The following is a 72,089-nucleotide window of genomic DNA, read 5'->3' as shown; positions in this document are numbered from 1 at the left end:
GGATGGTCTCAAATGCCTTCCTTAAATTAAGGAACGGGGCATGAACCTGAGCGCCGTTGTCTATGGCGCTGTGAATGTCATGGAGGAACAGAGCGAGCTGAGAGATTTTTATGGCTGAAGAGATTTTCATGCTCCAAACACGTCATAATTCTTGAGAATAAAACATTGTCTTCATCATAGACGTGATATACTCGAATCTGACAGTCTATGGCAATGTGACTTATAGTTTGGCGTGGAAATTCACTGTCAGAATCTGGATCGGACATCTTTGCACCTGCCGTGGCCGTTTCATACTCGATTCAGGACAGTCAAGGTCTTGTGCGGTAGGCGAGATCCACTTGAAAACTGAGAAGATGGTATGCAGGCGCTCATTTGCTATACTTCCATTTGACCTGTCTATTCTTCAAGAAGGCTAAAATTTCTAGCAACCAAGTCAGAAACATAATGCAGAGCAGGATTTCATGACTGCAGTCTTTCAAGATTTAAAAGCTGGATAAGTGTTCCTAAAGATCTTGTTGAATTCTGATTCACTCATAAGAGCGGTAGAACTGTGCAAATCAGGTATCTTAATACCTGTTAGCAGCGAAAGCTAACGAACTGTCGTAGATATGATAGCACCAGAAATTATATGCACGATAGTATTGAGTTAGGTCTCAACAAGGTGTGTATGATGGCTATTTATCCAGACAGTGCAGTACTTCGTTTCCAACACGGGTACGAAAAAGCAGCTACCGTCCTCTCTTTGAAAAGTTATAGCTTGAATATAAAAATTAAACGACCAATTAAAAATATTAATTGTAAATTCCTACAGCAGCTAGAAACCTCAGTATTCTGTCCGCCCACTTCTACTTTCGTCACGTGAAGTGGAACATCGATAGCGCGTTTTATTCGAGTAAACTATAATGTTGCAGACGAGGGCAGACAAGCTGCCTCGAAAACCTTAGGCCGATCTGAACGGCGTCCATTTTGGCCGTTAGGTGGAGGGACAGTCCCGACAGTCTAGTGCTGGGGTCCCTACCACAAAACATTCCGCTGCATTCGCCACTACTTGACCAAGTTATGCCAATTGGGGTGGATGTTCGCCACTGCATTCTGCTAGGGAAGAGTCGGGGTGGGTCGATACAGGGTTGCGTTGGTACTGATAGCCAGATAGTGTGGAAGTTTTTCAATGTAAATCCGTCGATATCCCGTTTTTCAATGAGGAACATTTACATTAACATTTGAAAAGTGCAATAGTTCACGAAATAATGTACGAAGTGAAGCAAAAATGGACACACGTGCCTGGAATGACATGGGGTTTTACTGAATAAAAACACGATTGCAAGAACTGGTCAACAGATGGCGTTGGACAGCAACACGTCACTGGTGCGACATGAGAATCGTTTATAAAATGAGCTGTAGTGAGAGAGGGAGTCAGATGCTCCGGCAACTGCGCTATATCGACTTTACCGGAAAATGATGCAATGTATGTTGACCGTTTGTTATAGACAACATTAAAAATAAATTACTGCTTTTTTATCACATGAAGCGCCATCTGTTGGTCATTTTGTGCACTTTTTTTTTGGTTTCAGTGATAAAGCATGTCATTTCAAGCATGTTTACCTCTCTACCTACATTATTCCGTGAAGTATTGAAGTTTCAGAAGTTAACGGACTTTTGTGTCGTCCTGTATATCTTATTATTGTGTTCATTAACGGTGATAGTAAGGAGTTACCTTATTCCTTGCAAGATACGATCACTCCCAGTAAAATAATTACAGAACATGAACCTCTGCCGCGCGGAATTAGCTGAGCGGTCTGGGGCGCTGCAGTCGTTGACTGTGCGGCTGGCCCCGGCGGAGGTTCGAGTCCTCCCTGGGGCATGGGCGTGTGTGTTCGTCCTTAGGATAATTTAGGTTAAGTAGTGTGTAATCTTAGAGACCGATGACATTAGCAGTTGAGTCCCAAAGGATTTCACACACATTTGAACACATGAACCTCTCCTGCAAGTAAGAAAAGCAATCCACATTGCCTGTGCGAAGTATAAATTATTTTATTACCTTGGATTCGTGTGAGTTAATTTCACTTATATACCGTCTGCAGCTCGTGGTCTCCCGGTGGCGTTCTCGCTTCCCAAGCACGGGGTCACGGGTTCGATTGCCGGCGGGGTCAGGGATTTTCTCTGTCTCGAGATGACTGGGTGTTGTGTCATCTTCATCATTATCATTCATTCCCATTACGGTCGGAGGAAGGCAATGGCAAACCACCTCCACGAGGACCTTGCCTAGTACGGCGGTGCGGGTCTCCCGCATCGTTCCCTACACCCTGTTACGGAGTATGAGACTTCATCATCATCATCATCAACGTGCTACCCAGGAACCACACACATCATCGGCTCCTCCGCCTCCCCCATACTGCAACAGGTGAACAATGTTCAGCACTTGAGCACACCAAATCCAAGGGTGAAGAACGCAGGGTAGTTGCTGAGGATCCGCAGATAGAGCGACGTAACTTATGGACGATGTTGTTATGAGTCTTCAGTTTCTGATGTAGGTCTGGAAGCTGTTGATCGAGGGACAATGTTCAGCCTACATATTTTAGGTTCCAGTTATGGTGAAGAACTCTGCCTCCAGGACATTCATTTAGTTTCACATTCACCAGTTGAGTTTTCAAGTGGAAGGAAGATATCTCTTATTTGTTCATACTGTGTTGGAGTCTCCAGATTTTACGTTACACGGCAAGAGCAAGTAGATTTTGATGCAAGTGCACATAACACTACAGCCTGTAAGGATACGCCTTCCACGTCCTCCCATTAGGACACCTTGTAAATCGAATTTTTTCACTTTGAGAAGACAGAAGGAGCGATCTGATTAGCTTGCTGAAGGCATTCTAAAGCCAAGATCGCATAAATATTTCTTGATTTAAGACAACCGGTTTCGACAAACTTTGCTGTCACCTGCTGGGGCCATTGCTGTTTCTTGTTTATATAAATCATATGCCTTCTAGTATTACAGGTGCTTCAAAACTATTTCTGTTTGCTGATGACACCGGCTTGGTAGTGAAGGATCTTGTGTGTAATATTGAAACAGTATCAAATAATGTAGTTCATGAAATAAGTTCGTGGCTTGTGGAAAATAATTTTAAGCTAAATCAGAGTAAGGCTCGGTTTCTACAGTTTCTAACTCACAATTCAACAAGAACTGATATTTTGATCAGAGAGAATGGGCATATTATAAGCGAGACTGAACAGTTCAAGTTCCTAGGCGTTCGGATAGATAGTAAGCTGTTGTGGAAAGCCCATGTTCAGGATCTTGTTCAGAAACTAAATGCTGCTTTATTTACCATCAGAACAGTATCTGAAATAAGTGACAGTTCAACACGAAAAGTAGTCTACTTCACATATTTTCATAGGCTTATGTCATATGGTATTATTTTTTGGGGTAATTCTTCTGATTCAAAAAGGGTATTTTTGGCTCAAAAACGGGCTGTTCGAGCTATATGTGGTGCAAGTTCGAGAATGTCTTGTCGCCCCCTATTCAATAGTCTGGGAATTCTGACATTGCCCTCACAGTATGTATTTTCTTTAATGTCGTTTGTTGTTAGCAATATTAGCTTATTCCCAAAAGTTAGCAGCTTTCACTCAGTTAATACTAGGCAGAAATCAAATGTGCCTGTGGAATTCGCTTCCTTGACTCTTGTGCAGAAAGGAGTGCACTATTCTGCTGCATCCATGTTCAATAAGCTACCAAAAGAACTCAAAAATCTTAGCAGTAGCCCAAACGCTTTTAAGTCTAAACTGAGAGTTTCCTCATGGCTCACTCCTTCTATTCTGTCAAGGAGCTCCTGGAAGAGCTGAAAAAGTAAGCAATTTCCAGTGTTACATTGTTGATTTTCTTTATTGAAACATGCGAATTGTCGCCGGAATACGTTTCTTGTAATTCATTTTATCTGTTTCTATTATCGTGTTATAATTTCATGTATCGTAATTTCATGTATCGTTCCATGACCATGGAGACTTCTTAATTTGGTCCCACGGAACAATAAATAAATAAATAAAACTCCAGGGCTTAAAAACCCTTTTTGTTACCAAAAGTTCATTTTAAGTTGGATCTCACTTGAAAATTTGGCGCCAAGTCCAACTTAAAATGAACAGGATTAGTAACAAAAAGGCTTTTTTAAACCCTGAAGATGACAGCAAAGTCTGTCGAAGCAGGTTGTTTTAAATAAAGAAATTTTTATGTGATCGTAGCTTTAGAGTGTTTTTAACATCTTGTAAATGTTTGATTACAATGCAGAGGCAGTATTCGTGCCCCTGTCCAGCGACGGTTCCTTAATATAAATGAATGCAGCCCTTTCTGCTTGTGTGCCTGCTGTCGCGAGACAGCAGAGACACCAAAGCGATGCGCAACTGGACTACTCGACAGAGCAGGGTTGCATTCAGTTACATGAAAGGAATGCCATTGGACAGACTCGCGTCTACTGACGCCTCATTGAAATCGCACCTTAACAGACAGCTGCTAGTTTCACGCATTTAGGGCCCTGTTGCACTTGTATGACATGGGAGCTCTGACGTCAGAGACACAGACACAATGCACCGCGCGCAAAGGAGCCTCCCACACCTGGAATCTGCCTGCGTGTTGCAGAGCTCTTCTGACGAGGTTCTGCCAGCAGTTCGGCCCACTCGGCAGTGCTGCAAATGGAACGTCCGGAGGGTTATGGCTGCTTCTACAGCAGTATCGAAGTCAAGTTGCCACGTGCCACCTGCCGCTCACCCGTATACAGGGTGGTCCAGTGATAGTGACTGTGCCAAATATCTCACGAAATAAGCGTCAAACGAAAAACTACAAAGAACGAAACTTGTCTAGCTTGAAGGGGGAAACCAGATGACGCTATGGTTGGCCCGCTAGATGGCACTGCCATGGATCAGACGGATATCAACTGCGTTTTTTTAAATAGGAACCCACATTTTTTATTACATATTCGCGTAGTACGTAAACAAATATGAGCCTTTTAGTTGGACCACTTTTTTCGCTTTGTGACAGATGGCGCTGTAATAGTCACTAACACATGGCTCACAATTTTAGACGAACATTTGGTAACAGGTAGGCTTTTCATATTAAAATACCGAACGTAGGTACGTTTGAACATTTAATTTCGGTTGTTCCAATGTAATACATCTACTTTGTGAACTTATCATTTCTGAAAACGCATGCTGTTGCGGCGTGATTACCTGTAAATACCACATTAATGCAATAAATGCCCAAAATGTCCGTCAACCTCAATGCATTTGGCAATACGTGTAACGACACTCCTCTCAACAGCGAGAAGTTCGCCTTCCTTATTGTTCGCATATGCATTGACATTGCGCTGACGCATGTTGTCAGGCGTTGTCGGTGGACCACGATAGCAAATATCCTTCAACTTCCCCACAGAAAGAAATCCGGGGACGTCAGATCCGGTGAACGTACGGGCCATGGTATGGTGCTTCGACGACCAATGCACCTGTCATGAAATATGCTATTCAATACCGCGTCAACCGCACTAGCTATGTGCCGGTCATCCATCATGTTGGAAGTACATCGCCATTCTGTCATGCAGTGAAACATGTTGTAGTAACATCGGTAGAACGTTACGTAGGAAATCAGCATACACTGCACCATATAGATTGCCATCGATAAAATGGGGCCCAATAATCCTTCCTCCCATAATTCTGCACCATACATTAACCCGCCAAGGTCGCTGATGTTCCACTTGTCGCAGCCATCGTGGATTTTTCCCAATAGTGCATATTATGCTGGTTTTTCGTTACCGCTATTGGTGAATGACGCATCGTCGCTAAATAGATCGCGTACAATAAATCTGTCATCGTCCCGTAATTTCTCTTGTGCCCAGTGGCAGAACTGTACACAACGTTCAAAGTCGTCGCCATGCAATTCCTGGTGCATAGAAATATGGTATGGGTGCAATCGATGTTGATGTAGCATTCTCAACACCGACGTTTTTGAGATTCCCCATTCTCGCGCAATTTGTCTGCTACTGGTGTGCGGATTAGCCGCGACAGCAGCTAAAACACCTACTTGGCCATCAGCATTTGTTGCAGGTCGTGGTTGACGTTTCACATGTGGCTGAACACTTCCTGTTTTCTTAAATAACGTCTCTCTGGCGAACGGATGATGTCGTCTAGGATACCGGACAGCATACATAGCACACGCCCGTTGGGCACTTTGATCACAATAGCCATGCATCAACACGGTATCGACCTTTTCCACAATTTGGTAAACAGTCCATTTTAACACGGGTAATGTATCACGAAGCAAATACCGTCCGCACTGGCGGAGTGTTACGCGATACCACGTACTTATACGTTTGTGCCTATTAGAGCGCCATCTACCACAAAGCGAAAAAAGTGGTCCAACTAAAACGTTCATATTTCTTTACGTACTACACGAATATATAATAAAAATGGGGGTTCCTATTTTAAAAAACGCAGTTGATATCCGTTTGAACTATGGCAGCGCCATATAGAGGGCCAACCATAGCGCCATCTGGTTTCCCCCTTCAAGCTAGACGAGTTTCGTTCTTTGTAGTTTTTTCGTTTGATGCTTATTTCGTGAGATGTTTGGCCCAATCACTATCAATGCACCATCCTGTATATCTTTCTTCAGATTCCATGTGTCTCCTATGGATAGCTCTGTCGCCGACAGTGTTATCTATGAGTTTCAGATAAGACCAGGAATTCTATCTCAGGGCTGTTCAAACTGTGAACTGGAAAAAAAATAGGAATCATGAGAGACGTAAATAAAGCCCAGTCTGAAGAATATATCTGTGTGTACTATGTTAGTTGTCTGATTCCTGTGTCTTTTATTAACATTGCCAACCCCTTTTGCTTTCTGTTTTGACTTTCCGCATTTTACACTTTAAGTCACCGTTTTATCGACTGTTTTTCTTGTTTATTTTCTTCTTCCGTTAAAAAAAAAGTCTATAGGCTGTAGAGCAACGTACTAAGCTGCTGCGAGCCCGCCCTCTTCGGGGGGAATTGAAAAATCAATAATATATATATATATATATATATATATATATATATATATATATATATATATATATATATATATATATCCCTCCACGTTGCAATCACTTACAGTGATGCATTTTTATCAGAGTGGTCAGTTGGAGAATGTGCAAATTATCGGTCCCTCAATTTCCTCATAATCAGTTCCTGATTATATTAGGAAATAAGTCATTAAAAAAAACAGCTTTCGTACTTTTTGTCTACAGTATTCGTAATTGAAACTGAGTTTACAATAATGTACATTTCAAATGAAACTGAGAAATAATTTCTATATTCGTCCAACAGTTATAATTAAAACTGTAAACCACCACTGCAAATGACAAATAATTAGTTACTGACCATACAGGCCGCAAAAATTTTCCTTCCAGCGAGATGGCTTTTGTAAAAACTGTGTCCTTCTCGTTCACTTCATCTCGGGGAATCTCCACTAACTCATCAAATGAATGTGCTGACTCACATTCTCACGAAGCTGAAAAAATTAGCACCGAAAGAAGCCGTTTGCAGGGCTTAATTTCGGCCGGAACGCGTGTTGGCACCGACCAGAGACCTTTTTTTTAAGTTCAGCACCGGAGATTTGAAATAGTACACGTGTATTAAATCACAACGTGACTATAATTTGCTGCGCGACCAGCTTCGATGCTGCCGCTATTGTTACTACCATGCTGAAGTTACGTGCCGAATATTCATATGCGGCGACCCGCTGCTTGGTCCGGTCAACGGCACCACAGAATAGAGTTGTGTTAAGGCCGCCAAAAATTACAAACAACAATAGTGGTTTTTCAGTTCAGTTTTTACACGTAGAGTCTCATGATCATTAAATGGTACAGACCTTTCTCTTTGGCTAGTAACGTAGAAACTACTTAATTATTTTACGAGTGCAAAAGTAAATCATAGATATTTTTTATTCAATTAGTTACAGTTAACATTTAAAAGCGAATCTATTTATGTTGTTGTTGTTGTTGTTGTGGTCTTCAGTCCTGAGACTGGTTTGATGCAGCTCTCCATGCTATTCTATCCTGTGCAAGCTTCTTCATCTCCCAGTACTTACTGCAACCTACATCCTTCTGAATCTGCTTAGTCTATTCATCTCTTGGTCTCCCTCTACGATTTTTACCCTCCACGCTGCCCTCGAATACTAAATTGGTGATCCCTTGATGCCTCAGAACATGTACTACCAACCGATCCCTTCTTCTAGTCAAGTTGTGCCACAAACTTTTCTTCTCCCCAATCCTATTCAATACCTCCTCATTAGTTATGTGATCTACCCATCTAATCTTCAGCATTCTTCTGTAGCACCACATTTCGAAAGCTTCTATTCTCTTCATGTCCAAACTATTTATCGTCCATGTTTCACTTCCATACATGGCTACACTCCATACAAATACTTTCAGAAACGACTTCCTGACACTTAAATCTATACTCGATGTTAACAAATTTCTCTTCTTCAGAAACGCTTTCCTTGCCATTGCCAGTCCGCATTTTATATCCTCTCTACTTCGACCATCATCAGTTATTTTGCTCCCCAAATAGCAAAACCCATTTACTACTTTAAGAGTCTCATTTCCTAATCTAATTCCCTCAGCATCACCTGACTTAATTTGACTACATTCCATTATCCTCGTTTTGTTTTTGTTGATGTCCATCTTATATCCTCCTTTCAAGACACTATCAATTCCGTTCAACTGCTCTTCCAAGTCCTTTGCTGTCTCTGACAGAATTACAATGTCGTTGGTGAACTTCAAAGTTTTTATTTCTTCTCCATGGATTTAAATACCTACTCCGAATTTTTCTTTTATTTCCTTCACTCCTTGCTCCATATACAGATTAAATAACATCCGGGAGAGGCTACAACCCTGTCTCACTCCCTTCCCAACTACTGCTTCCCTTTCATGCCCCTCAACTCTTCTTATAACTACCATTTGGTTTCTATACAAATTGTAAATAGCCTTTCGCTCCCTGTATTTTACCCCTGCCACCTTCAGAACTGAAAGAGAGTATTCCAGTCAACATTGTCAAAAGCTTTCTCTAAGTCTACAAATGCTAGAAACGTAGGTTTGCCAATCTATTTATTACCTGTAGAAATAAAACTTGGGATTTGTTTTTCACTCACTATCGTGAAAGTTTCAAATGACAGAATCTGACTGAAGAACATTACATATAGTCTTTCCCTGTGGCAGTGTAACATGATGTGGGGAGGAGAGGAGACGAGAGGAGGAAAACGACGGCAGCCTCAGTGTGAGGAGGGGGGAGGGGGAAATGCAACGATCAGCTGCTTTGGTAGAAAAAATGTTTAAATTTGTGTAGAAATCTTACGGGACTTATTTGCTAAGGTCATCAGTCCCTAAGCTTACACACGACTTAACCTAAATTATCCTAAGGAGAAATACAAACACCCATGCCCGAGGGAGGACTTGAACCTCCGCCGGTTCCAGCCGCACAGTCCATGACTGCAGCGGATGCAAAATGCACACAGAATTTACGTTTCGTGAAGACGTGAGAAATCGGAATTGTACGAGACCCAGATGGAGCAGGAATATCTTCATTGTCATTAACCGCTAAATGCCTTGTTGATTAATACTGAACACACATTCATTGAGTAGTTACAAAGCAGCTGTTCGACCTTTGCGGCTGGCAGCATTTGAAAACATGATGTCATAGTCACGAAGACTACCGCCTTGTGCCACTACGTATGGAGCAGAACTGTGGAGCAAAGTGACACTGGTATGACGGCAGTAGGTGGCAGCTGTTGTGTATATTGGAACCTTGTGGTGTTATGTTTTTGATTATAAGATATTATGGTTTAAAAACCTGAATTTCAGAACAGTATTTACTAAAAAATGATTTCTCATTGTAAGTCTTATAACAAGTCTCTCTCTGTGGAGAGAGAGAGAGTAGGGGGGGGGGGGGGATAGTGGTAGAAGGGGGCGCGTTCCGGCACGTATAGGTTTCGATATTAAGTGAAACGTCCCCTTAGAACAATTATACACGACTGAGCTTAAACTGACACAATACTTTTGGCGCAATGCAATCTGACTTTAAATAATCCCTACAAGAGAATGGACCTGACTAAATTAACCTATACGTTTCACAAATCACTTACCTCACAAAAATCTTCGTTACTCAAACTACTGCAATACAGCGAGCGCCACTACTGCCAGCTAAATAAAAGATTCAAACTACGGAAGGCACTAACTCCTGATAGGCATAGTTAGCGAATGAAAGATTTTAATACAGAACAAACAATGTATTTACCTTAAGAGTCATAATATACACTCCTGGAAATTGAAATAAGAACACCGTGAATTCATTGTCCCAGGAAGGGGAAACTTTATTGACACATTCCTGAGGTCAGATACATCACATGATCACACTGACAGAACCACAGGCACATAGGCACAGGCAACAGAGCATGCACAATGTCGGCACTAGTACAGTGTATATCCACCTTTCGCAGCAATGCAGGCTGCTATTCTCCCATGGAGACGATCGTAGAGATGCTGGATGTAGTCCTGTGCAACGGCTTGCCATGCCATTTCCACCTGGCACCTCAGTTGGACCAGCGTTCGTGCTGGACGTGCAGACTGCGTGAGACGACGCTTCATCCAGTCCCAAACATGCTCAATGGGGGACAGATCCGGAGATCTTGCTGGCCAGGGTAGTTGACTTACACCTTCTAGAGCACATTAGGTGGCACGGGATACATGCGGACGTGCATTGTCCTGTTGGAACAGCAAGTTCCCTTGCCCGTCTAGGAATGGTAGAACGATGGGTTCGCTGACGGTTTGGATGTACCGTGCACTATTCAGTGTCCCCTCGACGATCACCATAGGTGTACGGCCAGTGTAGGAGATCGCTCCCCACACCATGATGCCGGGTGTTCGACCTGTGTGCCTCGGTCGTATGCAGTCCTGATTGTGGCGCTCACCTGCACGGCGCCAAACACGCATACGACCATCATTGGCACCAAGGCAGAAGCGACTCTCATCGCTGAAGACGACACGTCTCCATTCGTCCCTCCATTCACGCCTGTCGCGACACCACTGGAGGCGGGCTGCACGATGTTGGGGCGTGAGCGGAAGACGGCCTAACGGTGTGCGGGACCGTAGCCCAGCTTCATGGACACGGTTGCGAGTGGTCCTCGCCGATACCCCAGGAGCAACAGTGTCCCTAATTTGCTGGGAAGTTGCGGTGCGGTCCCCTACGGTACTGCGTAGTATCCTACGGTCTTGGCGTGCATCCGTGTGTCGCTGCGGTCCGGTCCTAGGTCGACGGGCACGTGCACCTTCCGCCGACCACTGGCGACAACATCGATGTACTGTGGAGACCTCATGCCCCACGTGTTGAGCAATTCGGCGGTACGTCCACCCGGCCTCCCGCATGCCCACTATACGCCCTCGCTCAAAGTCCGTCAACTGCGCATACGGTTCACGTCCACGCTGTCGCGGCATGCTACCAGTGTTAAAGACTGTGATGGAGCTCCGTATGCCACGGCAAACTGGCTGACACTGACGGCGGCGGTGCACAAATGCTGCGCAGCTAGCGCCATTCGACGGCCATCACCGCGAACTATCTGAATTTTCAAGTCTTGTCAAATATTTTGAAGACATGTTGCACAAGAATCAGTACCTGTCAAACCCATACAGCCCGTCAGAACTCATCCGCATTTGCTTAATCAAATTGCCTGAACATTTACGGCATATTATTTTGGTAGGACGTTGCAAAGACGACACTGAAGCTTTTCAGCGACTCTTACAAGAACTGGAAATTGACACTGACAATCGCGGAACGCGAAAACAGAAGCACAACAATTACAGGTCATATCCGTCGCAATTCCGCGATGAAAGAAATAATAACTGGACACGACAAGGCTATTCTCACAACACAAATCGTGACCAAAACAGACACCACCCGTATGACAACCACTCGCAGAGTAATAGTTACAGAGAAAGATCGCATTTCCATAGTAATGAATATTACACTGACAATCATAGAAACAGACAATATGGCAACCAGAACTATTATTATCACGGGAGGCAGAATAATTTCAGACGCAAGGGTCGACCGCATAGTGATAATTCAGGGAGAAATTCTCCACCACTTAACCGACAAGAAAGAAACAGGAACTACCGACATGACGACAGACGATATAATCATAACGACAGACCGGAATTTCATCAGAACTGCCGGGATTCAAACAGAGCTGGGCCCTCTCGGCAAAGTGAATTTGTAGAAGTTAGGTCTCCTAATCCCAATGACGCTCGCCAACAAAGAGACAGACAATGACTCGCACCGCAGGCAGCCGCGTGCGCCGGCTGGCTCAGAGAAAAATAACATAAGCTAACCTTGAGCAAAATTCCAGTGTTCCTTACTGACGTAATCACATGATAATTGCTATTCAGTTGACAGTCTGCGTACTAGGAAGAGTAAAGGTTTACACCACATTTCACATGTAAAACCGTTTATTGAAATATAATCTGTTTTTTAACTTTGTCTTTGCCATAAAACATTTCACTTCACATTTCTAGTATGCTTTGTCACACTGAGAAACTGTTAACAAGCAACAATGTTTTGAAGTTAACTATCCAGTCTAGAACCTAGGGAACATTTTTAAACAGAAATTACGAATGCATTGTTATAGTGGACAGACGACACATTGTTGTTATTTGTACATTCTTGCTTGTTAGTTGCACGATTACGTAACGACTATAAGCCTTACATGCTTAGAACATATACTGTTAATGAGATTTTAATGCAACATTTTGGTTTAGTTGAAAAGACATTCTTTATTTGAAGTACTTTCTGTGAGATTAAAGATGACTTAGCGTTTGGTTTCTTTGATAGCTACACGATTATATCACGACGCTACTAATGTGTGACACAATTTACATTGTGCTTTTGTGGTGTATCTGTCTTATATCTGCACAGTTTTTCTGAATTATTCTGGAAAGTAAAACATGTTTTAGTGGTAACTTTTGTGGTATAGCTACAATTAGACAGCCTTTTCCATAGCACAGCAATACGTTACAGCACAGTACTTTCTTCATCACGGCAATAAACGTAATAACTAAGATATTTATACGCAAAGCAATTCACTTCATTTATTACGAGGTAAGTACATTGACTTCAGCAGAACTTTGCTTACAGAGGACGATAACTTCCACATAATTATCTTACAACACGACGCACAGTTTATCGTTACAGTACACGTATTTGAGTGATTAATTTTGTACTTAAAACATTTATTTTTAAAGATATTTGAAGTACAATGATACAAAGGTTTTCCGTGATACATTTCATCCCATTGCTGTAATCTGTAACACCTGAGGATATAATTACATTAATCCTAAGGGGGGTACATGCCTACTTTGTGTACCATTTGTTTGGCAAGCACAAGGAGCCCTAGCTAATATGGTATTTGCTTATACAATTTTACACATTGGTACCATATTTCTCTAACACAGAATTACACAGCTATCTGATCATTTAACTGGGAGAGACAAACATTCATTTTACTACATCAGTGACAGATGTTTACGTAATTACACAGTTGGATAACTTCACACTTACGAAATTTAATTTGTCTGTACTTTGTGAACTGTTCATATTTTTTCGGAACCATTGTGATACTATGAGAGCTTTGAATGGCATATTTGGTATGGGATCATGATTTTCAAAGTACAGTTGAGGTAGATGACACTTTTGACATGAGCAGAAAATTTTTTTTAGGTTTTGAAATTATTGGAAGAAGCTACGACGATTTTGAGATTTGGCTAAGGTTTTATGATGTTATGATGACGATGTGTATTATGCTGTTGCGGTATGTTTATGATCAATAAGCTGATGCTATATGAGTTATATGATTATGCTACGTATCTGTTATGATGAAATATTGAAGAAGTGTTGACGAATAAGGTAAGGAATAATGAGTAGTGGTTAGGGACTCTGGTTTGTGAAAAAGGTTGTTGAAAACCAAGAATCGTACTTTAAGAGGTATGAAATGTATGTAAATGCTTGAATGTATTACAATGCCGACGAAAATTTTTTGGACACGCGGTCTGCACGTCCAGCACGAACGCTGGTCCAACTGAGGCGCCAGGTGGAAATGGCATGGCAAGCCGTTCCACAGGACTACATCCAGCATCTCTACGATCGTCTCCATGGGAGAATAGCAGCCTGCATTGCTGCGAAAGGTGGATATACACTGTACTAGTGCCGACATTGTGCATGCTCTGTTGCCTGTGTCTATGTGCCTGTGGTTGTGTCAGTGTAATCATGTGATGTATCTGACCCCAGAAATGTGTCAATAAAGTTTCCCCTTCCTGGGACAATGAATTCACGGTGTTCTTATTTCAATTTCCAGGAGTGTATATTGTGAATAGCAACGGTCGTACGACACTCCCCTGCGGCACACCTGAAATCACTATCACTTCGGAAGACTTCTCTATATTGACAATGACATGCTGCGTTCTGTTATCTAGGAACTCTTCAATCCAATCACACAATTGGTCTGATAGTCCATATGCCCTTACTTTGTTCATTAAACGACTGTGGGGGAGTCAAGAAACACGGCATCTACCTGGGAACCCGTGTCTATGGCCCTCTGTGTCTCGTGGACGAGTAGCGCGAGCTGGGCTTCATACGATTGTCTTTTTCGAAACCCATGCAGATTCTTACAGAGTAGATTTTATAGTCTCCAGAAAAGTCATTATACTCGAAAATAATACGTGTTCCATTATTCTACAACTGGTCGACGTTAGAGATATAGGTCTATAGTTGTGCACATCTTTTCGACGTTCCTTCTTAAAACGGGGATGACCTGTGCCCTTTTCCAATCCTTTGGAACGCTACGCTCTTCTAGAGACCTACGGTACACCGCTGCAAGAAGGGGGGCAAGTTCCTTCACGTACTCTGTGTAAAACCGAACTGGTATCCCATTAGGTCCAGCGGCCTTTCCTCTTTTGAGCGATTTTAATTGTTTTTCTATTCCTCTGTCATCTATTTCGATATCTACCATTTTGTCACCTGTGCGACAATCTAGAGAAGGAACTACAGTGCAGTCTTCCTCTGTGAAACAGCTTTGGAAAAAGACATTTAGTATTTCGGCCTTTAGTCTGTCATCCTCTGTTTCAGTACTATTTTGGTCACATAGTGTCTGGACATTTTGGTTTGATCCACCTACCGCTTTCATGTCCACTGCGTATTCCGATGGACTTGGGCGACTAAAGCAGGACAATGCGACACCTCACACCTCCAGAATTGCTACAGAGTGGGGCCAGGAAGACTCCTCTTAGTTTAAACACTTGCGCTGGCCACCAAACTCAGCAGACATGAGTATTATTGAGCATATCTGGGATGCTGTTGAGAAGAGATCTCCACCCCATCGTACTCTCACGGATTTATGGACAGTCCGGCAGGATTCACAATGTCAATTCCCTCCAGCACTACTTCAGACATTAGTCGAGTCCATACCATGTCGAGGTGCGTTACTTTTACATGCTCGCAGCCCTGCACGATATTAGGCAGGCGTACCAGTTTCTTTGGTTCTTCAGTCTAGATTCAGTAATGTTATGAAACTGTTCGCCATGTACTCTATTGCTTCGTGAATCTTCCTCTGCTGTTTTTCATCTGCTTTTTTACACGTGGAACGCCTTTCACTTGACTTTCAGTCATCATATTAAGAAAGCATTTTGGTACAAGAAAATTTCCATCGTGTTTAGTGTAAGGCCAAACATTTCGTTGGGGAGGGGAAGGGGGTGGCACGGGCGTGCGGACCTGATTGCAGAGTAATCACGTAGATGAAATACCATCTCGCAGATGCTCGAGCAGCGAGGAGTGATTTCATTAGCAGCGGCACTGCGTAGTCGCAACATAGCGCGCGGATGTCCCAGAAATTCGCGACAAACATTGCGGCTGGCGCCACGTCTCGGCCTCCACTCACTCCATCTGCCCCCGGAGGCGGCAGGGGCGGTGGCAACAGAGTGATGGACGAGCGCGGCACCGCTGTGAGGTCGGCGCCCCACACGGGATTTTACGCTCGGCCGCCCTTTCTCTCGCCGCAGAAGCCGGCGCCTAGCCCGCTTTGTCACAAATACGACGCAACTCCAGCCACTTTCGACCGCAATTCGCGCTCACCTTGGCCGATAATTCCTCATCCTGCCGTCCTAATGCACTTGTCCAGGGTGCATGGTGGCGCTACAAAGCGGGAATTATACCGTCGGCAGCTGCTCTGGACCGGTAACCCGTTGTTCAGATGCTTCGTCAGTCAGTAATTCCTCTCTATCTCTCTCTCTCTCACACACACACACACACACACACACATACACATACACACACACACACACACACACACGTATTGTAACGCCTAAAACGCAATACTACACATACTAGAAAGACCTGTTTCTTTTTCGATTTTTCTTTAATTTCTTTTTCCAAAGCATTTATGTATTCTTCCATCACTTCTTGTTAGAAAAATCGCATAAGTTTGTAGAATTCTTATTTTGCATGTTACAATTTCGGTTGCTCTTATTTTATTTACCGATTGCCATTTTTTTGTTTGTGGTTCATTGTTGCTAACTGAGTTTACATGTTGTTATTATGTCATTTAGAGACAGTGGGTGGATCAGTGGCGCTATAAAATGGAGTCCCAAGTCGAGAAATGGGAACATTTCAAATGGTTCAAATGGCTCCGAGCACTGTGGGAATTAACATCTGCGGTCATCAGTCCCCTAGAACTTAGAACTAATTAAACCTAACTAACCTAAGGACATTTTTTTTTTGTTTCTAGTTCACTGTTGCTATCTGAGTATACATGTTGTAAACCTGCAACAGTAGCGGTCGCGCGGTTCCAGACTGAAGCGCCTAGAACCGCTCGGCCACATCGGCCGGCTCGGAACATTTCCCACATATCCTCCTGTATAGGTCCAGTAGAGGGTGGCAGCAGCGGATGCAGCCAGAAAATTTTGCACCATGAGTGGTAATAATGCCACTCGCTAGAGCAAGTCAAGAAAATGGTTTTCTCATTTTAAGGAGAATTATTTTGACATTAGAAACTCTCCACGTTCAGAAATACCTTTCTGGTTTGATGAAGATCGTTGAAAAGCATTGAAATGAAATGATCGTACGGCATTATTGGCCGGGAGACCCCATGTGGGGTGTTCGGGGTGTATTGAAGCGTCCTCGTTGAACAATTGTACATGACTGTGCTTAAACTGACACACAATATTTTTAGCGCAACGCAATCTGACTTTCAAAAATCCCTACAAAAGAATGGCCCTGGCTAACATTAACCTATACCTTTCACAAATCACTTACCTCACCAAAAATCTTCGTTACTCGAACTACTGCAATACAGCGAGCGCCACTACTACCAGCTAAATAAAAGATTCAAACTACTGAAGGCACTAACTGCTGATAGGCATAGTTAGCAAATGTAAGACTTTGATGGAGAACAAACAATGTATTTAAGTTAATAGTCATAATATATGTAGCAGTGAAACGTCCCCTTAGAACAATTGTACACGACTGTGCTTAAACTGACACACAATATTTTTAGCGCAACGCAATCTGACTTCCAAAAATCCCTACGAAAGAACGGCCCTGACTAGCATTAACCTATACGTTTCACAAATCACTTACCTCACAAAAATCTTCGTTACTCAAGCTACTGCAATACAGCGAGCGCCACTACTGCCAGCTAAATAAAAGATTCAAACTACGGAAGGCACTAACTACTGATAGGTATAGTTAGCAAATGAAAGATTTTAATAGAGAACAAACAATGTATTTACCTTAATAGTCATAATATATATGGTAGTTCATGACATCCAGTCTTACAAATTACAAAACTCCGCCATCTCTCTCCCCATGTCCACCACTGCTGGCGGCTCACCTCCAACTGTGCAACGCTACGCGCTGTTAGCATCCAGCTGCCGAACACTACAATGGCGAGAATTACAACAATGCCAACCAGCCACTGACTGCACACAGTACAGCCAGTGATTTTTCATACAGAGCGCTATGTGGCGTTACCAATAAAAAAAACCTAAACAGCCTACTTACATAGCCCCCATGCTCCTCACAAAAAAAATTTACAAAATGTTTTGGGCAGTGGCCAATACAGATTTTCAAAAAAAAATTCATAATTACTGTAAGAAAGAAATGAATTGCACACACTTATCGATACAATGTTGGTCAAAAGCTAAAAATTTCTCACAGTCCATAAAGACAGTCCTGATCATTCATCAAAGTAAAATTGTAGTGTTTTTCTCAAAGTGTGAGTAGTAAAAGAAAATGCAGAAGGAAGTAGTGGATTTCCTTGCAGTCTTGAAAAAGTAGTGTTGTCCTTCCAACGGAAAGACAGTGCTGACTCTTGACATGCCGACAGGTAATGAGCCACAGGAGAGCAAACCACAGCAGAGTCAGTCGAAGTTTTGAAGAATATTGGTAGGTAGGTCATCACAGAGCAGACTCATTGTAGTCCTGGTAGAGATTATGGTATTGGTGGGCCACCAGAGGTGTAGACCCACTGTAGTCCATGTAGAGACGGCCAGCAGCCATCTGTTGCGACTGTGCAGGTGCACAACCACCATCGAAGAGTCTTGTGAACAATATAGCAAGTCCATGAACCACAACTTGTGCACTCACAATTTTTTTTTAAATATCCTTAGAACCAGCAATGCTGTTATCCAGTCCCTTGCTGAATTATCAACACACTTGCAAACACTATCAATCCCTACTTCTCACATATTGTGCATATATTATGACCAACAGAAATGTGTGCAGTGAAATGTAATTTACAAGTTACTTAATTTGATGAACTGGTGTCAATTACAATTTTATAACATAAGAATACAATAACAAAGGTACAAAATATATCATTAAAGAACATAACAATACAGATAACATTTGTAGTAGTACAGGCTTTACAAAAGAATCGAAATAGCAAATACATCAGTGTTACAAAAATTACGACATAAGTACATACATAAAAGATCGGAATAACTTTTGAAACATCAACTTCACACATGAGCATTAGAACAAAACAGAATAAATAATGTGTAACCATCATTAAGTAAATAAAATGTTATTAATGCAAATTATATTTGAGGATAACAGTATTCCTCATCATAGTGAACGTAGCTGAGTATTAGAAAAGAAAAAATTCTATGAAACAGTACACAGAGACAGGAAGAAAATAAATACACAAGGGTACACAAACACATAGTGGGATAACACAAAAGGAAAGGTCAGGGTTTTTCAGGGTAACATTTGGTACTGCAGTCCAACCCAAAACATCATACCATAGATCGTCCCTCTTATTTCAACATTTGCTCCAGCCAAAAAAAATCCTATCCAAGTATGCTTTCTGTATTCTGATCACATCCTCTTTCAAAAATAGTTTTTCTCCACTGTACACCACTTTTTTGGCCAAACCATTTTCTTACAGATTCTCAATGCTTTTCTTCCAATTCATCATTGTTTCTTATATAGTCTACCCTCTCTTTAGCTAACTTAAAGCTACTGAGCTCAGATGCTAAACTAAGGGGCGAGGCAATGCAGCAGCACAAAATAATTAATACAAACAACAATGAAATAAAATGGAAGTTGTCAAAGAAGCAGCAATATTAAAACTAATATAAGGCAATGCACAGCAAACAAGAAAAATAAATCCGTATTAAAACTGGCTTAACAGAGTAATACAAAGTGAAATTTAGTAGCACTATGCCTGGCAAACAGCAGCAGCAAATGCAATAATTTAAATCGAAACATGACAAAGCTCAAGCAGAAAAACTAGTACACTAAAGACAACAATGCAGATAAGGGAAATGTATATTCACATCTTAATGTCTATATAATTAAAGTGGTGCACCACAAAAACTTATTGTAAAAAAAATATTACCATGTACTTGAAAAGAAAATTCTGTATGCAATTCCTGCCAAGGGAAATGTCTTTTTGAGCTCATTCGTTTTTTTTAAGTACATCATAAAGTTATTATTTACTGTATCTGTAGGCATAAAATATTTGTATTAGTACATCCATTAAATTTTATAGTAACCAATACTGCAGTGCAGCTAGAAACTAGATATTAAACAAAATAGGCAAAGCAAGGCGTGGAACGTCATTCGCTAGCCATATGTCATTTCATAATGCAGTAAACAATCTTCCAACTAGCAAGACAATAGACATGAAATGTTTCTCATCATTTCATTTCAGTAAATATCATAAATTAAGAACTCCAAAGTGTAATCATATGTTTTCAAGTTTGAGCGTGTCGTATTTGCGACGCTTTCTACAAAGAAATGTCAATTGCGAGGATAATGGCCCCCTTTTTTTTTTACCTGTGCCTCTGAAAGGCACACACTAATGGCTTTTTTCCCAGGCGACTGTCACACAGCTGGGTGCCCACGACGCATTACGTGCAGGTGGCCACTTACTGTCTTACCGAAATATTTACGACACCAGTTGCCGCTACAGTGGCAGTCTCATATAAAAAATTTCACAGGTCAAGAATTTGCGTCTGATGCCGGGTGTTGGCCCTGTGTGCCTCGGTCGTATGCAGTCCTGATTGTGGCGCTCACCTGCACGGCGCCAAACACGCATACGACCATCATTGGCACCAAGGCAGAAGCGACTCTCATCGCTGAAGACGACACGTCTCCATTCGTCCCTCCATTCACGCCTGTCGCGACACCACTGGAGGCAGGCTGCACGATGTTGGGGCGTGAGCGGAAGACGGCCTAACGGTGTGCGGGACCGTAGCCCAGCTTCATGGAGACGGTTGCGAATGGTCCTCGCCGATACCCCAGGAGCGACAGTGTCCCTAATTTGTTGGGAAGTGGCGGTGCGGTCCCCTACGGCACTGCGTAGGATCCTACGGTCTTGGCGTGCATCCGTGCGTCGCTGCGGTCCGGTCCCTGGTCGACGGGCACGTGCACCTTCCGCCGACCACTGGCGACAACATCGATGTACTGTGGAGCCCTCACGCCCCACGTGTTGAGCAATTCGGCGGTACGTCCAGCCGGCCTCCCGCATGCCCACTATACGCCCTCGCTCAAAGTCCGTCAACTGCGCATACGGTTCACGTCCACGCTGTCGCGGCATGCTACCAGTGTTAAAGACTGTGATGGAGCTCCGTATGCCACGGCAAACTGGCTGACACTGACGGCGGCGGTGCACAAATGCTGCGCAGCTAGCGCCATTCGACGGCCATCACCGCGGTTCCTGGTGTGTCCGCTGTGCCGTGCGTGTGATCATTGCTTGTACAGCCCTCTCGCAGTGTCCGGAGCAAGTATGGTGGGTCTGACACACCGGTGTCAATGTGTTCTTTTTTCCATTTCCTGGAGTGTACATAAATGGCCGTGTGGATAACGTTCGAAGTTCACTGAGGCTTTTTGCGGATGATGCTGTAGTATATCGAGAGGTTGTAACAATGGTGCAGGGAATGGCAATTGAATCTCAATGTAGACAAGTGTAATCTGCTGCCAATACATAGAAAGAAAGATCCCTTATCATTTATCTACAATATAGCAGCTCAGCAACTGGAAGCAGTTAATTCCATAAATTATCAGGGAGTAGGCATTAGGAGTGATAAAATGGAATGACCATATAAAGTTGATCGTCTGCAAAGCAGATGCCAGACTGAGATTCCTTGGAAGAATCATAAGGAAATGCAATTCGAAAACAAAAGAAATTGGTTACAGTACTCTTGTTCGCGCACTGCTTGAATATTGCTCACCAGTGTGGGATCCGTGCCAGATAGGGTTGATAGAAGAGAAGGAGAAGATCAGACGGAGAGCAGCGCGCTTCGTTACGGGATCATTTAGTAATCGCGATAGCGTTACGGAGGTGATAGATAAACTCCACTGGAAGACTTTGCAGGAGAGACGCTCAGTAGCTCGGTACGGGCTTTTGTTGAAGTTTCGGGAACATACCTTAGCTGAGGAGTCAGGCAGCAATTTGCTCCCTCCTATGAATATCTCGCGAAGAGACCATGTGGATAAAATCAGAGAGATTAGAGCCCACATAGAGGCATACCGACAATCTTTCTTTCCACGAACAATACGAGACACAGGCAGGTGGCTAGCGGAGTATGGATGTAGATGTAGAGTGGATGCAGGTGGTCAGACAGGATGCTCACGTAAGTACCAACTGTCAGAGTTGTATCTAGACGTATCAGGGGTCCCATATCACTCCAACTGCACACGCCCCACGCCATTACAGAGCATCTATGAGCTTGAACAGTCCCCTACTAACATGCAGGGACCATGGATTCATGAGGTTGTCTCCATACCCGTACACGTCCATCCGCTCGATACAATCTGTAACGAGATCCGTCCTACCAGGCAGTATGATTCCAGTCATCAATAGCCCAGTGTCGGTGTTGACGGGCCCAGGGAAGGCGTAAAGCTTTGTTTCGTGCAGTCATGTAGGGTACACGAGTGAGTTTTCGGCTCCGAAAGCCCATATCGATGATGTTTCGTTGAATGGTTCGCACGCTGACACTTGATAGATGGCCCAGCATTGAAATATGCCTCAAAGAAAGGTGTCGCTTCTGTCACCTTGAACCATTCTCTTGAGTCTTCGTTGGTCCCTTTGTTGCAGGATCTTTTTCAGGCCCCAGCGATGTCGGAGATTTGATGTTTTACCGGATTCCTGATATTCACGGTACACTCGTGAAATGGTCGTATGGGCAAATTCAGTTTTCAAAGAAAATGTCTGAATTCCTAAGGCACCAAACTGCGGAGGTCATTGGTCCCTAGACTTACACACTACTTAAAATATCTTAAAGTAACTTATGCTAAGAACAATACACACACACACACACACACACACACACACTCCCATGCCCGAAGGAGAACTCGAACCTCCTGCGGTAGAGGCCATGTAATCCGTCACATGGCGCCTCAAACCACGCAGCCACTCCGCGCGTAATGTGCACGGACTATAACACCACTTTGCCGGCCGTGGTGGCCGAGCGGTTCTAGGCGCTTCAGTCTGGAACCACGTGACTGCTACGGTGCAGGTTCCAACCCTGCTGCGGGCATAGATGTGTGTGATGTCTTTAGGTTAGTTAGGTTTAAGTAGTTCTAAGTTCTAGGGGACTGATGACCTCACAAGTTAAGTCCCATAGTGTTCAGAGCCATTTCAATTATATAACACCACTTTTAAATTCACTTAAATGTTGAGAACTTGGCATTGTAACAGAAGCAGAAGAAACCGATCTAACAACTGCGCCAGACGTCTTATACAGGCGTTGCCGACCCCAGCGCCGTATTCTGCATGTTTACATATCCCTGTATTTGAATGTGCATACCTACATCAGTTTCTTTGGAGCTTCAGTGTATATTTGTGTAAAAATTTCCGTGTAGATGAAAATACATTACCAAAGAACATATTGGAGTTAATTAGCTTCCAGTTCCATACTTAGCCATAAATGGAAACATTTAGGTGTGACATGGATGGTTCTGTGCTGCGTTCGGAGCAGAGTACACTAGACTGAAGGTTAATATTTCAGTTCTTCAACTTCTGTGACGTATATATGTGCCATTCACATAGAAAACAAAAGAAAAAAACAGCGAGTGATTTGGACTCTACTTTGTTTCCTGTTGGTTTCTTTGATTTTTTCTAAGTTTTTACTTTTCTACTGTGTACTATGTCAGGTTGGTACTTCAGTAACGCTGCTGTAAATTAAGTAAGTATTTATCTAGTAGTTTTGCGGATATTTGAGTCATTAACGCGATTATGATAGTTTGCTGGAAATTTGAGTCATTAACACGTTTATGGATGATTCAAGGCGAACGAAAACAGCAAATCAGTCCTTGTCTACCTGTCTGGCCTATTAAAAGATTTAGTCGCGTCTGTATTTAGATTGCGATATAATAAGTCACACTGGGTAAAATTAGCTTTCCGCTTGTTAAGTTACAAAGTTTGCAAACGACATTGGGAAAGAAGTTAAACATCTTGATTGAAGCAGAAACGTACAGTAACCGTGCGACTGCTACGGTCGCAGGTTCGAATCCTGCCTCGGGCATGGATGTGTGTGATGTCTTTAGGTTAGTTAGGTTTAAGTAGTTCTAAGTTCTAGGGGACTAATGACCACAGCAGTTGAGTCCCATAGTGCTCAGAGCCATTTGAACCAATTTTGAACGTACAGAAACAACAGTTAATAAAGGGAGTAAACAGGGAAAAACTTTAACACAAAACTGGAACAAGCAAGCCTACGTAACAGTTTATACTAATAAACAAAAGTAGTAATTTTATTGTTTTGTTTATCAGCAAAATCTATTATGTAGGCTTGGTGTTAAAACTCGAGGAGAGTAACATTAAATTCTTGTATATCTTTGTTTCTTTTACATTGACGGATTTGTTAAAAAAAAAAAACCTTCATCCCTTTTGGCCAGACGGTCAATAAAGAGGTTTGTCGCGATGTACTAAGCCGTTTTAGGGAGGACATGAGGAGAAAATATGCACAGAAGTTGCACGCGACCGACTGGGGACTCCACTATGACGGTGAACGACTGCATACGTTCGTATTTAAGTTCATAAGTAATCTTGTAATTCTTGAAAGTGATCAGCAATGCAAAAGGTAATCAGAAATGGAACGTTAAACCGTGTACTGCAACGCTCATGAAGAGAGTACAGTGTGTTCTGTTAAATTTAATAATACTGTACTGTTAGCAATAATACAAGCAATCTGACGGCTACAAAAATATGAAATATAAATAGCTACCAAAAATGCCCTGTCTGAAACGTACGTCACTGTTGAAGTGTTAATTGTAACACACATAAACTATTAACTGCTTACCTGTTTGCGCAGCGAACAAATGCCGTGCTGCTGCTGTCTCCAAACTACTGTGGCTGCTGCTGCTGTGCTAGTTAAAAAATAAAAATTAAAACGACTAGCATGACGGAGTGTAATGCGTGCTTTAAACTACAGAAATGTCCAGAAAACCTCTGTGCTGATAAATCTCATTACCGCAATAATCATTGTCAATTAAAATTCTGTCACTGAGAAACTCGGGAAGCAAAATTGTATGTGTGAAACTTGAAATAAAGAGACGAATGCTGATTGATGAGGAAACAATAAAATGACTATATTAACAAAACTTTACACCACAAAGACAAAATATTTTAACAATTGAAATAATAAAAATTCGCTTCACATTAATAATGGAAAAACTTGAACAAATTCTCTTTACTCCGCCGGAGTACCGCAGGGAAGTGTGATAGGACCGTTGCTGTTCACAATATACAGGACATTCAGTTATTTATTGCACAAGAACCAAACATTATACAGATATCATACATATGTCGTTTTGAAGAGAAACCCTGATAGTGTTTTTCGTGTATACCACCAAAGCGTAGTTTGGTAATTTTCAGACAAGCAGCGGTAGTCATAAACAGGTGCGGAGAGAGCTGCTACCATGAAATGGCCTGTCCGATCACCAGATCTCACTCTGTGTGACTTTTTTTCTGTGGGTACACATAAAAGATCTGGTGTATGTATCGGCTCTACCACGTGATGTAGCAGAGCCCCGGGAGAGAATACGGAAAGCGACTGCCATGCTGGGACGGGTATGGCAAGAATTCGATCACCGTGTTGACGTCTGCCGGGTCACTCATTGAGTCGTGCTCCGGTTCGCGTTGGTGCTGTTTGCAGGTTTCCGCCCTATGTTGGAGGCCAGACGGTATCCTTTAGTTTGCACGGTTGCGGTTGCTTGTCTTCTTGTCTTGACTGGCGCCACTCGTTTCGCAAGCTTCTGCCATATTCTCATTTAACATCCACTATATTGGAATCTGCAAATTTGTAATTATGACATAACGCATTTTAGCGGTGTTTTGTTTTCACGGACTACGAACGTTGGGTGAAAAGATTCCGAGCTTTGCCGCTCTATTGTTTTAATCATATTTTCACCTGAAGATGTGGCTTTTAGTACCACGAAACCGGTAGTAATAAAGGACTAATTACAACTGAAGTGTTCATTAATACCCAAGATGAATACTCATACCTTTGGCTGCCTCACGTACAAGGTTGTCTGCCTTTCTTTTCCATATGTTAGCATACAGAAACTATTTCTCGTCACCTTGAACGATATAGAATAGGAATGGTAGACGTAGTTCACGAGCCAACTAGTAATGAGTAGAGATGCTTATATGGCAACATGCATAATTTTGTGATTTTGGTTTAGAGCATGCGTACCCATGTACACGATTTTTGAACCTTCCCCATTGCATGAAAAAGTCAAACGACGGTGAAATGATCACAGTTCATTACGTCTGCCAGTCATCGAGCGTACTGAGTGGGAACATCGTGGATTAATGCGCTTAAGGGATTAATGCGTCCAAACGACCTTCCGGAAACCCCAAAGGTGTTCCTGAACATGAAGAGTCAATAATGTCAAAACGATTCTCCTTAAAATGAGCAAGCCATTTTCTGGCCATGCTGTGTTATCCCCATACAAGGCGGAAATGTTTCTGACTGCCTAAGCTGCTGTACCCCTCTACTGAATTCCCGCAGCAGACTTCTGTGCTTTGGTGGCCACAGTGCAAACTATGTCATCTAATGACACGATTATTATGAATATCAGCCAGCTCCACTGCTGTTTAAATTGTTTTTATTTTATAAACCACTCACGATGAGCCCATTTCGGCGTACTGTCATTTACAGATCACATGATGATGGCAGTATGCCGAAACGAGCTCATCGTGAGTGATGTATGAAATAAAAACCATTTAAAGAGCAGTGTAGCTAGCTGATATCCAAAAAGAAGAATAGGTCGGAAGTGTTCCGATTTCTCCACTTGGCACTACATTTTCTAGCGTCTACAGCTCCACTCACTATCTCCAAATGACGAAATGACAATATGTAAAGTCAAATAGAACATGAACTACGAATAAAAATGACAATCGATAAATAAACCCGAAGCAACAGGAATACCAACATGAAAAACATAAACGTCAAGAATGTATGGAACAACGTAATAATATCAGTGATGCAATAGATGAGATCAAAGATGGAACCTCTACTGCACGGCGTTCTGGTTCGAAAACGCACATACTGTGTTGCGCCAGGGATGCTGTTTCTTACGCAAAGCTCAGGTTGGCCTGGGGGTGACGGCAGGCGGTTCGGGCGCTCGGTGCTGGGCAAGGCAGCTGACAACTTATGGTAAGCCCTCGGCACACGGACAGTGCATCCGAACGTTGAGCGTTGAGCGTGCCGAGTTTCTGACGTCATAGCGTGGAACAGCACTTTCGGGAGTCTTTCCGAACGTGCAGAGCAATATCTGGCATGTCAGATATTCTGAGCGTGCGTCTGAGCGTTGACCAATGAGATGGCACAACGCCACCTACGTCACACGCACGTCATCTCCTTTCAGCACAGAGCTGTGAGACACCATATTAGCATTCAGTTTCAGCCTATTCGTATGTATGCCGTTTCTGAGCCCCAGCCAATTGGGAATCACTCGAAAACGCCTTGATTAACTGTCTGATTCGTTGCAATAAAATAATGAGAAACGTCATATTCGTGGCAAAATGATTATTGTGAACTTGCGTATTAATGAGAATGTTCCATTTGAAGGTAGCGACACCCTGAGGAGCCACAAAAAATCCATTGTTCTTGGTACAATTTATTATAATTAAATTTCAAGTAGTAACATAGCTACGATTAAAGCATTTAGCATGTGCTAAGATGCCAGAATTGCTCACATATGGATCGATGTCATTTTATCGTAGTGAGTAGCATCGACGATCCACGACCTCATAGATGGGAGAACGATGGTTCGTGACTGGCGAAGCTTATCCATTTTTTCCCCTAATATTCGCGTATTTAATAGGTTTGATGCACTATTATTATTAGCTTAAAGTTAAGTATGTACTACATATTTGTCGTTACGTAGATATAAGTTCACCTTCTTTTGAGGAGTGAGTTTGCTTGATTGGCTTAATCTACAGGACAGCTTGCGCTACTTGTATAAAGATATTTTGTTGTTTTTTCTTTTGAGTTTCATAATTTACGTCTTTTAAAGATTCTGCTACTGGGTAGGAACAGAGATCAAGTAAGAATGACCTAAGGGTTTTACCAAAATGTGGGAAAGATAAAATAACGTTTATCTTATGTGGAGAACTATTGCAAATTTCCGCTACGGTCGCAGGTTCGAATCCTGGCTCGGGCATGGATGTGTGTAATGTCCTTGGGTTATTTAGGTTTAAGTAGTTCTAAGTTCTAGGGGACTGATGAGAGCAGTTAAGTCTCATAGTGCTCAGAGCCATTTGAACCATATTACTGCAAATTTGTGTCGCACTGTTTGTAATGGAACTTTTATAAGCCTGTGTCCCTATTGATTGGACATGGCACTTACTTTTTGTCTTAAAACATGTACTTCGATATTGAAGTTTTTTCTATGTTAAATATAGGACAACGTGACTAGGATGTGGACAATGGACGAAACGTGCCTTTTAATAGAGCTAACGTGTAAATATTACTCGCGCCTGTTGAGTAAACAGTGTGATTTACGAATAGAAACATCGCGCAACTGCCGCTGGAGTGCGTCGCGATCGCGTGTACCAAGTTGGCGCCCACGTACCGTATGCACGAGTCGCATCGTTCCTGAGCGTTCAGCAGCACGTTGAACTCGGTATGCTCAACGTTAACGTTCGACAGCACTGTCCGTGTGCCGACGATTTAAGTCGTTAAATAAATCCGAAGCAACAGGAATACCAACATGCAAAACAAAAACGCCACGAACTTATGCAACAACATAATACACTACTGGACCTTAAAATTGCTACATCAAGAAGAAATATAGATTGCACAAATATATTATAGCAGAACTGACATATGGTTACGTTTTGCCGGCCGGTGTGGCCGAGCGGTTCTAGGCGCTACAGTCTGGAATCACGCGACCGCAGGTGGATGTGTGCGATGTCCTTAGGTTACTTAGGTTTAAGTAGTTCTAAGTTCTAGGTGACTGATGACCTCAGTCCCATAGTGCTCAGAGCCATTTGAACCATTTTTTGTATTACATTTTCACGCAGTTTGGGTGCATAGATCCTGAGAAATCAGAAACCAGAACAACCACCTCTGGTCTTAATAACAGCCTTGATACGCCGGGGCATTGAGTCAAACAAAGGTTGGATGGCGTGTACAGGTACAGTTGATCATGCAGCTTCAACACGATACCACTGTTCATCAAGAGTAGTGACTGACGTATTGTGACGAGCCAGTTGCTCGGCCACCATTGACCAGACGTTTTCAATTGGCGAGAGATCTGGAGAATGTGCTGGCTAGGACGGCAGTCGAACATTTCCCGTATCCAGAAAGGCCCGTACAGGACCTGCAGCATGAGGTTGTGCATTATCCAGCTGAAATGTAGGGTTTCGGAGGGTTCGAATGAAGGGTAGTGCCACGAGGCGTAACACATCTGAAATGCAACGTCCGCTGTTCAAATTGCCGGCAATGCGAACAAGAGGTGACCGAGACGTGTAACCAATGGCACCCCATACCATCACACCGGGTGATACGCCAGTATGGCGATAACGAATACACGCTTGTCCGTTCACTGCGATGTCGCCAAACACGGATGCGACCATCGTGATGCTGTAAACCTGGATTCATCCGAAAAAATGACGTTTTGCAATTCGTGCACGCAGGTTCGTCGTCGAGTACACCATCTCAGGCGCTCCTGCGTGTGGTACAGCATCAAGGGTAACCGCAGCCACGGTTTCCGAGCTGATAGTCCGTGCTGCTGCAAACGTCGTCGAACTGTTCGTGCAGATAGTTGTTGTCTTGCAAACGTCCCCATTTGTTGACTCAGGGATCGAGACGTGGCTGCACGATCCGTTACGGCCGTGCGGATATGATGCCTGTCATCTCGACTGCTAGTGATACGAGGCCGTTGGGATCCAGCACGGCGTTCCTTATTACCCTCCTGAACCCACCGATTCCATATTCTGCTAACAGTCATTGGATCTCGACCAACGCGAGCAGCAATGTCGACATACGATAAACCGCAATCGCGATAGGCTACAATCAGACCTTTATCACAGTCGGAAATGTGACGGTACGCATTTTCCTCGTTACACGAGGCATCACAACAACGTTGCACCAGGCAACGCCGGCCAACTGCTGTTTGTGTATGAGAAATCGGTTGGAAACTTTCCTCATGTCAGCACCTTGTGTGAATGCTCTAGAAAGCTAATCATTTGCATATCACAGCATCTTCTTCCTGTCGGTTAAATTTCGCGTCTGTAGCACGTCATCTTCGTGGTGTAACAATTTTAATGGCCAGTGTGTATCATTGATGCAATAGATGAGAACAAAGATAAAACCTCTACTGCACGGCGCTCTGGTTCGAAAACGCACTTGCTGGGTTGCTTCAGAGATGCTGTTTCTTACGCAAAGGGCAGGCTGGTCTGGGGGTGACGGCTGGGGATTCGGGCACTCGGTGCTCGGCAAGGGAACTCACAACTTACGCCCCACTGCGGGCGCTCGGAGCAAGTTACCGGGTACCAGCCCGCCTCGGCTCTGCAGGCAGAAATTAGTCTTTTGTAGCGTCCGAGGCGCGGGATAGGGCGAGGGCGAGGGCGAGGGCGGCTGGGGTGGAGCCGGTTTCGCGCCCTGCGAGCGTCGGAGGGCTGGAAAATGCGCCCCGGGCGTCTCCTCGTCTGGGTGGCCCGTCCTCCCTGCCGGCCCTTCAGAATTCGGAGGGCGCGCCCTCAAAGGGCCAGCAGCAGCCTGGCGCCGGAGACGTTTATCGGGGATTTCTGGGGAACGGCCTCTCTCTCTCTTTCCGAGGCGAGCGACAAGTCGAGTGGAGGCCCTAATTAAATGCGAAGGCGGCGGTGCCAGAGCGCTGGAAGTTGGTGCAGCGTCGCTGTTGCAGCCGAGCGGATGCCTGCTGGAGGGAGGGAGGGAGGGAGCTGTCGCTAATTTCGTTAGCAGAAGGTCGTCTGTGCGAGCACGGGGAAACACTTTGTTGGGGAGTGGCACGGCTACCAACCTCTGCAGTACGTCTCCAGCTGGAAAAACTGAAAGTACCTCCGGGCATTCTGTAACCCCACCATTACTGTACACAGATATTAGGTTGGTACATAAGCTCGTGGCGTTTTCGTTTTGCACGTTGGCATTCCGGTAGCTATGTGTCTATTTAGCGAGTGACGCTAACTGAGTCTACATATTGCCATATTGTCATTTGGTGATAGTGAGTGCAGCGGTGCACGCTATGAAATGGAGTGCCAAATGGAGAAATCGAAACACTTCCGACGTATTTTTCTGTCTGGGTTCATCAGAGAGGTAGAGCAGTGTAGGCAGCCAGAAACATTTGCACCACGTATGGGGATAATGCCAATGGGCACAGCACTGGAAGAAAATGGTTTTCTCATTTTAAGGAAGATAGTTTCGTCGTAAGTGACTCTCCATGTCCAGCAACACCTTCAGGATCTGATGTTGTTGTTGTGGTCTTCAGTCCTGAGACTGGTTTGATGCAGCTCTCCATGACACTCTATCCTGTGCAAGCTTCTTCATCTCCCAGTATCTGTTGAACCTACATCCTTCTGAATCTGCTTAGTGTATTCATCTCTTGGTCTCCCTCTACGACTTTTACACTCCACGCTGCCCTCCAATACTAAACTGGTGATCCCTCGATGTCTCAGAACATGCCCTACCAACCGACCCCTTCTTCTAGTCAAGTTGTCCCACAAGCTCATCTTCTCCCCAATTCTATTCAATACCTCCTCATTAGTTACGTGATCTACCCATCAAATCTTCAGCATTCTTCTGTAGCACCACATTTCAAAAGCTTCTATTCTCTTCAAACTATTTATCGTCCACGTTTCACTTCCATACATGGCTACACTCCATACAAATACTTTCAGAAACGACTTCCTGACACTTAAATCTATACTCGATGTTAACAAATTCTTCTTCTTCAGAAACGCTTTCCTTGCCATTGCCAGTCTATATTTTATACCCTCTCTACTTCGACCATCATCAGTTATTTTGCTCCCCAAAGAGCAAAACTCCTTTACTACTTTAAGTGTCTCATTTACTAATCTAATTCCCTCAGCATCACCCAACTTAATTTGACTACATTCGATGATCTTCGTTTTGCTTTTGTTGATGATCATCTTATACCCTTCTTTCAAGACACTGCTCTTCCAAGTCCTTTGCTGTCTCTGACAGAATTACAATGTCATCGACGAACCTCAAATTTTTTATTTCTTCTCCATGGATTTTAATACCTACTCCGAACTCAATATACAGATTGAATAACATCGGGGAGAGGCTACAACCCTGTCTCACTCCATTCCCAACGACTGCTTCCCTTTCATACCGTTCGACTCTTATAACTGCCATCTGGTTTCTGTACAAATTGTAAATAGCCTTTCGCTCCCTGTGTTTTACCCTACCACCTTCAGAATTTGAAAGAGAGTATTCCAATCAACATTGTCAAAAGCTTTCTCTAAGTCTACAAATGCTAGAAACGTAGGTTTGCCTTTCCTTAATCTTTCTTCTAAGATAAGTCGTAGGGTCAGTATTGCCTCACGTGTTCCAACATTTCTACGGAATCCAAACTGATCTTCCCCGAGGTCGGCTTCTATCAGTTTTTCCATTCGTCTGTAAAGAATTCGCGTTAGTATTTTGCAGCTCTGACTTATTAAAATGATAGTTCGGTAATTTTCACATCTGTCAACATCTGCTTTCTTTGGGATTGGAATTATTATATTCTTCTTTAAGTCTGAGTGTATTTCGCCTGTCTCATACATCTTGCTCACCAGATGATAGAGTTTTGTCATGACTGGCTCTCCCGAGGTTATCAATAGTTCTAATGGAATGTTGTCTACTCAGGGAGCCTTGTTCCGACTCAGGTCTTTCAGTGCTCTGTCAAACTCTTCCCGCAGTAATATATCTCCCATTTCATCTTCATCTACATCCTCTTCCATTTCCATAATATTGTCCTCCCACTATATGAATAATTTCTTTTATCTCATCATACATTTCCTCAATTTCTTCATCATCTGCACAGCTAGTTGGCATATAAACTTGTACTACTGTAGTAGGTGTGGGCTTCGTATCTATCTTGGCCACAATAATGTGTTCACTATGCTGTCTGTTGTAGCTTACACGTACTCCGATTTTTTGTATTCATTATTAAACCTACTCCTGCATTACCCCTATTTGATTTTGTATTTATAACCCTGTATTCACCTGACCAAAAGTCTTGTTACTCCTGCCACCGAACTTGACTCATTCCCACTATATCTAACTTTACTTATCCATTGCCATTTTTAAATTTTCTAACCTACCTTTCCGTTTAAGGGATCTGACATTCCACGCTCCGATCCGTAGAACGCCAGTTCTCTTTTTCCTGATAACAACGTCCTCTTGAGTAGTCGTCGCCCGGAGATCCGAACGGGGGACTATTTTTCCTCAGGGTCTGATAAAGATCGTTTAAAAGCATTAATCCGCAATGATCCACGTGAGTGTACTAGAGAACTGGTACACGTGGATAAAATCTTCTCAGTTTTCAAGCCGCGTCAGTTCCAATAAAATTCTCGTGCTTTCGATGGCTGTCTCCGCCATCGTCGTCACGGTTTTCGTTTTACCCAGTTTGTACTGCAGTCTTACACTGCGAATTATCTCCTCACCACAGAGGAAAGATATTGCCCTCGGAGGCTTTCGCGGTCACGTGATTGGATAAAATCTTCTCGGTATTCAAGCCATTACAATGAAATTCTCGAGAAATTGTTGGTTAGCAGACGACGATGGCGGAGCTGGCCATCTAAAGCTTGAGAATTTTATTGGAACTGACGCCGCTTGAAAACTGAGAATATTTTTTTCCATTTATGCCGCCCCGAAACACTCCGAGGAAACTGGTAAACGTGATCATTCCAGGATCGTCCGAATTTTGCATGCGGTGGGGAAGGTTCAAAAGCCGGGTGTATGGGTTTCTGTCTCTATCCTATATGATAAAATGTATCCGAACACCTGACTCAACATGACTTGCACGTTCTTGGCGCTCTCCATCAGTAATGCTGGAATTCAGTATGGTATTGGCCCACCCTTAACCCTGATGAGAGCTTCCACTCTCACAGTCATACTTTCAATCAGATGCTGTAAGGTTTCTTGGGGAATGACTACCCATTCTTCACGGAGTGCTGCACTGAGGAGAGGTGTCGATGTCGGTCGGTGAGGCCTGGCACGGAGTCGGCGTTACAAAACATCCCAAAGGTTTTCTGTAGGATTCAGGTCAGGAATCTGTGCAGACCAGTCCATTTGCAGGGATGCTCTCGTTTTGTAACCACTCCGCCACAAGCCGCGCATTATGAACAGGTGCTCGATCGTGTTTAAAAGATGAAGTCGCCATCCTCGAATTGCTCTTAAGAAGGTACTTAAAACATCAATGTAGACCTGTGCTGTGATAGTGCCACGCAAAAAAAAAAATGGCTCTGAGCACTATGGGACTCAACTGCTGTGGTCATTAGTCCCCTAGAACTTAGAACTACTTAAACCTAACTAACCTAAGGACGTCACACACATCCATGCCCGAAGCAGGATTCGAACCTGCGACCGTAGCAGTCGCGCCACGCAAAACAAGGGGTGCAAGCCCCCTCCACGAAAAACACGACCACACTATAACACCACCGCCTCCGAATTTTACTGTTGGCACTACACACGCTGGCAGTTGACGTTCACCTGGCACTCACCATACCCACACGCTGCCATCGGATCACCACGTTGTGTACTGTGATTCGTCACTCCACACAACGTATTTCTACTGTTCAGTCGTTAAATGTTTACGCTCTTTACACCAAGCGAGGCGTCGTTTGGCATTTTCCGACGTGATGTGTGGCTTATGAGCAGCCGCTCGGCGATGAAATCCAAGTTTTCTCACCTCCCACCAAACTGTCATAGTACTTGCAGTGTTGCAGTGGATCGTGATGCAGTTTGGAATTCCTGTGTGATGGTCCTGATACATGTCTGCCTATTATACATCACGACCATCTTCAACTTTCGGCAGTTTCTGTCAGTGAACAGACGAGGTCGGCCTGCATGCTTTTGTGCTGTACGTGTCCCTTCCCATTTCCACATCACTATTATTTCAAACAGTGGACCTAGGGATGTTTATGAGTGTGGAAAACTCGCGTATGGACGTATGACCAAGTGACAGCCAGTCATCTGACCACGTTCGAAGTCCGTGAGTTCCGCAGAGAGCCCCATTCAGCTCTCTCACTATGTCTAATGACTACTGAGGTCGCTGATATGGAGTACGTGGCAGTTGGTGGCAGCAAACTGCACCTAACATGAAAAACGTATGTTTTGGGGAGTGCCCGGATACTTTTGATCACATCTTGATCTTCTAGCCGAGTTTACGCCATAAGAGTGAAACATGGCGGCTGTTCGATAATGACTTGGGCAGCCACATTACTGCCAAGGGCGATGTGACCATTTTGGCTAATCAGATCCACCTCATGGTACAATGTTTGTTCCCCAATGATGGCGCTGTATCTTGAGAGGGCAGATCCACAGTGCACGCAGGTCGCATCGTCTATGACAGCTTGTCTGCCCTACTTTGGAGAGAAGAGAGTGTGATCACTATTAACCCTTTCCATTTAAAACAGTACGTTACCTGTACTGATCCATACCCAGACGACTGCAAGCTGTTTTGAGTGCCAACGGTTTTCCTACCCCACATTAGCCGCAGGCAGGTGTTCCTTCATCTCACCAAAAAGAGTGGAAATCGCTTAGTGCTAGGACAGGACGGTACGATGGATATTCCAATAGCTCAAAATCAAATCATCTGGATAGTTTTCCCATCCGTATTAAGATGAGCATTGTCTTGAAGGAAAATCACACCTTTTGAAAGCTTTTCTCCCCTCTTCGTTTCGATTTTGGTTCTCAAATCTCGCAGTTGCTCATAGTAGCTGCCACTGTTTACTGCTTGAGCCTTAGGAATACAATGAATCAGCAATGGTTATTTCATATCCCAAAACGTTCTCAGTAACTTTCATGCAGAAACTTACATTTTGAATTCTTTTGCCGTTGCTCTGTCGCTTATCCTGTTATTTGTGGTGGTGGGCATACGTCTCATCAGCGGTTGCTATACGAATAAGAAAGCCTTTTCCTTCACCTTCAAAACGCGTTAATTATTATTTCGACATAACCAGACGCTCCTGTTCGTGTTTGTCTGTCAGCTGCTGTGGTACTAAATGAACACAAACTTTACAACAGTAGAGATTCATTCTCTGAACCGTGTTTAATATTCACCTCCTGATCAATATTATCAATTCTAGCGCAACGACCATTACGAGTCATTCGCTCAGCTATCTCAATGCTTCTGTCTGTTTTCAGAGTTCATGGCGTTCCCTAAGGCTCTTCGTTACAACCTTAAAACTGTTTACGCACTCGTAAATTTCTCGTTCACTAAGACAGCTGTCACATTCCTTAGTCCCTTCTGCACACAGAAAACGAATACCTCCCGTCATTTCTTCGTTGGGGGATACGGACTTATTCCTCCAGTGCTAGGTAGCATATATCGGGCAACAAGTTTCGTCTAGCGAACTCGATGAGCTATCGGGTTATCGGCTTCCTCCCTGTTCTCGTCCAAGCATTGAAGATCCTTTGCAACAGTTGATTTGCAGGTGTTACGAGATCTTCCTCTATTCCGAATCTATCCGTTGGTTCCCACAATGGTGCTGATTTGGAGATTCATCCATCTTACATGCGTAGAACATATCCCGCAACCTCCAATCTTCCTGTAGCAAGGATTTCGTGCAGGCTGCGTCGACCACTTCTCCTCAGCAGTTCATTATTTGAAACGTGGTTACGACAGCTGATCTTCGAAATTCACCTCAGGGATGATGGAAAAATTGAGCCTGTGTGCTGATTTTGCTGACATGACATTTTTCAGGCCTCTCATGGCCATTTCCAGAATGATAGAGGAGCACAGCCGAAGCTTTGTTGAGATACTAACAGAGTCTAATTCTCAATATGGATCACATTCGTTGGAAAACTACAGAGGCTTTCCCTGTTCTGCTGCTGATATCTGCATCTGCGTCCTGGTAATTACAGATGAGCTACCAAGACATGGAAATCGGTCAATATCTTTAGTACCTTCTTTTATAATAAAATTTAAGAAGGTATATTTCCACTTTCTATTTTTATCTTTTTTTCTTTCTTTCTTTCTATATTTCCACTTTCTATTTCCGCTGGGCTCTCACTGCCTGCTGCTAAGAAAGTGATTGCTTTTGCTGATATGCCTTGCAATAACGACTGCGCGAAACGCCGCTATCTCGTTAGGGGTGCTTCGGCAGACACCCTCTCGAGCACCCCGAAGACTTCTTGAGCCCTCGGCTGTGATGGTTTCCAGGCTGTCAAAAGAACTGTCGCGTGTGCATTCGCGGACGAGACACAGGCTGAGGTAAGTTCGAGTGAACAGGGATGGACTCCTCACGACCGTCGTTTCCGTAGTGTAGCGGTTATCACGTCTGCTTCACACGCGAAAGGTCCCCGGTTCGATCCCGGGCGGGAACAGTATTTTCCTGCCTATGTCGTATTGTACTCCAGTGAGCCACGTCTTGTGTGGATCTGCTGCATGTACCTTTGTTATGCAAGTACCGCATTTATTGAATTTTTTTAGTTACGATGGCAATTTGAGGTGTTTCTGTCGGAAGATGTCATCCGCAAAATCCAAAACCGTGGATTCAAAAATGGTTCAAATGGCTCTGAGCACTATGGGACTTGATAGCTATGGTCATCAGTCCCCTAGAACTTAGAACTACTTAAATATAACTAACCTAAGGACATCACACAACACCCAGCCGTCAGGAGGCAGAGAAAATCCCCGACCGCGCCGGGAATCGAACCCGGGAACCCGGGCGTGGGAAGCGAGAACGCTACCGCACCACCACGAGATGCGGGCGAAAACCGTGGACCCAGATTTCTTATTGAAACGTATGCCCATGTTGGAGTTAAGCATTCGACCATAAACACTATTAGACCGGGAAAACAGTACTGCGTCTATACACTTGACGTGGTTACAACATAGAATCGCGTCATTGTTTGCAAAGCATTGGCGGAAGTTGCTTTTCCGATATTTCTCAACGGATTTCCTGCTAATCTTACTACGCTAAACGTGCCTTGTTTAATCACGACTACTAATGATAAATTATTGTGCACACTTTTTTTACCTCAGTTACTTGTTGATGAACTTCGCGAAAAGCTAAAGCGCATTCGATGTTCTTGTTTCCTTAATAATAAAACCGTCAATTTATTCGCCAGGAATATTTCTGTGTTACCAGTTACGAGATGCATACTCCATTAAGAATACGTATTGCGCACAGCATTAAATGTGTATATGGAGTATGAACAGAGCCTTCAGCGAAGAAAATGTTTATTGTAACTGTCAAAACAATACTTAGTCCTCATGACTACACAAAATGGTTCAAATGGCTCTGAGCACTATGGGACTTAACATCTATGGTCATCAGTCCCCTAGAACTTAGAACTACGTAAACCTAACTAACCTAAGGACATCACAAAACACCCGGTCATCACGAGGCAGAGAAAATCCCTGACCCCGCCGGGAATCGAACCCGGGAACCCGAACGTGGGCATCACTACACAAATCGGCGTAAATAAAGAAACCTTTAACGTAAACACATTTGTTCTCGTCGCATGTAACGAATTCAACTTTTTCCCTCTCCCACGAAATGTAAAGCATTTTCAGTGAAATTTCTAACGTCTCTAAAACATTTACTTGTCCTATGTGCCCCTCCCCCACCCCCAACCCCGCCCTCACATCAACACACTAATACAGGGTCCGACAAAAACGCCTCCCGTATTTGGAGAGGCCCCTATTTGAGTGGTGGTGGGTATACTGATGTGGAGGTGGTATCGATCGATGGGGGTTTTGTGATTACTACTCAACGAGAATTTCGCATTCGCTTCGAACTTGGCCGACATAATTCCGTTCCTGAGAGAAAAACTATTCGAGTCTGGGTATCAAGCTTGAGAGCGTCAGGTTCCGTACTGGAAAGAAAATCTGCTGGCCGTCCTTGGACTATAACAGTGGCGAAAAACGTGGCGCCTTTGAGAGCGTCTCCCCCAGCAATCTCCAAAGTGTTCAGCACTTACACATGTGTCTACCCTGGGATTGTCTGATAGGAGCGTAAGACGAATCTGAAGAGACATCTTCACATGTACCCATACAACATGACCGTTACCCAAGAATTAAGTGAGAGAGATTAGGAAACTAGAAAAGCTTTGTGTGAGAAAATTCTTCAGAACATTCCTTCTGACGCTTTTTTGATTGCTTCTGTTGAAGCCCACTTCCACTTGCCCGATACTGTAAATAAGCAAAATTTTCCCTACTGCCAGCAGAAAACTCTTAGGAACTTCACCAACGATCACTTCAGAGCCATCGTGCGACAGTTTGGTTCGCCGCTGCTGAATTTGGTGTTGGGGGTCAGTAATTTTTCGAAGGAGGTGGCATGACGATAACGATGAATTTAAATCGTTACTAGCACATATAGAGAATTTCCTCTTATCTAAGTTAAACCAATTTGTTGGGGACCATGAAGAGGGAGAAGTCTGTTTCCAGAAAGACAGAGCCACAGTCCCCACTGGTCAGCATTCTCTAGAAAGTTTTGTTTCCTAGACGTCTTCTCTCTTCACGAGAGGACATCGCCTGATTCCCAAAGTCACCGGATTTATCATCTCGTAAATTTTCCTTTGAGGGCACTTAATAGCTCAAGTCTACAAATATTGTCTCACAACCTTGCAATCACTTAAGGAGGCAGTCACCCGGGAAGTGCCTTCCATTCCATCGGAAACTTCACGAAGAACTATAGGCTGCTTCCGGGAAAGGCTTCATCAATGTGTCAACAATGGAGGACGCCATTTACCGGACATAATTTTTAAAACCAGCTAATGGTTCAAATGGCTCTGAGCACTATGGGAATTAACAGCTATGGTCATCAGTCCCCTAGAACTTAGAACTACTTAAACCTAACTAACCAAAGGACATCACACAACACCCAGCCATCACGAGGCAGAGAAAGTCCCTGACCCGGCCGGGAATCGAACCCGGGAACCCGGGCGTGGGAAGCGAGAACGCTACCGCACGACCACGAGATGCGGGCAAAAAGTGGCACAGGATACGTTGTTCACAGATAAAAGCATTTTCTCTGTGTGTGTCTGTAAGTACTTTTTGTAACAGGGGAGGTCTGTTTGCTGGACCCCGTTGTAACGCCTCGTTATATACTTCGTCTGTTTTGAAATTGCAGTTTATTCGAACTGGCCATGAACAGTTCCCATATTTCATATAAAATCTTGAATTCCCGTTCTGAAGCAGAGAAAATTAAATAGAAGAATAATGAGAGCCAATTGAATAGAGTATTAAAGGCAAAATAGCAAGGGGCTTTATTCAAAGGGCTTCTAACCAACGTCCCGTTTGTTTTATAACTACTACGTAAGCCCAACGCACTTACTGTTACCGTCTTTAGCCTGTATGAGTCTATGAGTCTTTAGCGTCCGTCAGTCTTTAGCGTCTGGAAGTCTTTACCGTTCGAGATTTTAGTGTCCGGGTTTTTAGCCTTTGAGTATTGAGTATTAGGGTCTCATAAGTTCATCCGCCACTGTGTAAAATACGAAGGTCGTCCATAAAGTAAGTTCCGTTTGGTTATATAAAACAAACGTGTACAGATACAGAAAAAATATTTATTTTACAAAAATCTACAACTGCTAAACTACTTTTCTACATGGCTTCCGAAATTCTGTAGGCACTTGTCACAGCGTGGCACAAGTTTTTGTATGCCTTCTTCATAGAAGGTTGCCGCCTGTGTATTCAACTATGTGGTAACATGTTCTTTTAGCTCGTCATCATCGTTGAAGTGTTGACCACCAAGGACAGATTTTAGGTGTAAGAAGAAATGAAAGTCGCTAAGAGCGAGATCCGGCTGTACGGAGGATGATCAAACGCGTCCCAGTGAAATTCTCGTAAGAGATGTTAGGTCACAGTCACCGTATGAAGTCGGGCATTACAGTGGAAAAAAAAACTTTTGACAGAAATCCTCGGCGCTTGTTCTGTATTGCGCGGAGCAATTTCTTAATGGTTTCGCAGTAACCATGTGTATTGACTGTTTGGCCTCGTGGTTAGAAATCAATCAGCAAAATGCAACAGTCGGGCGTCCACTTCCTTCTTCATCGTGTACTTGATCACGTCCTTCATTGAACAGTCTGACCCATCTTCTAACCATTGAATCATTCATTGCATTTTGTCCGTAAACCTCGCAGATTTGCCGATGAATTTCCTTTCAAATACTTCAAATGGCTCTAAGCACTATGGGACTTAACATCTGAGGTCATCAGTCCCCTAGACTTAGAACTACTTAAACCTAACTAACCTAAGGACATCACACACATCCATGCCCGAGGCAGGATTCGAACCTGCGACCGTAGCAGCAACGCAGTTCCGGACCAAAGCGCCTAGAACCGCTCGTCCACAACGGCCGGCTGAATTTCCTTTGGTTTAACTTTCTTTGCATTTAGAAAACGAATCGCAGATCTGATTTCACACGCGGCGGCATTTTCAATTACGGCTGACATTATAAAGAAACACTACAAAGTACACGTCTGCAGCAGCGATCTGAAAATGGCGTACATGTTTTCTCCTTGAGTCAGAGTAACTGCCGCACATGCTCGGAACTGCGATCGTATCGCTGCCGCGGATGGAAATAGAAACGGATCTTACTTTGTGGACGAACCACGTAGTTAACCTCACTGGAAGGCAGGCTAATTAAAAGTAAATTTCTTTGACTTTCGATTATAGACCTTGTTTGGACATTTATTATCGGGATAAGTATGACCATTCATCGTAGTGAATCATGTCAAAGAAACTGGGTTAATAAAATTCGAGTTAAGGAAAACGTATAGTGCCCTACGATTTCGAACAGAGTATCACGAGAAGTGAACCGTATATTGGATTCTCTCTGGACAATAATAATAGCAATAGTTTTTTTCATACTAATGTTAAAGGGAATAATTTTCAATAGATAAAACATCGCTACATTAAAGTAACCATGTGACCTTTGAAGTAATTAATTCGGTGTGCATGTGCTACGCAGAATCAAAGATATCAGCCCATTTTGAAACATGAATCGACCGCCTAGTAACTGGTAATGAGCATCTTTGGCGGCAGCCGGCAAACAAAGCAGCTAGCTGGTGGTAATTTGAATGTAAACTTATTGGTCAACAAATACTGACTGCAATGGCAGATAGTGGTGCGTGGCCTAGCTTTCACGCGTCTTGACGAGGTGAAGAATACGTGATGGGCTTAGAAAAAGGGCATTACACCCTCCCTGATCGTGGACGTGCCAGCAATAGGAAGCGTCACACTCCACAATGCAAATAGCCAGACCTACGAGAATCATGAAAAGTGTCAGCAAGTGAAGTATCGTCTAGTGAACCTCTGTTGCTCGAATGTTTACGACGCCTGGGCCTCGTTGCCTGAAAGAGCTCAGGTATCACCGTAAAGCCAATTCACTCCAGTCTTTGTTGCATCGAAACAATTTCCCTCGAAGAGTTTGGAACGTATACAAGCGTGCGCGGTTGGCTTGATATCTTTTCGTTTCATCGCTTTTACACACAGCTGCCCGCATCCGTAGGGAACGTATAGAGAAGAAAAGAAGTTCCCTTGTCGCCTAGTACGCCAAGGAATATTCCAGACTGTAAAGTGCGCCCCGAAACGCACACATCATTTTCAAACGATAATTTACGTCAAAAGCACCTTTGTGGCCTAGTATGACAAGGAAAATTTCAGACTGTAAAGTGCGCCACGAAACGCACACATCATTTTTAAACGATAATTTACGTCTAAGTGACTTCATGGGTACAAAAATGCTATAAAAACAGTTAAGCAGTTTTCACCAAATACCACTATATTAAACTAATCACACATACACGGAAAATTTTATGTTACTGCCCTTCACAGAACGCTCAGTACAACTATAAACTTAACACGAGCCACGAATGTTTCGCCCGCATCTCGTGGTCGTGCGGTAGCGTTCTGGCTTCCCACGCCCGGGATCACGGGTTCGATTCCCGGCGGAGTCAGGGATTTTCTCTGCCTCGTGATGGCTGGGTGTTGTGTGATGTTCTTAGGTTAGCTAGGTTTAAGTAGTTCTAAGTTCTAGGGGACTGATGACCATAGATGTTAAGTCCCATTGAGCTACTTGGTTGTAGCGGGATCACCCACTCTGAAACACAGCCTCTTCTCGTGGTCGAGAATCTACCGCTTTTTGCTTCCTGTTTAGAAGAATGAGGCAATAGACTTTGCCCTACACTATCTGAGATCATCAGTCCCCTAGACGTAGAAATACTTACTTAAAGCTAACTAAATCACACACATCCATGCCCGAGGTAGGATTCGAACATGCGATCGTAGCAGCAGCACGGTTCTGAACCGAAGCGCCTATTCACTGAACCAGCACAACTAACTTATAGGGTGCGTCAGGACTTCACCGACAGAGTTTGAGGGATGACAGATCATTCAGAGCTGATCATTTTTTTTCTTAAGAAACATATCTATTTTGCTCAGCTGTCTCTAAGTTAATCGCATGGACATAATGTGCACCATCACATAGCGAGATTCTGCACAGCTCCTATAGCGGCCATCACGAAAATAAGCATCTCAAGTTCATCTCACCATCTTGCAGCAATTAATGATAACGTCAGATATCAGTAAAAAATTCGAAAAAAATGTTAGGGAGCTCTATTTTTAGTCTAGAATATGATGTCATACTTTCCGAAAGAAAATTACTGCCATCTGCAAAAAAAAGGTAAAAACCTAGTGTTACAAGAAATTTTGAAGAAAAATAATTTTTCACTTTTACATATCGAACAATCAGAACCACTTACATATTTTGACTGAAAACAATATATGAACATTCTGAAAGTTTATAGATACATATGGTACATATGTCATCGTGAGAACATAAAAGCATTCCGAGATAAAAAGTAAAAGCGCAGCTAACCGTCGGTTTTCGGAAACTTTGGATAAGACAAGGAGGACCTACTTCGTGGCCAGTGCTTTCGCCTGACTTCACGCCACTCAGTTACTTGCTTTAGGAACACGTCAAGAGTACGACTTACATTACACCATCTGTCACTGGAGCTGAGATGATAGCCCGAAAGACGTACGCATTCCACCAAATCCGACAGAGCCCTGACTTGCTCTCCAGAGTTGGACGGGAATTAGTACGAAGGTACAGGACATATTATTTGAACCATTCACGCAAATTACTGTCAGAACATGCCTGATAACAATAAACGGTGGTTTTTGTGCAATTTTAGTTCTTCATTTTTATAGCCTTAAGGGCGCGTTTATTACTATACGTTTCTTAATTTAAGAAAAAGATCCTCTTTGTGTTATCTGTCACATATAAAAGTTTGTAGGTGATGTCCAGAAACACTGAAATAAACATGTCCTGAAACAAGAAATAATAATAATAACAACGAGAATGAGACATTTCACTTTCGAGTCAGTGCTGCCAATCTACGGAGCATAAAGAAGTCTTAATCTTGACTAGTCCTCGCCAAATCAAAATTAAGTAGCTTAGTATTAAACACTTGGAAAAAAAACATCCGCAAGAGACGTATCTGCACATACACTACTGGCCTTTAAAATTGCTGCACCACGTAGATGACGTGCTACAGACGCGAAATTTAACCGAAAGGAAGAAGATGCTGTGATATGCAAATGATTAGATTTTCAGAGCATTCACATTAGGTTGGCGCCGTTGACGACACCTACAACGCGCTGACATGAGGAACGTTTTCAACCGATTTCTCATACACAAACAGCAGCTGACCGGCGTTGCCTGGTAACACATTGTTGTAATGCCTCGTGTGAGGAGGAGAAATGAGTACCATCACGTTTCCCACTTAGATAAAGGTCGGATTGTAGCCTATCGCGATTGCGGTTTATCGTATCGCGACATTGCTGCCCGCGTTGGTCGAGATCCAATGACTGTTAGCAGAATATGGAATCGGTGGGTTCAGGAGGGTAATACGGAACGCCGTGCTGGGTCCGAACGGCCTCGTATCACTAGCAGTCGAGATGACAGGCATCTTATCCTCATGGCTGTAACGGATCGTGCAGCTACGTCTCAATCCCTGAGTCAACAGATGGTGACGTTTGTAAGACAACAACCATCTGCATCTGCACGAACCGTTCGACGACGTTTGCAGCAGCCAGAACTATCAGCTCGTAGACCATAGCTGCGGTTTCCCTTGACGCTGCATCACAGACAAGAGCGCCTGCGATGATGTACTCAACGACGAACCTAGGTGCAAGAATGGCAAAACGTCATTTTTTCGGATAAATCCAGGTTCTGTTTACAGAATCATGATGGCCGCATCCGTGTTTGGCGACATCGCGGGGAACGCAGATTGGAAGCGTGTATTCGTCATCGCCATACTGGCGTATCACCCAGCGTGATGGTATGGGGTGCCATTGGTTACACGTATCGGTCACCTCTTGTTCACACTGACGGCATTTTAACAGTGGACGTTACATTTCAGATGTGTTACGACCCGTGGCTCTACCCTTCATTCGATCCCTGCAAAAACGTACATTTTCAGCAGGATAATGCACGACCGCATGTTACAGGTCCTGCACGGGCCTTTCTGGATACAGAAAATGTTCGACTGCTGCCCTGACCAGCACATTCTCCAGATCTCTCACCAACTGAAAACGTTTGCTCCATGGTGGCCGAGCAATTGGCTCGTCACAATACGCGAGTCACTGTGGTATCTCAGGACCTATGCACCCAAATTACATGAAAATGTAATCACATGTCAGTTCTAGTATAATACATTTGTCCAATGAATACCCGTTGATCATCTGCATTTCTTCTTGGCGTAGTAATTTTAATGGCCAGCAGTGTACATATGCTCTTACCAAGCCCCTGTAGAGTGTGCGGCGATGGTTACCCTGTTCGACAACTAGCCATTTCCTTACCCACTCCACTCGCAAATAGTGCGAGGAAAAACGAGTCTAAATGCCTCCGTATGATCCTTAATCTCTTGTATCTTATCTTCGTGGTAACTAAGCAGTAGAAACAGTTGTGCAGTCAGCTTCAAATGGCAATTCTCTAAATTTTCTTAATGGCGTTCCTCGAAAAAACGTCGTCTTCCCTCCAAGGATTCCCCTTTGAGTTCCCAAAGCATCTCTGTAATACTTGCGTGTTGCTCGAAACTTCCAGTAACAGATCTAGCAGCTCGCCTCTGAATTGGTTCAATATCTTCCTTCAATCTGTCCTGGTGCGGGTCCCAAACAGTATAGCAGTACTCAAGAATAGGTCGCATTAGCGTCCTGTATGTGGTCTTTTTTACCGGTGAACCATTCTTTCCAAATACTCTCCCAATAAACCAAAATCGACCATTCGCCTTCCACATGCTCATTCCACTTGATATTACTTTGCAGTGTTGCGCCCAGATATGTAAATGTGACTGTGCTAATGCTGTATCCGAACGAGGATTTGTTTTTCCTACTTGCCCACATTTACTGTTTCTACATTCATAGGTAGCTGCCATTCCTCAAACCAGCTAGAAACTTTTTCATCCCAATTACTCAACTTCGACGGTTCTGTCACAGTTCCCTTGGGCACTCCTGAACTTACCCTTGCCTCTAACGGAAACTCGCCGTCAAGGTCATCATATTGGTTTTTATTACTTAAGAAGTCTTCTAGACATTTACATGTCTGGGAACCTATACCATATGCTTTAACAGCCTCAAGTGGCATACCATGTCAACACTTTCCAGAAATCTAGAAATACGGAATCTGCCTGTTCGACGTAATGTTACTGGCAGCAGCGATTCATGTCCGGTTTAAAACTGATTGTCATTTTTATTTATTTGTTTTATGTATCCGGGACATGAAATTAGTATAACACCGCTAGAGCATTAATAATAAACACACAGAGATTAATTGCACACAGTGAATTAATTACACGAATAATACTGAATAAAATGCAGACAGAAAAAAATAATAAAAAAGTCAGGAACTTATAAGTATAACAAGAAGTTATGAAATAGACACAAAGGCACCAAAAACGGCGCAGAATATCATTGACGTACTGTTGTTGTGTATGGGTTCCGCGGACGAGAGCCAAAATGGGTCCTGCTGTGACAAGAAATGACACCTCAAACTATTGGTTGTTGGGCAGTATAGCGGGTGTCAGTGACGGTAGTATAACACTGCTCTCTGGGATGTCTCAAGACACGTTTTTGGTGGTCATTGGGGCTCAGTTCGAAGCGCGACTCATCACCGCAATCCTACTCCAGTCCTTGAGAGTCCAGGACGAAGACGTGTCTGGAGACGCCCGAGACAGCGGTGACTCTCGCCGGCCATATGGCCCGGCAACCACGAGTGATGGTCGGGTTGCATTTGTTTCATAGCAGTGCTCCTCTGGTTGTCATCTGTGGCTCCTTAACAACACAGTGATACTTCGACGACATTCGATGTCCCATTTTGTTGCCCTTCATGGCAGAATACTGGTCTTACATTTCAGCAAGATAATGCCCGCCCGCACACGCCGAGAGATTCTACTGCTTGTCTTAGTGCTTGTCAAACCCTACCTTGGCTAGAAAGGTCGCCGGATCTTTCGCCACTTGAGAACACTTGGAGCACTATGGGTTGGGCTCTCCAACCATCTAGTGATTTTGATGAATTGTCAGTTGGACGGAATTTGGCACGATATCCCTTAGGACGGCATCCAAGAGTTCTACCGAACAGTGCTAAGCCTAATAACTGCTTATGTAAGAGCTAGAGGTGAACCAATGTGTTCCCAACTTACTCGTGGCGCGTTGCCGATTCCCGTAAGAGTTCGGGCACTGCTTGTGCAGGTGGTCAAGTGGTCGGTGAGCCTTAACTATATACACTCCTGGAAATTGAAATAAGAACACAGTGAATTCATTGTCACAGGAAGGGGAAACTTTATTGACACATTCCTGGGGTCGGGTACCTCACATGATCACACTGACAGAACCACAGGCACATAGACACAGGCAACAGAGCATGCACAATGTCGGCACTAGTACAGTGTATATCCACCTTCCGCAGCAATGCAGGCTGCTATTCTCCCATGGAGACGATCTTAGAGATGCTGGATGTAGTCCTGTGGAACGGCTTGCCATGCCATTTCCACCTGGCGCCTCAGTTGGACCAGCGTTCGTGCTGGACGTGCAGACCGCGTGAGACGACGCTTCATCCAGCCCCAAACATGCTCAATGGGGGACAGATCCGGAGATCTTGCTGGCCAGGGTAGTTGACTTACACCTTCTAGAGCACGTTGGGTGGCACGGGATACATGCGGACGTGTATTGTGCTGTTGGAACAGCAAGTTCCCTTGCTGGTCTAGGAATGGTAGAACTATGGGTTCGATGACGGTTTGGATGTACCGTGCACTATTCAGTGTCCCCTCGACGATCACCAGAGGTGTACGGCCAGTGTAGGAGATCGCTCCCCACACCATGATGCCGGGTGTTGGCCATGTGTGCCTCAGTCGTATGCAGTCCTGATTGTGGCGCTCACCTGCACGGCGCCAAACACGCATACGACCATCATTGGCACCAAGGCAGAAGCGACTCTCATCGCTGAAGACGACACGTCTCCATTCGTCTGCCCATTCACGCCTGTCGCGACACCACTGGATGCGGGCTGCACGATGTTTGGGCGTGAGCGGAAGACGGCCTAACGGTGTGCGGGACCGTAGCCCAGCTTCATGGAGACGGTTGCGAATGGTCCTCGCCGATACCCCAGGAGCAACAGTGTCCCTAATTTGCTGGGAAGTGGCGGTGCGGTCCCCTACGGCACTGCGTAGGATCCTACGGTCTTGGCGTGCATCCGTGCGTCGCTGCGGTCCGGTCCCAGGTCGACGGGCACGTGCACCTTCCGCCGACCACTGGCGACAACATCGATGTACTGTGGAGTCCTCACGCCCCACGTGTTGAGCAATTCGGCGGTACGTCGAGCCGGCCTCCCGCATGCCCACTATACGCCCTCGCTCAAAGTCCGTCAACTGCACATACGGTTCACGTCCACGCTGTCGCGGCATGCTACCAGTGCTAAAGACTGCGAAGGAGCTCCGTATACCACGGCAAACTGGCTGACACTGACGGCGGCGGTGCGCAAATGCTGCGCAGCTAGCGCCATTCGACGGCCAACACCGCGGTTCCTGTTGTGTCCGCTGTGCCGTGCGTGTGATCATTGCTTGTGCAGCCCTCTCGCAGTGTCCGGAGCAAGTATGGTGGGTCTGACACACCGATGTCAATGTGTTCTTTTTCCATTTCCAGGAGTGTATATACTAAGATGATATCTGTACTTTCGGACATGTCCGAAAGAACAGATACCATTCTTCTTCTGTGTGAATGCACAAACAGTGCCCGAACTCTTACGGGAATTGGCAACGCGCCGTGAGTAATGAGTGTAATGGGCGGGGGCACTACGAATGTAGTGCGGGACAAAACGTTGAGAATGTGGGTTACGCGGGAGGCGTGTCAGAGATAAATCCCAGCAGTCGCGCTATCCTCAGTGTCCTCGGTGGCTCAGATGGGTAGTCTGCTTCAGGCGGTGGCGCGGCACGGACCTGTTCTCTCAGCCGCGGGCGCGCGTGGACGAGGAAGTGTTTACACCGCCGGTACTCGCGCGTGTTGTTGTCTGACTCGATCGCCATGGCAAACAATTTCCGAAAACACTACGCTCCAGTTTACGTTCGACAACGAATGTGTCACACCCAAAGCTTTCGAAATAGAGCGTTTTTTTGAGGGAAGGAGTTCGTTTACCTGCTGCAGACATAATTGGAATACATCTGTCCATTGTAAGCAGTACAATGTACGTCAAGATGGCCGATGAAGCAGCGTGTGAAATAACTCTCGCCGCTGCTCAAAGAGGATTTAAATTTCGACACTCTGATAGCCATATCAGCGATGTAACAGTAGCTCCGTCAGGCTTGGGTGTGAGGGTCATTCGGATCTTTGAATTGCCGTTTGAGGTGCCAGAATCGATGGTTACTGATCGCTGCGTCTATATGGAACGGTACATAGTCATACGCCTGAACGCTGGGCAAGTTTTAGCACATGTCCTGTGCTAAATAGCGTCCGACAGGTGCGGGTCGTCCTTACTAAACATATCCCTTCTTATTTATACATTGGAGGATGTCGAGCTATTGTGATTTACGATGGCCAGCAACGCACATGTTCTGGCTGTGGTGGAGGAGAAGGACATATCCGCTCGGAGTGCATACAACGCTGCGTCGTGCAACTGCCACATGGAGAAGCGTCACAGCGAGAAGTTCCCACGTAAACTGCCGATGACGTACGTGTCGGTGGCCCGCCGGGAGGTGTTGCCAAGTCGGAGCGTGACAAGGACGTGTTTATACAAGAGCAGACCGAGTTACGGGAGCATGGGGGTGACTCGGAGAATGCCCTTAGACCCACGGTCACGTCAGATGAGGGAGGAACCTTCCGGAAACTCAGATGTAGCACGCGGCTTGGAAGTAGAGGTCGAGACGGTGGCGCCGGCAACGGACCAACGGACGAACGACGAACACAGTGAGGCAGCAGAGAGCAGGGCACTCAAACAGCGATCGCCGAAGCGTCGCAAAAAGCTTCGTCATAGTTCGGGTGACACGTCCCCCTCTAGCCTAGGGCACACGGAAGTTATACTAGCCGAAGAACTGACTGACACGGAACCCGTGCCTTTAGAGGATGCTGACACGGTTCCTTTAGATGGTGACCGGATGTCCTGCCTTTCAGACGGACCCTCTTCATTGACACCGACTGACCCAGCTCTGCGACGAAGGAGTCAGGGACACCAATGTCCTGGCAGCCACATCGAAATACATCAGATGACGTTACTCTGATTGATGACCACTGCGACTGGGTGGAACCAGTCGAAGACATACAGGAATTGCCTCCCCCAAATGATCACAACTCAATTACAGGATGCACACCACGGAACGAAAACAGCGGAGGGCAGCCCGTTGGCGGACACCCCTCTGAGCATGAATAGTGGACTAAAGCCCTTGGAGTTCACAATGACATGATACGAGCATGACAACGGACCAAGCATATAAGGTGGCCACAGTGAACATTAACACCGCACGTTCGCTTGCAAAGATGCAACTTCTCCGGGACATGATTTACGCCACAGACGTTGATATCCTGATAATGCAGGAAACCTGCAATGCTGCTTTTTCCGACGTGCATGGTTACAACACTTATCTAGCGCCGACTCCAGATGGAGGAATGGATTCCGATGTGTGACCTCGATTACCTTCCTTCGGCCTGGGGTTTGGCTTTGACCGTGAACGGCATTCGTATCGTCAACATCTATGCACCCTGCAGATCTGACAATCGACAGGCGCGTGCACGATTCTACTCGGAGGAGATTGCCCCCCTATTCCATGGGAGGTATGACCACATCTTGGTAGGGGGGGATTTTAGCTGTGTAGTCACAACGGCGGATCAAACTCCTAATTTCAGGTCCTGCCACGCATTGAACACGATCTGCCGGGACATGGCCCTAATGGACACGTGGGAAAAGATCCATAGGCAGCGAGAGGGCTACATGTATTTTACTAGCCACTCGGCGAGCAGGCTGGACCGGATTTATGTTTCTAACGGATGAAGAGATCACGTGTTGGCTGCTGAACTTTGGCCCACAGCTTTTACGGATCACCTTGCATATTTATGCACGTTAACCCTCCCACGGCAGCGGGTCTGGCGGAGTCGTAGTTGATGGAAACTTAATTCATCCTTAGATGGTGGATCTCGAATGTCGCCAGTGGATCGAAGAAACATGGCAGACATGCACTCGCCGTCTGCCGCTGCACCGTACGGTTCTTTCATGGTGGCTGCAGTGTGCAAACCGGCGATACGAAGAGCTCACATAACGTATGGCAAGGAAAAAGCGAAATGGCTCCGAGATACACTTGAGTATTACTACATGGTGCTTCGCGACCTGACCTCCAGGGCCGCATCGCCTGAGCGTCAAGCGGAAGTCCATCGCATTCAGGTGTGCATTTTATCGATCACGAGACGTCGATTGGAGGGACTTTCGACCCGTGCTCGGTGCTTGGACAACGTCGATGGAGAACGTACACTCCTGGAAATTGAAATAAGAACACCATGAATTCATTGTCCCAGGAAGGGGAAACTTTATTGACACATTCCTGGGGTCAGATACATCACAAGATCACACTGACAGAACCACAGGCACATAGACACAGGCAACAGAGCATGCACAATGTCGGAACTAGTACAGTGCATATCCACCTTTCGCAGCAATGCAGGCTGCTATTCTCCCATGGAGACGATCGTAGAGATGCTGGATGTAGTCCTGTGGAACGGCTTGCCATGCCATTTCCACCTGGCGCCTCAGTTGGACCAGCGTTCGTGCTGGACGTGCAGACCGCGTGAGACGACGCTTCATCCAGTCCCAAACATGCTCAATGGGGGACAGATCCGGAGATCTTGCTGGCCAGGGTAGTTGACTTACACCTTCTAGAGCACGTTGGGTGGCACGGGATACATGCGGACGTGCATTGTCCTGTTGGAACAGCAAGTTCCCTTGCCGGTCTAGGAATGGTAGAACGATGGGTTCGATGACGGTTTGGATGTACCGTGCACTATTCAGTGTCCCCTCGACGATCACCAGAGGTGTACGGCCAGTGTAGGAGATCGCTCCCCACACCATGATGCCGGGTGTTGGCCCTGTGTGCCTCGGTCGTATGCAGTCCTGATTGTGGCGCTCACCTGCACGGCGCCAAACACGCATACGACCATCATTGGCACCAAGGCAGAAGCGACTCTCATCGCTGAAGACGACACGTCTCCTTTCGCCCCTCCATTCACGCCTGTCGCGACACCACTGGAGGCGGGCTGCACGATGTTGGGGCGTGAGCGGAAGACGGCCTAACGGTGTGCGGAACCGTAGCCCAGCTTCATGGAGACGGTTGCGAATGGTCCTCGCCGATACCCCAGGAGCAACAGTGTCCCTAATTTGCTGGGAAGTGGCGGTGCGGTCCCCTACGGCACTGCGTAGGATCCTACGGTCTTGGCGTGCATCCGTGCGTCGCTGCGGTCCGGTCCCAGGTCGAAGGGCACGTGCACCTTCCTCCGACCACTGGCGACAACATTGCTTGTACAGCCCTCTCACAGTGTCCGGAGCAAGTATGGTGGGTCTGACACACCGGTGTCAATGTGTTCTTTTTTCCATTTCCAGGAGTGTATTAGCATGCATCATGTGTCCAACGGACATGCGCGTAATCGCCTATTCTTAATCACAGTGCTCCATGCTGACGAAGGTCGGCCCTTGACGCCACAACAGGACATTGCTGCTGAGTTTCGGGAGCATTACCGCCTCCTTTTCACTGGGACGCCGACGGACAATCGGACAGGAGAAGAAATTTTGCGACAGATGCAATCGGAGGTGGATGGTCCGGATGCACAAACGCTAATGGAACCCCTAACGGAAGATGACATCCGGGGGCACTCACGAAGGGTGCGGTGCATAAATCCACTGGGCCAGATGGGTTGACACTTGAATTCTATCGCGCATTTGCGGATTTAATGATGTCCCAGTTGGTGTTGATGTATAATGAGTTATTGAGCCCTGACCCGGACTTTCTGTCGCAGTTCATGGCGGGACTGCTTATACCAATACCGAAATCGATAACGAATGTTAGCGCCCATCAATTTAGACCGCTGACGATGCTCAACACTGACTATAAGATCTTTGCACGGATGTTGGCGGTAAGGCTCAAGACTGTAATATCCAAGACAATACCACCAGACCAGGATTGTCTAGAGGTTCGGAGCGACATCCATACTATCCTATTCGAATACCGTGACGTAATTTCCCTGACGGAAGCTTGTCGCATGCGAGTGGCGTTCGTATCGGTGGATTTTGGTAGTACCTTTGACAGGATCAACCATGATTCCTTGACTGGACCATGGGACGCATGGCGATACCACAGGATTTTATTACCGTCCTCATGCGCCTCCTTCACGGCGCTTCTTCTACGGTGAGAGTCAATGACAGGGAGGTAGGAACGATTCCTGTTTGCACCTCAGTAAGGCAACGATGTCCCTTGTCTATGATGCTGTTTATAATAATGCTCGAACCATTGATGCAGACTCTTATAGACGGACTCTTACAGGCGTCCGACTCCGTGCGAGCTCCTTCACGTGTCGTGTATATGCCGACGACTTGATGATACTCGTCCGGTCGGGGAACGAAGTCAGTAAGGTGGTTACCCTTCTTACTACGTACGGAGAAGCTGCGGGAAGCAGGGTCAACATGAGTAAAACCAAGATTATGCACATCGGTCGAGAGCTGGACGCTCTGCACAGTTCGTTTACGACAGCGGACATCTTGCGATGTTTAGGTGTATTGTTTACCCGATCGCTACGGCAATCAGCGGCGGCGAGCTATCGACGTCTCCCCCAGCACGTCCGACTGCATATACGCAACAGTTAACTGCGAACGCACGACCTGCTCCAAAGGGTGGACTACACTAATGTTCATCTGGCCTCGCGACTGCCGCACCTGGCACAGGTACTGCCAATGCCACATGGTATTGCTGACAGATTAATGGCGGCCTTTGGATACTATGTCAGCCATGGAATGTTGTTTAAGAGCAAATACGAGACTTTAACTCTCCCACACCATTCTGGAGGACTTAACCTCACGGATGTGCGGAACAAGGCTCTAGCTCTATACCTGCGAGCGACGCTACGAACTTGGAACCAACGGAAACACGCCATAACGTCGGCGATCCTGGATGTGCTTCTTCCCACGTCCTTTGGACCGCCGGTGGCGATAGGCACAATATCGGCCTCTTTTTCTCACGTCGCGCGAGTCTTTGTTGATTTTAGTTATGTTCAGTTACAGTTACCTTCTACAAGAATCCACACTACCCGCGAGATATATCGATACTTGTGGCGTCATCATGGCAGCAATGTTGTCAAATTTAAATACCCAACGCGAGACTGGAGACAGATTTGGCCAGCTGTCCATACATCTCTCCTCAACACAGCAGCGAGATCGTCATGGTATACATTAATCAACCGCAAGACAAGCCAACGATTGTACGGCATTCGCATGGTAGATTCCCCGCTCTGCCTTATATGCGTCATCCAGGACACCGACGAACCTTCTCTGCAGTGCGGTGAGGCAAAGGATGTTTGGCAGCTGACGCAACGCATCATGGCGCTCCTCTGACGCGGCGACAAATCCACGATTACGATGGACACTCTATTTTTCCCTGACGCTGTCTTCTTCCCCTCACAAAAAACATCGGCAATCCGCTGGATTGGAGGACACAAATCGCACTACGTGCTCTCGCAGACCTTGATTTCGAGCATGGACTATTGGCATTATCTACTAGAACAACACGAAATCATCCGACACCACTCTAAATATAAAACGCATTTTGCGATCTTTCTAGGCAGCATGTTTCATAACCCCCCGAAGTAGTGGGGAGTCCCAGGTTTACGTTGTTTCGAAGGATAGGATATTACACCCAGTGAATTGACGAGGATGTCACTTCTGCCCTATATTCTTTCCTTTTTTTCATATATGGTTTTCCTTATGGGACTTTAAAATTAAATGAATAAATCAAATATTATTGTTAGTAATAATAAAATTACATACAGTAAATGATGGATATAGCGTTTGCCGTGTAAGCAGGAGATCCTGGGTTCATGTCCCGGTCAGGGCACACATTTTCATTTGTCCCCGTTGACGTATGTCAACGCCTATAAGAAGCTAAGGGTGTTCATTTCATTGTAATTTCTTCTCTATTGCCAGTCTACATTTTATATCCTCTCTACTTCGACCGTCAGTTATTTTGCTCCCCAAATAACAAAACTCATCTACTACTTTAAGTGTCTCATTTCCTAATCTAATTCGCTTAGTATCACCTGATTTTATTCGACTACATTCTATTTTACTTTTGTTGATATTCATGATCTTATATCCTCCTTCCAAGACACTTTCTATTCCATTCAGCTGCTCTTCCAAGTCCTTTGCTGTCTCTGACTGATTTACAAAGTCAGCGGCAAACCTCAAAGTTTTTGTTTCTTCTCCCTGTATTTTAATTCCTACTTCAAATTTTTCTTTTGTTTCATTTACTGTTGCTCAATATACAGATTGAATAGCATTGGGGATACGCTACACCAATATTTCACTCCCGTCTCAATCACTGCTTCCCTTTCAAGCCCTTGAGTCATATAACGACCATCTGGTCTCTGTACAAATGGTAAATAGCCCTTCGCTCCCTGTATTTTACACCTTCCCTCAGAATTTCAAAGAGAGTGCTCCAACCAACATTATCAACAGCTTCCTATAAGTCTACAAATGCTATAAACATAGTTCTTCCTTTCCTTAATTTATCTTCTATGAGAAGTCGTAGGCTGAGTATTGTCTCCCGTGTTCCTACATTTCGATGGAATCCAAACTGATCTTCCGTGAGGTCGGCTTCTACCAGTTTTTCCAACCTTCTGATACGAATTGGTGTTAGTATTTAGCAACCATGACTTATTAAACTGGTAGTCCGGTAATTTTCACACCTATCAGCAGCTGCTTTCTTTGCAATTGGTATTTTTATACTCTTCTTGAAGTGTGACGGTAATTCGCCTGTCTCGTACATCTTGCTCACCAGATGGAAGAGTTTTGTCATGGTTGGCTCTCCCAAGGCTATCAGTAGTTCTAACGGAACGTTGTCTCCTGCTAGGGCCATGTTTCGGCTTAAGTCTTTCAGCGCTCTGTCAGATTCTTCATGCATTATCATATCTCCCATCTCATCTTTATCTATTTCCATGTTTCGGCTTAAGTCTTTCAGTGCTCTGTCAGATTCTTCACGCATTATCATATCTCCCATCTCATCTTTATCTATTTCCACTTCCATATCTATTGAAACGTCCCCTTAGAAAAATTAATGAATTACTGTGCTGATAAACCTCTTACATTATTTGATTTTCAAACAGCTTAGAAGAACTGAACGTACTCAGACATTTCGCATTTCGCTCTTTACCTATTCTGATCAACACTAAACTGACACATAATATTTTTAGCGCAACGCAATCTGACTTTCAATAATCCCTACAAAAGAATGTCCCTGACTAACATTAAACTATACCTTTCACAAATCACTTACCTCACAAAAATCTTTGGTACTCCAACTACTGCAATACAGCGAGCTCCAATACTGCCAGCTAAATGAAAGATTCAAACTACTGAAGGCACTAACTACTGATAGGCATAGTTAGCAAATGAAAGATTTTGATAGAGAACAAACAATGTATTTACCTTAATAGTGTTCAAAAGTCATAATATATATAGCAGTTCATGACATTCAGTCTTACAAATTTACTGTCTCTGATGGACACACGTCCAGATCATCCGCTCTCAAAACTCCGCCATTTCTCTCCCCACATCCACCACTGCTGGCTGCTCACCTCCAACTGCGCGACGCTACGCGCTGTTAACAGCCAACTGCTAAACACTAAAATAGCAAACAACAATGAAAACCGGCCACAGACAGTACACAGCACAGCCAGTGATTTTCGTACAGAGCGCTACGTGGCGTTACCAACATAAAAACCTAAACAGCCTACTTACACTATAATACTGTTCTCAGATACATCTTCCTTATATAGACGGTCTTTATACTCCTTCCACTTTCAAGTTTTCCCTTTTTGCTTAGGACTGGTTTTCCATCTGAGCTCTTTCTATTCATTCAGGTTGTTCTCTTTTGTCCAAAGGTGTCTTTAACTTTCTTGCAGGTGGTGTCTGCCTTTCCCTTAGTGATATATCTTCCTAAATTCTTACATTTGTCCTCCACCCATTCCTGGTCAGCCATTTTGCACTTCCTGTCAGCTTCATTTTTTTTAGACGTTGGTATTCCGTTTCGCCTGCTTTATTTAGCGCATTTTTATATTTTCTCCATTCATGAATTAAATTTAATATCTCTTGTATTATCCAAGGATTTCTACTAACCCACGTCTTTATTCCTACTTGATCCTGTACTGCCTTCGTTATTTCATCTCTCAGAGCTACCCTTTCTTCTTCTACTGTATTCATTTCCCCTGTTTCTGTCAATAGTTTCTTAATGCTCCCTCTGGAATTCTCTACAATCTTTGGTTCTTTCAGTTTATCCAGGTTCCATCTCCTTAAATTCCTTTTTGCAGTTTCTTCAGTTTTAATTTACAGTTCATAACCAATAAATTGTGGTCAGAGTCAACATCTGCCCCTAGAAATGTCTAACAATTTATAACCTGGTTCCGAAATCTCTGTCTTACCATTATATAATCAATCTGAAACCTTCCAGTGGCTCTAGGTCTCTTCGACATATACAACCTTCGTTCATGATCTTAAACCAAGTTTAGCAATGATTAAATTATGCGCTGTGCAAAATTCTACCACGTGGCTTCTTCTTTCTTTCCCTTCCACCAGTCCTTAATGACCCACTATTTTTCCTTCTCTTTATTATTCTACTACCAAATTACACACCCCCTTCAATATTAAATTTTCGATTCCATTAACTGTCTGAATAATTTCCTTTAGCTCACCATACATTTCTCAATCTCTTCATCATCTGCGGAGCTAGTTGGCATATAAACTTGTATTACTGTCGTGGGTGTGGGCTTCGTGTCTGTCTTGGCTACAATTATGTGTTCACTATGCTGTTCATGCAAACGGCCTTGCCGCAGTGATAATACCGGTTCCCGTCAGATCACCGAAGTTAAACGCTGGCTGGGCTAGCACTTGGATGGCTGACCACCCGCTCTGCCGAGCGCTGTTGGCAAGCGATGTGCACTCAGCCCCTGTGAGGCAATCTCAGGAACTACTTAATTGAGAAGTAGCGGCTCCGGTCTCGGAAACTAACATACGGCCGGGAGAGCGGTGTGCTGACCACATGACCCTCCATATCCGCATGTAGTGACGCCTGTGGGCTGAGGATGACACGGCGGCCGGTCGGTACCGTTGGGCCTTCATGGCCTGTTCGGGAGGAGTCTTTTTATGCTGTTCACAGTAGCTTATCTACGTTCCAATATTTTTTATTCATTATCAAACCTACTCCTGTATTACACCTCTTTGATTTTGAATATGTTACCCTGTATTCACCTGACCAGAAGTCCTGTTCCTTCTGCCACCAAACTTCACTAACTCCCACTATATCTAATTTTAACCAAATTAAAGTTTTCTAACCTAACTGCTCCATGAAGGGATCCGAGATTCCACGCTCCGACCCGTAGAACGCCAGTTTTGTTTCTCCTGATAATGAAATCGTTCTGAGTAGGCTCCGTCCCGAGATCCGAATAGGGTACTATTTTACCTTCGGTATATTTTACTCAAGAGGATGCCGTCATGATTTAACCATACAGTAGAGGTGCAAGCCCTCGGAAAAAAATCACGGCTGTAGTTTCCTATTGCTTTCAGCCGTCCGCAGTACGAGAAGAAGAAGGCCATTTTGGTTGATGTTACAAGGCCACATCAATCAATCATCTAGACTGTTGCCCCTGCAATTATTGAAAAGGCTGCTGCCCCTCTTCAGGAACCACACATTTGTCTGGCCTCCCAACAGATATCCCTCCGTTGTGGTTGTACTTACGGTACGGTTATCTGTATTGCTGAGGCACGCAAGCCTCCCCACCAACGGCAAGGTCCATGGTTCATAACAATAATAACAATGACTTGCTTTTGATAAGCGTTTATTTTTCTATGATGACATTTCGAGATGCCTGGCATCCCATATGCAGAGGTTTGCATTTATTTGCGTGTTATAAACACTGTTTCTTTACTAATGGCGTTGCATAATTTTGCAACGGAAGTTTTTAAGACAACTGTTGTCAGAACGACGCAAGTACAGAAACAATGTTCAGACGCGTAAATTAATGTAAACATCTGAGGACGGGGTGAACATAAAAAGAATGTATTCTGAAAAACGCTTGTTTCGAGGCATACTTTGTTGGCTCTCATATCGGTGTGCTACCCCATGTCGGTTAACGTCATGGTCGCTCTAGTTTTAACTTTATGCGCTAGGAGCACCGCTGTTGCGTTACTTGATGGGGCGTCCCGTGAGATTAAGTATGTGAATCAGGTCCTTGAGTCACCAAAGTTTGCCCGTGTCTGACCTACAACTTTCCAAAACGGCCAGAGGGCTGTATTATGGTGATACTAACATTTTGAGAGTTTCTGAAAGTGTTTTCCTTACAGTCTCGGAAATGGTTATGTTACATCACACACACACACACACACACACACGTACAGTGGGTATTCATATTAGCACTGGGTGATTACCATAAAAGTGCAGCTAGTCACAGAGGTCCAGTCGGACTGTTACTATTATAAGGCAGTGAAACTTTGTAGGTATTCTAATGAGTTAGTGCAGAAACCATTTACGCAGGAAAGAAAGTGGTTACAACTTAGGATACCAAATGCATAGCTGGCGCTGTGAATGCATGAAAGACGTATGTAAATGTTTCCCTGTAAAATGGCTTAGGAACGGGATGTAGGCAGAAAAGGTCAAACGTATGACCAAGGCATAACGTTTTGATTTTTTAACCACTGCTTACATAAGTTGTTCAACATGAGCACTGGAAACACGGACGGGATGCTTCAAGCGTAAACTGAAGGATCAATCGTTGTTCGTAGCAGTTCTGGTGGAATCTGAGCAACGTATTTCTGTATTGTGGCCTCCAGATCAGGTTGAGACCGAACGTGTCCCTGGTAAACGTGTTCTTTTAGATATCTGCAGAGCCAAATGTTTAATGGATTCAGATCGGGTCATCCTGCAGGCTCTGCATCGGAAAAGCTTATGGGGATAACACGTTCGTGGAAGTTTGCATTAAGCAGATCTTTCAATGGGCGGGAGACATTAGGTGTTGCCTCATCTTGCATGAGGCAGTAGTTTCCACAATGTTTCGCTCTTCCATAGCCGGAATCACATGCAGAGCAAGGAGGTCTCGATAACATGCACGCGTCACGGTACACCTGACAGGCTCTCTGGGTGTGTTGTTCAAATGGTTCAAATGGCTCTGAGTACTATGGGACTTAACAGCTATGGTCATCAGTCCCCTAGAACTTAGAACTACTTAAACCTTACTAACCTAAGGACATCACACAACACCCAGTCATTGTGTATTGTCTTCAAAGAAGTATGGACCGAGAATAAAAGTGCTTGTGAATCCACACAACACAGTCACGTATGGCTAATGCAGTGGCTCCCCATCGTGCACAACACGCGATTTAATAATACTCCACATTCGGCAGTTCTGTGTATTCACTGTATCCAGTAGTGTAAGATGTGCCTCATCACACGAAAGAATATTGCCTGGCCGCAAGTCATCAATTTCGATCCGTGCAAGAAACCGAAGAATAAATTCAAATGCACATCATGATGTTTCAGTTGCTGCACCGTCTGGACCTTGTACGGGTAGCAGCGTAAAACAGACAGAAAAACTTTCTATTCTGTTAACCATGGGATGGATAATTCTCGCTACACTGCACGAGCAGATCGCTGTCGCAGATAAAGCGAAAAAAGCATGCCAAATTTAAAAGAACGCAAGATCCCCAAGACTGGCATAGTTTTGCATAAGTTCGAACTATAGCGCGTAATTCAATGCGAGATGGTTTTAATAATTTCCACAACGAAACTCTGTCTCGAAATCTGAAAGAAAACCCCAAGAGATTCTGGTCATACATAAAGCACACCAGTGGCAAGACGCAATCAATACCTTTACTGCGCGATAACAACCGTGACGTCACTGATGACAGTACCACTAAAGCAGAGTTATTAAACACGATTTTCCGAAACTCCTTCACCAAAGAAGACGAAGTAAAGATTCCTGAATTTCAATCAAGAACAACTGGTAAGATGAGAAACATAGAAATATATATCCTCGGTGTCGCAAAGCAGGTTAAATCACTTAATAAAAGCAAGGCTTCTGGTCCAAATTGTATACCAGTAAGGTTCCTCTCAGAGTATGCTGATACAATAGCTCCGTATTTAGCAGTTATATACAACCGCTCGCTCACAGAAAGATCCGTACCTAAAGAATGGAAAATTGCTCAAGTCACACCAATACACAAAAAGGGAAGGGAAGTAGGAGTAATTCGTTGAATTGCAGGCCCGTATCACTAATGTCGATTTGCAGCAGGGGTTTGGAACGTATACTGTATTGGAACATTATAAAGTACATCGAAGAAAACGATTATTGACACGTAGTCAGCACGGATTCAGAAATATCGTCCTTGCGAAACAAAACTAGCTCTTTGTACTTATGATATAATGAGTGGTATCGACAGGGGATGTCAAATTGATTCCACATTTTTAGATTTACAGAAGGCTTTCGACACCATTCCCCTCAAGCGTCTTCTAACCAGACTGCGAGCCTATGGAATATCGCCTCAGTTGTGCGACTGGATTCGTGATTTCCTGTCAGGAAGATCACAGTTCGTAGTAATAGACGGAAAGTCATCGAGTAACACGGAAATAATATCCGGCGTTCCCCAAGGGACTGCAAAATGACTTAGATAAGATATCTGTATGGTGCTAAAAGTGGCATTTGGCCCTGAATAAAGAAAAGTGTGAAGTTCTTCACATGAGTACTAAAAGAAATCCGCTAAATTTCGATTACGTATTAAGTCACGCAAATCTGAAGGCTGTAAATTCAACTAAATACTTAGGGATTACAATTAAAAATACTCTAAATTGAAACGATCATTTAGATAATGTTGTGGGTAGAGCCAACCAAAGATTGCGATTCATTGGCAGAACACTTAGTAGGTGCAACAGGTCTACTCTTGTCCGTCCTGTTCTGGAGTATTGTTGTGCTGTGTGGGATCCACATCATATTGGACTGATGGATGACATCGAAAAAGTACAAAGAAGGGCAGCTCGTTTTGTACTGCTAAGTAGGCGAGATAGTTCCATAGACATGATACGTGAATTGAAGTGGCAATCATTAAAACAAAGGCGGTTTTCGTTGCGACGGGATCTTCTCATAAAATTTCAATCACCAATTTTCTCCTCCGACCACGAAAACATTCTGTTGGCACCCACCTACATAGGGAGAAATGATCATCACGATAAAATGAATCAGGGCTCGCACAGAAAAAATTAACTGCTTGTTTTTCCCGCGCCCGTTCGAGAGTGGAACGGTAGTGAGACAGCTTGAAGGTGGTTCATTGAACCCTCTGCCAGGCACTTTATTGTGAATAGCAATCACGTAGACATAGATGTAGCAGTAGCACTACCCAGGGTATGAGCTGCGTGTTCAGTTACAGCAATAACAACGAAGTCTGTAGCTTCCACCGGAATAGGACGCCTTCCTCTTCTAAGCTCACCCGTGTTTTAGAGTTTCATTATCATCTTTTTTTAAACCATTAAATGACACTGGGCCTCTCCTCAGACCTTCCAATCGGCGGTGCTCTCTCAACACTGCACCGTCACTGCTGCCGTTCACATAACAGAGTTTCACTAATAGCTCACTGTCTCTCTTCTCGATATGGCTTGTCAAATGACTTTCTAGATATCATGACGTCATACAGATAGTGTATAACGCCAGATGTGCACCTGCAACCAAAAATTGGAACTAACGTTTATCCAGCGAAACTCGGTTCTGCTTAAACCACGTTTCTCTGCTCTCACATTGGACCTCCGTGAGCAGCTGTACTTTAATTACACTACTGGCCATTAAAATTGCTACACCACGAAGATGACTTGTTACAGACGCGAAATTTAACCGACAGGAAGAAGATGCTGTGATATGCAAATTATTAGCTTCTCAGAGAATTCACACAAGGTTGTCGCCGGTGGCGACATCTACAACGTGCTGACATGAAGAAAGTTTGCAACCGATTTGTGATACACAAACAGCAGATGACCGGCGTTGCCTGGTGAAACGTTGTTGTGATGCCTCGTGTAAGGAGGAGAAATGCGTACCATCACGTTTCCGACTCTGATAAAGGTCTGATTGTAGCCTATCGCGATTGCGGTTTATCGTATCTCGACATTGCTGCTCGCGTTGGCCGAGATCCAATGACTGTTAGCGGAATATGGAATCGGCGGGTTCAGGAGGATAATACGGAACGCCGTGCTGGATCCCAACGGCCTTGTATCACTAGCAGTCCAGATGACAGGCATCTTATCCGCATGGCTGTAACGGATCGTGCAGCCACGTCTCGATCCCCGAGTCAACAGATGGTGACGTTTACAAGACAACAACCATCTGCACGAACAGTTCGACAACGTTTGCAGCAGCATGGACTATCAGCTCGGAGACCATGGCTGCGGTTATCCTTGACGCTGCATCATAGAGAGGAGCGCCTGCGATGATGTACTCAACGACGAAAGTAGGTGCACGAATGGCAAAACGTCATTTTTTTTTCGGATGAATCCAGGTTCTGTTTACAGCATCACGATGGTCGCATCCGTGTTTGGCGACATCGCGGTGAACGCACATTGGAAGCGTGTATTCGTCGTCGCCATACTGGCGTATCACTCGGCGTGATGGTATAGGGTGCCATTCGTTACACGTCAAGGTCACCTTGTAACGCCGGAAATGCATATCCTCATATTTCCATGTATTGTACTATAAATTTTTTTCCTTATATTGTTACCTGTAGATTTGACATTTCTGTGTCTTTATATATTGTAATTGTTATATATATATATATATATATATATATGCATTTATGTCGATGTATTATTGGTTTGTTTTGTAAATACTGTTTGTATTTTTACGCTGGGTCTTGCCAAAGGAAAACTATGCTTTCGAACGATTACATCGATAGGTCGTGTGGAGAACCAAAGCGTTTAGGATCTTTGGTAGTGTTAACTCTGCTGCATGAAGCGCGGGAGAGAGGGAGAGAGAGAGAGAGAGTGAGTGAGTCTGGCTATAGTAGGGCGGTGGAGCAGGCGTGTTGCGTGACGCTACCGCGAGTTGCCGCGTTTTCGGGGTTTGGCAGCATGTAATTGCGCTCGAATTGCTATGTTAGTTTGTGACACGTTGTCGCGGACAGAAAGCATTAGCTGGCGTACATGAAGAGCCCGTTTCGCCTGGTGACCGTGTAGAGAAGAAGGCGCGCCAACATCCAGCTTCTGCAACAGCGACGGCCGACGATGAGTGACCGTCGCCACATCCCCGATCGACGACTGCAAACTTTCAATCAACCAACAAGGAAGACTGGAAGCACGTAAAGTTTTAGAACTGTGTGGCAGACATCAGCTTTTCAAACTGTTGCATAAAAAGAACAGCAACCTAGCATGAACCTTTGTTGCTCATTGTCCCAATTGCATTACCAAGCAGGGTCCCTTCCTTTTCCGGAATGAACCCGAGTGTCGTTGAAATTCAAACGTCAGCGTTTAAGTAATATCATTCCATTTCACTGCTTAATTTCAAAGTTCAGTGAAAGTATTCATAACTGGCTACAATATTTAGATTACACGAGCACAAATTAAGAGTGCGACTTTTGTTACCATATTTTAGCTTACCTGTGACTGCAGCTCAGCTTGGTACGTACTAAAGATTACTATTGTTAATTCAAGTTCAAAGTTAAATCTCTTATTTCTAAATTGCGTAGATTTAAGTAGCTTTTGAAATGATTGTTGAGGTAGCCCAAGACTGACCCTATTTTATTGAATTTCGTAGTGGTTCAGAAACAAAGTTCACTATTAATTTCAGTCACTAAATTAACTTTAAATTTTCCGGTTTTATTAATTCTTTTGCTAAATTAAGACAGAAGGAAGCGAAATTTTTACTTCTGTCAAACATTCAGTTTTCACACAACACATGTCAACCTTCAGCTGCCACGCTTCTAGTGCTAAATATATGTGCATTAATCTTTCATTTTCAGTTATTATAGGAGTTGTCTATGGGACTGGCGACCGTAAATTTCCACAAACCTCAAATATATAATTAACGCCAATTAATTGTTAACGTAACGACCGCACATTTACTCTTTTTATTAACTTTACCCCCTTTACCCCTTTTCAGAATTAATTTTCACCAACTTCATTTGCATTTTCCTTTCATTTGGATATAACCCTTTCCTCCCTATTTACCAAAAAATTAACTTCGGTTACGATTGCTTTTCCAAAATTTCCATTAGGTGCACGCGGTTTAATTTTTTACTGTCATTAAGGTCGATAAGTGAGGGGAAGGCTAAAACCTCTTGTTCGCATTGACGGCACTTTGAACAGTGGACGTTACATTTCAGATGTGTCACGACCCGTAGCTCCACCCTTCATTCTATCCCTGCGAAACCCTACATTTCAGCAGGATAATGCACGACCGCATGTTGCAGGTCCTGTACGGGCCTTTCTCGATACAGTTAGTGTTCGACTGCTGCCCTGGCCAGCACATTCTCCAAATCTCTCACCAACTGAAAACGTTTGGTTAATGGTGGACGAGCAACTGGCTCGTCACAATACGCCAGTCACTACTTATGATGAAATGTGGTATCGTGTTGAAGCTACGTGGGCAGCTGTACCTGTACACGCCATCTAAGCTCTGTTTGACTTAATGCCCAGGCCTATCAAGGCCGTTATTAAGACCAGAGGTGGTTGTTCTGGGTACTGATTTCTCAGGTTCTATGCACCCAAATTGCGTGAAAATGTAATCAAAAAAGGTTCAAATGGCTCTGAGCACTATGAGACTCAACTGCTGTGGTCATTAGTCCCCTAGAACTTAGAACTACTTAAACCTAACTAACCTAAGGACATCACACACATCCATGCCCGAGGCAGGATTCGAACCTGCGACCGTAGCAGTCGGACGATTCCGGACTGCGCGCCTAGAACCGCGAGACCACAGCGGCCGGCTAAAATGTAATCACATGTCAGTTCTAGTATAATATATTTGTCCAATGAATACCCGTTTATCACCTACATTTCTTCTTGGTGTAGCAATTTTAATGGCTAGTAGTGTATAAACACCCGATATGTTGTATAACCTTGAAAACTGTTATGTAAAAATATTTACCCTTATTTCAAGATTAAATATATTTATGATGGTAACGTTTGGTTTTTGTTACACGTCTACTAAGGAACCAATGAAGTTTCAGAACAGCTGTATCTTACTGAACACTTCACCACAGCCGGCCGGAGTGGCTGAGCGCTTCTAGGCGCTACAGTAAGGAACCACGCGACCGCTACGGTCGCAGGTTCGAATACTGCCTCGGGCATGGCTGTGTGTGATGTCCTTAGGTTAGTTAGGTTTAAGTAGTTGTAAGTTCTAGGGGACCGATGACCTCAGAAGTTAAATCCCATAGTGCTCAGAGCCATTTGAACCATTTTTATATAGCAGGGGTTCCAAGTCTTACTTAAAAGGTAACCCTTGTATCTATTAATAAGTTTATCAGATAAACGAATCTCTATGGATTCTTTTAAAACACAGTCCCAATAGTGAGATGCAGGAGCAACCATTTGTGTCTCGTCATACAGCATTCTATGCTCCTCGGTGAGACAGTGTTCCGCCACTGCAGATTTCTCAGGCTGAAGCAACACTGTGTGCCGCCGGTGCTCAACACGTCGGTCCTGAATGGTCCGGATTGTCCGACCAATATAAGACTTACCACAGTGACAAGGGATCTTGTACACACCGGGCTTCCTCAAACCAAAGTCAACCTTAACAGAGCCAAGAAGCGCTCTAATCTTGGCTGGCGGACGAAAAATACTTTTGATATGATATCTTTTTAGAATTCTTCCTATCTTCGAGGAAATGCTTCCAGCAAAAGGTAGAAAAGTCACCGGTTTTCAGGTATCTTCTACTGGTTCAGGCGAGGGTCTAAACTGGAAAGCACGACGGATCTGTTTATCTGGATGGCCATTCTGCTTGAACACAACCTTAAGATGGTCCAGTTCTTGTGTCAAGCTTTCTCCATCTGAAATAGCATAAGCTATTCTCGCCAACGTCCGCAGGACCCCCGTACGCTGTAACGATAGATGACAGCTAGAAACTGCAGGTAGCGCTGCGTGTGCGTAGGCTTTCGATAAACACTGTGTCCCAGTGTTCCATCATCCTTTCTGTACACCAGAACATCTAGAAACGGAAGCTTTCCATCACTTTCCACCTCCATGGTAAACTTGATGCTAGGATGCAGGGAATTGAAAATGGTTCAAATGGCTCTGAGCACTATGGGACTTAACTTCTGAGGTCATCAGTTCCCTAGAACTTAGAACTACTTTAACCTAAGGATATCACACACAACCCATGCCCGAGGCAGGATTCGAACCTGCGACCGTAGCGGTCTCGTGGTTCCAGACTGTAGCGCCTAGAACCGCTCGGCCACCCCGGCCGGCACATGGCAACAAAACTTGGTTGTTTCCTCATCCAGTTTCTCACCAAGCACCTTCTCGCGCACCCGTTGTGGGCCTTATGCGGCCTATATAGGGGCCGCTTCTTGCGTTGAGAAATCAGTTCCGGCGAGATCGTGTACCAGCACTCTTACCAGAAGATGGCGGCCAGTTGGACCGAAGAAATATTGTGTCAAGATGACGTTATGATCCGGTTGCACACCTGAGAAGAATATTATCTCTGTATTTGATTACGCATGCCAATGCCAGTTTGTTTGGCGCTTCAGAGTACGTTTGTGCAAGTTTCAAAACTTAATGAGTAGAAGCATGTGTGGTTAACGCATGTTTCATTGCGGTACCCTACTAAGAGCAAAATGGCTAAGCAGGGATTGCTAGAGGACAAATGTAAGGATGTAGAGGCTTATCTCACTAGGGGTAAGATAGATACTGCCTACAGGAAAATTAAAGAGACCTTTGTAGAAAGGAGAACCACTTGCATGAATATCAAGAGCTTTGATGGAAACCCAGTTCTAAGCAAAGAAGGGAAAGCAGGAAGATGGAAGGAGTATATAGAGGGTCTATTCAAGGGCGATGTACTTGACGACAATATTATGGAAATGGAAGAGGATGTAGATGAAGATGAAATGGGAGCTATGATACTGCTTGAAGAGTTTGACAGAGCACTGAAAGACCTGAGTCGAATCAAGGCCCCCGGAGTAGAGAACATTCCATTAGAACTACTGACAGCCTTGGGAGAGCCAGTTCTGACAAAACTCTACCATCTGGTGAGCAAGATGTATGAAACAGGTGAAATACCCTCAGACTTCAAGAGGAATATAATAATTCCAATCCCAAAGAAAGCAGGTCGACAGATGTGAAAATTACCGAACTATCAGTTTAATAAGTCACAGCTGCAAAATACTAACACGAATTCTTTACAGACGAATGGAAAAACTGGTAGAAGCCGACCTTGGAGAAGATCAGTTTGGATTCCGTACAAATGTTGGAACACGTGAGGCAATACTGACCCTACGACGTATCTTAGAAGAAAGATTAAGGAAAGTCAAACCTACGTATCTAGAATTTGTAGACTTGGAGAAAGCTTTTCACACTTTTGATTGGAATACTCTCTTTCTAATTCTGAAGGTGGCAGAGGTAAAATACAGTGAGGGAAAGGCTATTTACAATTTGTACAGAAACCAGATGGCAGTTATAAGAGTCGAGGGGTATGAAAGGGAGGCAGTGGTTGGGAAGGGAGTGAGACAGGGTTCTAGCCTATCCCCGATGTTATTCAATCTGTATATTGAGCAAGTAATAAAGGAAACAAAAGAAAAATTCAGAGTAGGTATCAAAATCCACGGAGAAGAAATAAAACTTTGAGGTTCACCGATGACATTGTAATTCTGTCAGAGACAGCAAAGGACTTGGAAGAGCAGTCGAACGGAATGGACAGTGTCTTGAAAGGAGGGTATAAGACGAACATCAACAAAAGCAAAACGAGGATAATGGAATGTAGTTAAATTAAATCGGGTGATGCTGAGGGAATTAGATTAGTAGATGAGACACTTAAACTAGTAAAGGAGTTTTGCTATTTGGGGAGCAAAATAACTGATGATGGTCGGAATAGAGAGGATATAAAATGTAGACTGGCAATGGCAAGGAAAGCGTTTCTGAAGAAGAGAAATTTGTAAACATCGAGTATAGATTTTAAGTGTGAGGAAGTCGTTTCTTAAAGTATTTGTATGGAGTGTAGCCGTGTATGGAAGTGAAAGATGTGCGAGGTGCCGGGGCTAGCAGTGTATTTAACACTAAATTCTTCTAGAATCTACATATGGAAATGATGCTCTAAGCCCCCCCCCCCCCCCCCCTATTCTAACTTCAACTTTTGCTGTTGCACATGGACTAAAAAGATATGCGAACTGACTGTAATCGACCCTGCAAGTGGAGTAGAAAAGAGTGTGGCACCTGCAATTATTTTAATTTGATAAATAAGTTAAATAAAGGAAGGTTTCATTAACATAGTGAGAAATGATAGAGTTGCTCTACCGATTAACAGAATGAAAGTTCTGATTATTAAGATTAAACACAAAATAATAAACAAAAACACATGAAACATTTACAATACATCAAATTGGCTCAAACTGGATGCTCAAATAAATGCTGTGAAGGTGAAGTTATCCCTAAACTAGATTGTGACGTTTATGACGAAGTGGTATGTGGAGCCAATTACTTGGAACTCAAATCTTAAGAGAGACACACAGCTAACCCAACATTAATTGCTGCTACATTAGTGAGAACTCAGACAATGAACACCCAAGGCAGAACAAAGTTAGGAAAGACAAACAGGCGCGCCCTGCAGAGCTCTGATTATCACCTAGCAAAATTGCTTGCTTTGCCGGTGCTGCGGACGTACATTACCAAGCTGTCTTCTGAACTGCACGGTCACGATCTGGCGTACTGGAGGCGATGGCTGGTTGCTTCGACGTCCCGTCGTGGTGATGATAATGTCGCGAGTATAGTCCGAAACAAATTATCCTGGTCTGGTTGTTCCAGACTAAAGACTTCCTAGCAATACAAATGCGCCTCTGAGGGAGACGAAGAAGGCTCGCCACACAATCAGTGACGGTACAGTGACTGATTTTAACAAGCGAAGTCACACAGTAACTCCGATACAGTCAACTTTAGCCAAAACTGCTCAAGACAGACAACATAGGCCGCTTGTACGCAGAACGCTCAATTGCCAACTGTACTCGGAAAGTTACGTTGAAATCAAAACTTCAGCAACTTCGTTAAACAGCTACAATCAAATAAAAGTATATTAGATAGCCAACGGAAGGCAAGCTGTGCAGAGCAGCGAGAGCTCAGTCTTGTAACCTACTCCGATCGAAAGCCGAGAGCCGACCACCACAAGAGCACCCGTACAAACTGAACACAGAACATTCCCGCCCCCGCGACAGTGGTCGTGGTCAAACGTTCCAATCAGCAACTCGAAAACCGGCGGAAAATTGCACTATATTGCCGAAGCACTACCATTCCACCAACGGAGATTCTTGGCGCCAATTTCTGCGCCGATTTTGCAACGTCACCGAGCAAACCAATCACAGTTACGATTTGGCAGAAAACGCGGGAATTTGCACGGCAAGACTGCCTGGGGACACAAGTCATTCCCACTCCTCGCTTGTAGCCCGCCAGAAAGTATTCTCGCTAAGTTTCTGCGAAGTAACGGAATCTCTAGCCCAGCCGCTCCTTCAGGCTCCTGCGGGCGTGTCTCCGCCGCTCTACTGACAATGTCGGCGTCTGGAAAGCATTCACTCGACTCCCTCACACCCGTCGGCTTAACCCTTTCAAGATCAGCAGAGCCCGCCTGTCACCGGACCACCCGTGTGACGAGAGTCGGTGCGTGGGAAGTCAGCGTGTGGAGGAATAGCAACTTTTCTCTGCATGCAGTTAGTGAGGAAAATCGAATTACTCAGAGTAAGATAGAAATATGAGAGGGGGCTTCTGCCACCTCTCACATGGACGATTAGTTTAGACAAGAAGAGAATAGAAGCTTTCGAAATGTGGTGCTACAGAAGAATGCTGAAGATTAGATGGGTAGATCACATAACTAATGGGAGGTATTGTATAGAATTGGGGAGAAGAGGAGCTTGTGCCACCATTTGACTAGAAGAA

General features: G+C 44.4%; 1 non-coding gene across 1 annotated transcript; it reads left to right on the top strand.

Annotated features, from left to right (window-relative positions):
- The first annotated feature begins 37,507 nt into the window (after positions 1-37,507).
- Trnav-cac (transfer RNA valine (anticodon CAC)) lies at positions 37,508-37,580 on the top strand. Its single transcript has one exon. It is a non-coding gene; the product is annotated as a tRNA-Val (tRNA).
- Positions 37,581-72,089: the final 34,509 nt, after the last annotated feature.

The sequence above is a fragment of the Schistocerca gregaria genome, chromosome 6, assembly GCF_023897955.1.
Source record: "Schistocerca gregaria isolate iqSchGreg1 chromosome 6, iqSchGreg1.2, whole genome shotgun sequence".
In the NCBI taxonomy this organism is placed as follows: Eukaryota; Metazoa; Arthropoda; class Insecta; order Orthoptera; family Acrididae; genus Schistocerca; species Schistocerca gregaria.
The sequence above is the reverse complement of the archived record's forward strand: the minus strand, read 5'-3'. Positions and strand labels throughout refer to the sequence as shown.